Source organism: Cryptomeria japonica, chromosome 6 (assembly GCF_030272615.1).
Source record: "Cryptomeria japonica chromosome 6, Sugi_1.0, whole genome shotgun sequence".
Lineage (NCBI taxonomy): Eukaryota > Viridiplantae > Streptophyta > Pinopsida > Cupressales > Cupressaceae > Cryptomeria > Cryptomeria japonica.
The window spans coordinates 677895693-677967781 of NC_081410.1; the positions used below are offsets into that span (position 1 = coordinate 677895693).

General features: G+C 33.2%; 1 protein-coding gene across 1 annotated transcript; it reads left to right on the plus strand.

Annotated features, from left to right (window-relative positions):
- Positions 1–26306: 26306 nt before the first annotated feature.
- On the plus strand, positions 26307–46421 carry LOC131039381 (uncharacterized). Its single transcript, XM_059207572.1, has 9 exons — positions 26307–26462; positions 28184–28235; positions 32654–32705; positions 39610–39717; positions 40160–40257; positions 40363–40437; positions 40612–40685; positions 42029–42091; positions 46196–46421. The coding sequence occupies exons 5-9, from the start codon at positions 40196–40198 to the stop codon at positions 46213–46215; spliced, it is 294 nt and encodes a 97-aa protein (XP_059063555.1). The 5' UTR covers positions 26307–26462; positions 28184–28235; positions 32654–32705; positions 39610–39717; positions 40160–40195; the 3' UTR covers positions 46216–46421.
- Positions 46422–72089: the final 25668 nt, after the last annotated feature.

Below are 72089 nucleotides of genomic sequence, written 5' to 3' on the forward strand. Positions count from 1 at the left end.
GTTTGTCTCATTTGATGAGCCTTCCTCAATTGATGGCTTACTAAGGAGGTTGTAATCACTCTTCCAGCGACTCTGTTATCTCTTTCCTTGGTATTCTTTCCAATAGAATTGAGAGAATCAAATAGATTTTTGTCAATAATATAATTTATCTCCATCTTCTTGTTCATATTAATCTTCAATTTTTTTAGCAATGGTCTCATCTTTATCATCTTCAGAAATTGAAAAAAAAGTTGGCATTGCTCAGTCAATGTCTTATTGCTAAAATTTTGGTCGAAAAGTTGTGTAGCCCACAATCAAATGGTTCTTGTTGACCTCTTTCCTTCAAGATTCATAATAATGTTCTCATCAATTTCAAGTAACCATTTTGGGGTTCTTGAAGGTATTGGATTTGGAATTTGTCTTTTATCAATGAGAGGGTCTTCATTTATGAAGTAATTGGGTGTTATATATTGTTCACCTGGTTAAGCAATTCCACCTTCAATGTCAAAGTTGTCCATATTTTCACCTCCAATGTCAAAATTTTCCACATGTTCACCTCCCATGTCAAAATTTTCTACATTTTCACCTCCAATGTCAAAAAATTTCATATTTACACAAAAATTATGGACACCTTCATTGTCAACTCCCAAATTTTCACTTTCCATCTCACGTCATCTTGAGCATTTTCATTATCACTTTCAACATTTTCAACATGTTCAAAATTTTACTTTCAAAATCTACATTTTCATTTTTAATAACTTGTTCAACATTTTCATTTTTAATAACTTGTTCAACATTTTCAAATTCAATTTCCTCTTCACTTGAAGTGACATTAGAAATATTTAACATACCTTGTCTTCTACTCCTATAACCTTCTCTATCTCTTTCCCTATACACTTCAATTTGGTCATTTGAAAGTTTTCTTTGGCGTTTAGACTTCCGACAACTACTACTCCCTATTTACCTCCACAAAGATGTTCCTAAATGATTGACAATGTAAGATTTGACTTTAAGAATATCTCCAAAGCACAAATTTATCTCAACCTATCTAAAAACTGGTGATTGTCGACAGAAAATAGAATGCGAACAATGTGGGCCATTGGAATCCCCAAAATGGCCCACAAGGCTCTTTTTTATTTACAAAAATCAAATATCTGATAAAATCGGGCATCGGATATCCGATTTTTATGTATAAATTTGTGGTCCAAAAAATTATTACCATTGCCGCCTTTTTTTTACCGTTGCCACATTAGTGGCAGTGGTAGAAATCGGATATCTAATTTTAGTACTCATATTTTAGAGAGAGAGATTAGGAGAGAGAGAGAGAGAGAGAGAGAGAGAGAGAGAGAGAGAGAGAGAGAGAGAGAGAGAGTTTAGGGGAAAGGGGAAGAGAGAAATATTAGGGGAGAGGGAGAGAGAGACAAGGGAGAGAAAGGGGGAAGCGGGGAGAGAGAGAGAGGGAGAGAGAGAGAGAGAGATTAGGGGAGAAGGGGGAAGGGGGTAGGGGAGAGAGAGAAATATTAGGGGAGAGGGGGAGAGAGATTAAGGGAGAGAGGGAGAGAGGAAAGAGAGATTAGGACACAATATCACCCCTTCGGACACCATAGGACCCCTAACGACACTATATGGCGTCATAAGGGGTCATATGACCCATAACGATACCATATAGTCTTAAAGGGTCATATTGTGTCCTAAGGGGTCATATGGTGTCTTAAAGGGGTCATATGACACAATATGATCCGTAACAACATAATTTGGTGTCTTAAGGGGTTATATGATGTCCTAAGGGTTCATAGGACATAATATGACCCCTTAGGACACCATAGGACCCATAATGACACAATATGGTGTCATAAGGGGTCATATATTGTCCTTAGGGATCATATGGTGCTCCATAACCCCTTAGGACACCATATGACCCCTAACGATGACATATGGTGTCATAAAGGGTCATATGACCCATAATGACACCATATAGTCGTAAAGGGTCATATTGTGTCCTAAGGGGTCATATGATGTCTTAAAGGGGTCATATGATACAATATAACCCCTTAGGACATAAATATTACCCATAACGACATAATTTGGTGTCTTAAGGGGTTATATGGTATCCTACAGGGTCGTAGGACACTATATGACCCCTTAGGACACCTAACGACACCATATGGTGTCATAAAGGGTCATATGACCCATAACAACACTGTATAGAGTCATAAAGGGTCATATTGTGTCCTAAGGGGTCATATGGCATCTTAAAGGGGTCATATGATATAATATGACCCCTTAGTACACAATATGACCCCTTAGGACACCATAGCACCTATAACTTCCCAATATGGTGTCATAACGGGTCATATGGTGTCCCATGACCCCTTAGGACACCATATGACCCCTAACGACACCATATTGTGTCATATGACCCATAACAACACTGTATAGGGTCGCAAAGGGTCATATTGTGTCCTAAGGGGTCATATGGTGTCTTAAAGGGGTCATATGACACAATATGACACCTTATGATATAATATGACCCATAATGACATAATTTGGTGTCTTAAAGGGTTATATGGTGTCCTAAGGGGTTGTAGGACACAATATGACCCCTTAGGACACCATAGGACCCCTAACGACACTATATGGTGTCATAAGGGGTTATAATGGGTCATATAACCCATAACGATACCATATAGTCGTAGAGGGTCATATTGTGTTCTAAGCGGTCATATGACATAATATGACCCATAACGACATAATTTGGTGTCTTAACGGGTTATATGGTGTCCTAAGGGGTCATATGACATAATATGACCCATAACAAGACAATATCACCCCTTCGGACACCATAGGACCCCTAACAACACTATATGGCATTATAAGGGGTCATATGACCCATAACGATACCATATAGTCTTAAAGGGTCATATTGTGTCCTAAGGGGTCACATGGTGTCTTAAAGGGGTCATATGACAGAATATGATCCGTAACAACATAATTTGGTGTCTTAAGGGGTTATATGATGTCCTAAGGGTTCATAGGACATAATATGAGCCCTTAGGACATAATAGGACCCATAACGACCCAATATGACATCATAAGGGGTTATATGTTGCTCTTAAGGGTCATATGGTGTCCCATGACCCCTTAGGACACCATATGACCTCTAACAACACCATATGGTGTCATAAGTGGTCATATGACCCATAATGACACTGTATAGAGTCGGAAAGGGTCATATTGTGTCCTAAGGGGTCATATGGTGTCTTAAAGGGGTCATATGACATAATATATCCCCTTAGGACGTAATATGACCTATAATGACATAATTTTGTGTTGTAAGGGGTTATATGGTGTTCTAAGGGGTTGTAGGAAACAATATGACCCCTTAGGACACCATATGACTCATAATAATCCAATATGGTGTCATAAGGGATTATATGTTGTCCTTAGGGGTCATATGGTATCCCATGACCCTTTAAGACACTATATGACCTCTACGGACACCATATGGTGCCATAAGGGGTCATAGTGTGTGATAAGGTGACAAGATGAACCATTATTACAATATAAAAAGTAGTGCCAATATTGCTTAAAAAAATTTGACACCTAAGGGGTCATATGGTGTCCTAATGGGTCATAGGACACAATATGACCCTTTCCCCCTCCCTCTCTCTATCTCTCTCTCTCTCTCCCCCCCATATCTCTCTCTCTCTCTCTCTCTCTCTCTCTCTCTCTCTCTCTCTCTCTTCCCCCTCTCTCTCTCCCTCTTCGTAATATCATGTACTAATTTATTTATAAATTAATATATTGTATATTAATATATTATATATTAATAAACAATAGATTAATTATGTGAAAGTTTAGTTATTGAAATTACTTATTAAAATTGGATATCCGATTGTACCGGATATCCAATTTTTGTTGTACAAATTTCAAATTTGAAATTATAGCTCGGGAATGCTTTAAGATTTGGCTTGGAAGTGACAAGCCTAGAAAGTCAACTAAAAAAATGTGTTTTTCAGTATTCCTTGATTTTCTAGACTTTGCATAGGTGGCTGACGACTTTTTTATACCCAAAAATGATAAAATGAAAAAGTTTTTTAAGGACGTTCTCATCTTTCCAACAATATAAGGCCTGTCTTATTTCGACTTTAATAAATAATTATTATTTATTTTCTAATTGAATTTTGACAAAAGTCCTGATTGATAGACTGATTGAAAAACACTCATAACTTTCAAACGGTATAACATTTTTTGAATCTGAAACATGCATCACATCCTATGCTTTGTCTACTATAGGGAATAATTTTAAAAAATTAATTTTCATAAGGTTTTGACCAAGTTAAGGTGGTCAGACATAGGAGTTTTTGAATTTATGAAAAGATGTAGTAAAAGATTATACAAAAAATAAGTGTCACATCTGGAAATAATTCTAATACTTATATTATAAATATTATAAAAAAATATTATGATTTGATTGTGATTAGGGTGGTCAGACATACGCCTACTTCTTATCTTTCTCTTGAAATTTTAGTACCATTCCATTGAAATTTGAAATTTTCATCAAATAGGATTTTAAAAAAAAAACAAAACTAGTAGCTTAGAAACTACATTCAATTTTCTATAGATTATCTTTTTACATATTTTAAAAATAATGTTCACAACTTATTAAAATTTTCTTGTCAAGTTGCATAACTTTGTTTTTATGAATTTTCATTACCACTTAAGGGCCTATTTTGGCACACCATGATCCTATACATCTAGTTTTTTAAAAACAAGATACTATCAAAAAGTCAGTTCTATCTACTCCTACAATGATGAGGGTGTCTACACATCCACATCATTGTGATTTCATTCCCTAATATATGAAACTTGTTAAATGTATTTTTGTGATCCCATTTCTAATTAAATAAAACTCTAAAAGATACAACAAGGGACTATGAAATCACAAAAGATATATGCTACTTGACCAACAAAATAGGTAATTATCCTTCAAGGGAAGAATAAGTTTCTCAAAATACAGATGTGTAAATAAGGGAAGATGAAAGATAAATAAAGAAAAATAATGAAGATATAAACTTATATTTCTACTGACTCTTAAATCTAAATGAAGAGAATGTAGCTAAGGAAGGTGGATTATAATTAGTTAAAATAGAAAATGAATAAGGAGAAGAAAAGGTATATGGAATTATAGATATTCTCAAAGAATATGAGGATATAATCCCAAAATATTTCATAAAATTAAAAAGAATAAAATAATAAGATGTGGTAGTGAATATCCAGCTAGAAGAAAAAGTTAAACCACAAGAGAATGGCTTATTGAATTAATCCAAATCTCAAATCAAAAGTAAAAAATTAATTATATAATACGCTAGCCAAAAGTATCATAAAACTAGTAGATAACAAATAATGGATCAACCCTATGGTAGTATATAAAAAGATTTGATAACATAATGATATGTACAGACTTCAAAGAGATGAATAAGGATTATATTAATGACCTTTCCTTAATATATATTTGTATAGAAGAAGTACTAGATAGAGTGTTGAGAATAGAGAAGTGTACCTACACATTCATTTAGTTATAGGTGAATATATTAGAAGATCAACATAAACCACCTTTGTTACTAAATAGGGACTGTGTGTGTATATGGTAATTTCATTTGTCATACATTTTTAGTAGCATTATTGAAAATACATTTATGGACTTCATACATGACTTTCTTTAAGTACTCAAATTATTCATTATTCTTTGGGATGTTACAAGATCATGTCTAGAAACATTCAAAATATGTTTGAAATATTTGTCAATGAAAAGATTATATTAAATTGAAGAAATACTTATTTTGTATACCATTTGGAACTTTACTTAAACATATTAGAAGGAAGGAATGAAGTTAGATATTCTTAAGATAGCTATAGTTATTCATTTATCACCTCTACAAAATAAAATAGATAATAGATATTTCCTATGATAAACTAGCTACATTTTCATATTCATACAAAAAATATGTAGCTATATTTGGACATTGTAAAGAAATATTAAAGTAGAAGAATAACAAGAAATTTGAGTTAAGATCACCAAAAAAAAGACAAGAGTGGAGGAGTAGGAGTTAGGATTTCTAGAGCTACAAGGGCTACAGTGGAGGTTGCAAGAGATGTGGTTAAAGAGGATGGGGACCCCAATATGGATTAAATCCCCCAATTCATGATTCATTAGGTTGTGTTTGTGGATGTTGTCACTGTAGACGGTGTTGATGGCATTAATCATTTTGCAGCTTGCCACTTTTGCCTTATAGATTGGGTTCCTATGGAGGTTTCTCTAGCCTCCTTCTAGACCATTACTTTCATTACCTTCACTAGTACTCTTTCATTTCCTAGGTGCCTTTGGTCTACTTAAATCTTATTGATTCACTTTTCCTTGTACTTCATGAAGTTGATGATGAATTGGAGTGGCAAGGTTTTGGTGGCACATGTGCGTAGTGGAAGGGTAGGGATTTTGTTCCCTACTTTTTTTGTGTTTATTTATATGTTTTTTATTGGTGTTCCTAGATATGATGGACCCCTTGAAATTCCTATCATTTCTAAGAACTTGAATGGTGCCTTTCTTGCTTATGCTACTATGTGTATTGCTGGTGAGGGCTTGATTTGTATAAACATTGTTACAAGTCTCTCAAGGGTGGTTTTATTGCCTTATAGATATAATTCTAGAGCTATGATAGACTATTTTTTTGTTTCATTTGTTACTTCTGGTATGCTGCCTACATACTCCATTTTGGGGTCTTTCTCTTATGAATGGTGATATTTTTGAGGGGGTTGAGGGATTTGTGGCTCTTTTTTTTTTTGTTCTAGTTGGAGCTATTCCATGTTTGGCTAAATCTTGGAGAGATTTTTGTCTACTTTTTTAGACACCTTCTTTATTATTCTGATTTGTTTTGCTATGGTGGGTATGTGATTTAGCTTCCCATCATTCAAGCCATCCTTATTTTAGTCCAAGATGGTTGAGTAGGATTAAATGGTCTCTACTCAAGATTCTTCTCATTGCCCCTATGTATTTTGGGGAATTTTTTGTTGTGCTAAGTTTTTGGTTAGGGGTTTCTTATTCATTTTTTGGGGATAAGTATGCTAGTCTTGGTTCTGAGAGGTCCCTATTTGTTGTTGTTGTCTTATATATGATGAGGGCCTATTTTGCTTCTATCCTAGCTTCCCATCATTTTACTCATATTAAGGTGTGGAGGTGGATTTTCTTCATGAGGGATTGACTAAAAGTTTATTTTTTTGTATTTGTTCCCCTCCCCTTCCCTTTCCTATTGTCTTGGTGTTGTTTCCAACCAATCAAGGGGGAGGTATTTGTATAGGTAAGTTTTGGTTCTACTTCAAGATGGTGTTTATTTCATTATCATTAGTTATTGGTTGTAAGGGAGCTAATATTTCTATTTTTCTTGAATACTTTCACTTACCTCTTATTGTGGTCTAGACTCTTTGTTTAGTAAGGAGATTTGGTTGTACCATCTTAAGGTTATGGAAGGCCTTTTAAGACCTAGTGTAATTGATTTTATGAGTTGATATGTTTGATGTTTTAGGCCTATTCTCGTTGCAAACAAATTTATAATGTTTTCCTCCTTGTGGCCTCTTGTTGTGAGGCTACTATTTTTCTATTCTTATCTTTTTTCAGTGTTCATGTGTGGGTGAAAATTGTGTGCAAGAAAATGTATCTAGTGAACAATAAAACAAATTAAACCAAACAAAAATAATATAATACATAGATTAGGCCTAGGAAATCCAAACAAGCATAAAATTAAACAATAAGAAACTATGCAAGATGTGTTGTTGTATATGATTACCCAATTCATCAATTGGTTTGCACTCATCCTAAAATTTTGGTATCATGCTAGATGCCTTGTTATATATGACAAGATTGAAGGTACCTTTACCATCTTTGAGAAGATATTTCATAAGGGAATTTTTTATCTCATTACATAAAGAAGGAAAATAAAATGAATTTAAAATTCCTTTTGGGTTCTTGAGGAAGCAAGCCCCATGTCCCCAACAATACAAGGTATTTTCTAAGACGGGGGCAATGAATGAGAAGAAGAGAAAGGCGGGTGAGGATAAATTTGCAAAGGATTGATCATGTATTATTAATATACACTTGCTAATTGGAGTACTAGTTGTAGATTATGAGGTAATAAGAAAAGATGAAGGGTGTGACATGTGGGGGGTAAATTAAATAAATAAAATTCATTATTTAATTTTTTGAACAAAGGGAGGTAGTGAAGATACAAATTATTTATCTTAGATTAGGACTTATGGGTGATAGAAGAAACGATTTTAGATAATTATTGAAATAGTGAATATCCAAAAAATAATTAAATATTATTTAATTAACATAGAGGATAATGAATTGGATGAACTAGGGATAAAATTGATCAAACATAATGATGAATTTGTAGATGTCAACATAAATTATTCGATATACTAAAATATAAGATAATGGGGATCCCATTTCTAATCCTCCTATACTCACCCAACATTTTCATCCCCATGTATATACATACGTAACCTTAATAAGTGTGGTATTATTAGAACCAAGAGATAAAGAGGATTTCCTAGTTGCATTCATTCTTACAAGACCTAACAAGAACCATACCATAATAGATAAAGCTCTAGCCATAGCATTTTCTCTAGATATATTTAGATATTAACTATTAGCAACACTATTCATTTTTTAAAATGCTTATGGATCACTATAGTACCTAATGAATGAACTAGTGACATATGATCACATGCGTACATGGTTAAGGTTATTTAACTAATTTAATTCAAAGATTATGGTAAAATAGGAGAAAAATGATTGCAAACTATACTATACCCAAAATAGAGAATAGAGAAGAGAGAGTCCTACTTATGATGACTTGTGTGATTCCCATCTATTTGAAAAGGATATGTTAAGATAGTAGTGCAGAGTAGTTGAGATAGAACAAGAGAATCCAAACCAAAAGAAGATGCAACTCGATGTGAGCTAACACTAGAGAGAAGACATGTGTCCTGAATGTTGTCATCATGATCGAGGAGAGATTCAACAAACAAATGATACATGTCTGATAGGATGATATCTCACTCATCAAGAGGACAAGAATGAACCTGCTAAAGAGAATCTGAAGTAGCATTTGGAGAAGCCAAGATCTCTATCAAACTGGTAGTTGGAGGTGACTCAACAACTACCAATACTAGAGGTATGGAAAGAGGAGAAGCATGAGGAGATGTCTCTTTGTAATCAAGACAATAAAAAATCTTCCAATAAGCAATTTTCTCTTCAATGTCATCATCATACATAGGATCATCATCATTATCGAGGGAGAGAAGCATGTCTTCATCTGGAAATGGAGTTTCATTGGGATCTCCATATATTTCCAATAAAGTGGGCCAAAGAGTGCGAGGGCACTCAATGTGTGATAGAGCCTATGACGTGTGGTCCCCAAAAATTAAACCAATCAATCCTAAGACATGATCAATTATACTTTCCCATGCAGATTTCTGCCAACAAGTACTTGGTTTGGAAACAAGTCCATATAAATGAGGCAAAAGATGAATCCAACGACAATGCTCTAGGATTCCATTATGCCAGGACTTGTAATTTCCTTCTTCCAAAATGATGACAGATGGATGGTATCTAATGCCCATTTTAGACTTAGACTAACCACTTTTGGAACTTTATTTTATTTCATTTTTAATACAAAAACACTAATAGATACCCCTAAAGCAATGCGAATTCCATTCTAAAATATCTTAGAATTTAATACCTACAAAAAATAAATGTTCGACTCCTTTCTTCTAGGTCCGAGGCTCTGATACCATGTTAAATTTTCTGACCTACACAGTATGGATCTAGCAAGAAGAGAAATGAAATGAAACTTGCAGAATGAAAATAGAGCAAATAAAAATAGAGTAGAAAGATATGCATATGAATAAAAAAACTTGTATTGCAATTACAATGATTGCATGAAGTTAAATACAAAATAGCCACCACATAAACTGAATTATGGTGAAGGAGGCGGAGAAAGAAAAGTTAACTTAAACCATGTTAAATTTTATGACCTGCACAGTATGGATCTAGCAAGAAGAGAAAAGAAATGAAACTTGTAGAATGAAAACAAAGCAGAAAGATCTGCATATAAATGAAAAACTTGTATTACAATTACAAAGATTGCATGATTTATATATAAAGTACCATCACCGCAAAAGAAAGGAATTGCGAAGGCAACAAAGGCAAAACAACTGGATAAAACGGTGAAAGAGGTGGAACGGGTTGTTGCATGTCGAGGAAAATTAATCGCATTAGTTAGCTTAAACATAGCAATTGCACTATTGCCATGCAACTAATTGTTTCCCATAAATAACAAAGATGGTGGTGCGAAAAACTAACACTAACACCCTCCCTTAAGTCTAACTAAGGAGAGATAAACCTAATAATAGGAAAGAGGGAAAACCTAGTGAAAACAAAACCCCCCTTCAAAATTACAAGAGATGCTGCTATATGAAGTGCAGAAGAACATCCTTTTAGAGACAAGAAAAGTGTGAACAACTGTCGAATGATGACTGCACAAGTGACCCCAACGACACTACTCAACCATGCAAGAAGCTGCTAGTTGAAAATATAGGTGCCAATAGTGAACTAATCAAACTTGAAACAAAACCAAAAAGAATTAGCACTAATAGTAGAAAATCTGCCTCATAATATGACAAAGGAGAAACAAGACAGGTCCACTAAAATGATGTGTCACAAAGGAGAAGATATAGGCAAGGCTTGTGCAAACAAGAGCATGAACAAAGGAAGCAAAGAACATGCTCTAGAAACAAAGGTTTACATCGGCTTCTATTGTTAAAAAATCTATATGCAAATAATTTGTCCTTCCTCCTAGCTCTCAAGGTCTGATAGCATTTTAAATTTTCTAACCTGCAAAGAATGAAACGAAACTTGTAGAATGAAAATAGAGCAAAAGATCTGCATATGAATGAAAAACTTATATTACAATTACAATGATTGCATGAAGTTAAATACATAATAGCCACCACATAAACTGAATTACCGTGAAGGAGGGGGAGAAAGAAAAGTTAACTCGCTATTTGCTTAGTTAGCTTATGCCAAAAAGCATGCACCGTCTGTTTTAACAATGCACCATGCACTGTTGTTGTCCATAAATCATGAAAGGAACATTATGAGAACAGTTTTGAAAGTTGTGCTAACACAGCTTTAGTTGGAATTAACATTACTCGAACACAAACAAACTCTACTTGTGGCAATATCAAATCCTAATTCGTAGTTTTATCTCCTATCAAGCATCTAAGAAAATTTCCTAAGCTCCTGTTTGCCGCCGTAGTTTTATTTATTCACCACACGGTCTGATCTAATACTTCATCCCGCTTTTGTCCATTCTCAAATTCCACCATGAAGAAGCTCTTTGGGAGAAAGGTTACCTTTGAAACAGAATTCCAATTTTCCGCAACCCATGCTCGCAATTTGCCTTTGCTAGGGTTGCAACCAATCGCTTTGCCGATTAGGATCAGCTCCTTTAGCACCTTCTTCTCTACCTCTGCCACTTCTGCAACATCTTTTGCCAGTGGAAGATTGGAAAGATTTCGGAACGGCCAATCTCCAATATCTTGCCATGTATCAGAAGATCGGAAAGATTTCTGAGCTTTCCACCTTTCTTTTGCCTTGAACGTACAAGTCTTGTTGCCCAAGTCCCGACACCCGCACCTGCTCTGCGCATTTTCGCTCCTAAATGTTAAAAAACTTTAAACCTTTTAGATAAACCTCATTTTAATCCATTCATCAAAAATGTTAAAATAAAAATAATTCGCATTTAACAATTATTCTCAAACTAAAATAATAATATCATTGCAAAGTAAATTACAATTGTAATTAGTTTAACGATATGACAATGATAAAAAAAAAAACAATAATCCAATAAGCGTCTCGACCTTCCTTTTCCGTTATATGTTAGGTAAGGTAGTTGAAAATAACTGAATGCTTGTTGTAATGATATTTATAGAGAGGGAAAGGAAGTAGTTTTGGCAAAGCCAAAGAATAATTTGTTTTGATAACATGGGGAAGGCTGTAGCATGGGCTGGTCCTCCTTCAAACATACCCGACAACAGCAAAGGACTAAAATCTTTAATTATAACCGATGGTATTTGAAGGCATTGCTTTTGCTGCGAGTAGTCTTTAAAATGACTATATATATAGACTGCCCCAAATGACCCTGAGGACGGAGTATTCAAGTGCGTGGGAACAGCCGGCGGCTGAAGATTTTCGTACCGGCCAGAATATACAGGTGCGTGGCGAATTTAACTGTCTTTGTTAAACAAAAAAAATAATCTTTGGCATTCATTCTAAATGATTGGTTTGCACTTGCAGGGAGAAGGTGAAGATTGCATCAAATAAGCCATTTGTTTCCTTCATTGGCGATGGGATTGGGAAATCAATTTTGACTTGGAACGACAACGCTTCAACGAAAGCCCCTAAACCCTAACCATTGAAACGTTATCGTTCCAAGTCAGAATTGTTTTTCCGATGCCCAAATGACTTCCTTGAGCGCTGTGAAATCCATTCTAGTGGGTGAAGATTTTCGTACGGGCCACAATATACAGGCGTGTATTTGTATTTATTATACTTGTTTGGTATGCACTTGCAGGGAGAAGGTGAAGATTATGTGGAATAAGCCATTTCTTTCCTTCATCGGAAAAAACAATTCTGCATAGTCAAAAGTCGTAAACCCTAAACCTTAAACCATCGGTTATGAAGTTCTCTGAAGTCATGTAATTTGAGGCAACTGTGTTAGTTTAAAATGAGCAGAAAAGAACACATAATAATGAATAAAAACAGCAGAAAGAATAATAGATACAACAAAGAACTCGATCACTAAGTGACTATGTTCACCAGAAAGCAGGAAGAATTCTTATTAACCAATATCCAATACCACTGTACATTATGCATGGGCTGCACACAGCCATTTATATAAACATATCAGATATGAAATGAAGAGTCTTCTCGGAAGACAAACAGCCATGTGACTGTTGGGCAATCTCCCCCATGAAGTCCAACTGGCACAGCATGTAACATTCCCTGCATCTCCATTCCAAAGCTCATACTACAATCAGTTGGCAAGACTTTAATTTTGCAAAGTCCTGTTCATGAACACTGTAAACTAACCTTCTCCAATTCAAATCAGATTTAATAAATTCTAATAGTCTAACTTCTCTTACAACTGTTACAGATTCAAAATCATCCATAAGTTCATGATCAGAAAAAACATCACCCTGATCTTCTTCCTCATTTCTCGATTGCATGTTCAAAATCTCTTTCACTTCCCCAGCTCTACCTCAACCGTAGACTGTACGTTAGATTTGTTGGCATAATCATTGTTGAAAATGGCCAAAATTCCACGGATGAACATGACATTTTGTTTTAATTTTTGCTTGCACAATTTTACTCTCCATCGAGTCTAAATTTGCAAGAAATTCTTTGATGACTGAATCGGCATCTTCATCTTTTGGCTGCCTTTTAGCCTTCTCGAAAAACCAACAATTTCTTTTGACGTGGCCTCACTTGCCACAATACCAGCAACTAATTTTTCTAACTTCAAACTTCTGCATCTTCTCAAGAATTTTCGATCCTCTATCTATCTACATTTTCATCTCTGCTCAATCACTTCACCTAAGCTCTGATACCAATTGTTAGTTTAGAATGAGCAAAGAAGAACACATAATAATGAACAAAAACAACAGAAAGAATAATAGACACAACAAAGAACTTGAGACACAAGATTAATGTGGTTTACCACTGAGTGGCTACGTCCACCAGAAAGCAGGGAGAATTCTTATTAACCAATATCCAATACCACTATACATTATGCATGGGCTGCACACAACCATTTATATAAACATATCAGATATGAAATGAAGAGTCTTTTAAGGAAGACAAACAGCCATGTGACTGTTGGGCTTCATATACCCAACAAACTGAAATTGAATATATTTGAAAGACGATCAACATGGCCCATGCTACAACCTTCCTCATGTTTTCCAAAAGAAATATGCTTCGTCTTTTGTAATCCCTAGTCTTGTCTGCCAAAGGAATGCCTTCGAATACTGTCGTTGAGAACTACCGTATTTGCAGAAATCGCATCATGGATCTCTGCATTGAGTGCTAGTCCAATCAGTTTAGTTCAACCAGTGAAGAATTTACCGTTGCATGGGGAACATGCATCCATGCTTCCAATTTCACTGCACAAGTAGGTGGTTAAAGAGAAGTCCCTGTCTATCCTTTAGATATCACCGATTGGAAATTTTCAATAGAATGAATGAAAGAGTTTAAATGTCTCTGAATATGTTTCAGTCTTACAATGTTCATACACAATAAATCTATACTTCATTTATACAAAAGCTATTTATACAAAAGCTATTTCAGGTTTATGTAATTTTTTAATATTAAAAATCAATTTTCATATCTATTATCAAACTGTTTCTTATTTAAAATACAGTGTTTAATTATTTCATTATTATATATGAATTATTTCGTGACTATTTAATTAAAAAATTAATACCCTTTCTTTTGTCTTTTGTCTCAAATTTCTAGTGAGTTGTATTTTAGTGGTTAGATTAAAAAACAAGAGAGTGCTTCTCAATATCTTTATGTCAAGATATCCATCCATATACATTTTCTTTTATCCATTTCACTTTTAAAATGATCTCTCTTTAGATAAACATAGTCTATAATAGATTATATTGGAATGATGTTGGCATGGTTGGAACTCTTTGGCCTTTTCAATTTAATAAATGTATCACATTTAATTTTGATCATGTAATGTAGAGTACTCAAGAATAAACATTTTGAACAAGAGTTGTCTATATAATATTTAACATATTTTGGAATGAAAATGGTATTGTTGGAAACTCATTGTCATCCTCAATATTAAAAATAAATGAGATCTAATTATGAAGGGGTTAGAGTTAATTTTAACATGTTTATGAATTTATTAAAATTGTTAATAATATATGTTTTCTATTATATAGTTGGACAATAATTTTATGTTGTACGATTTATGTTTTTTTTTAGTAAAATAAGTATCTCTTTTTTCATTAAAATAAGTGAGGAATGGACGCAACCCTTAATATGGAACTTTTTTAATGTTTTTTATTTTATCATAAGAAACTACTAGAGTATTATTTTGACCCATAATATTCATATGTTTCCATACCACATATTATTATTCAATAGAAGATAGAGCTAGAATTCCTAGATTATTGCACAAATCTAGAGAAAGATCTAACAACAAATGATATGTATAGCTAGGAAGAAAGGATCTAGAGAAAGATCCAACAACAAATGATATGTATAGTTAGGAAGAAGGTCTTTTCATCAAATCCCTTACAATGATCCCGTTTGCTTCAAAAGACCATTTAAAACCAATAAATTTATAATCTAGTAGAGGATCAACTAACTCATATACATCATTTTTTTTAAATTCATCATAATCAATTTATCTAACCTTTCTCTACACTTTAATATTTTAGCAACTATAGAAATGTTTTTTTTATCAATATGTTTCAAGCTATCATCTTAATTGGTTGGAGCTTGTTGCCTTTCCTTGTATTAACTTCGTATTGATGTCTTTCCAATGTCATTAAGTATCACATTAGAAAGTTCAAAATTTCCTTATGTTTATACTTGATTAATGACTGACATGCATTATCAAAAGTATCTTTCTAGAATTTAGTCATTTTAATTGTTGTTGTTGAGAATACAATACAAAAGGTAGGCTTAAGAGGATTAACAAGATATAATTCTATAAATGACTTATGGATAAAATAAAAAAAATTATCACAATTTTTTTCTGACATAACTAAAATTTAGCATTATGTATTTAATTTTTTATTGACAAAAACTTAGGGTTGGATTTGATAACCACAAATCTTAATAGGATAGTGGCTTGAAAATAGTGGTAAAGGTTGATGACCAAATGGTTATGACTTCTTCTATTACTAAAATAGATATTAAAGGGCTTTCATTATAAACTTAAAAGCAATTTTTTCATTCTCAAGGTTGCACAAAGTGCAAGAGAATACCATACAATTTCTTAGACATACTAAGGCTCAGGTATATCAGATGTCTCCTTCAAATCCATATGAATTGAGGATTATCATACCATAATGCTTGACATTGTTAGTCCATCACATATTACAACTTTATTTTTAATTTCAAATCATAGAAAAGTGAAGGTGTGTAAAGCCACCACCAAAACCAATCGACATTGGGTATTATATAAATATTTATTTTGTGGTTGATGTTTTTTTTATTAGGAAACAATAGGAAAAAATTTGATCCAATGGAAAAGATTGGTAAAAGACAAAAGAAAGAAGATAAAAACTTAATTTATATATTAAAAAAAATGTAAGAAGACTTGGATAAAATTGGAAAGAAAAATGAATAATTAGAAGAGTTAAATAGGTCATACAAGGAAGTAATAAAAAATTGACAGAAGAAATAATTCATTTGACCAATTACTTGAAGCATATGTAAAGGGAAATCAATTTTTAAATTCTATGCAATGTCTCATATTATACAGATGATTTTTTATTTAATTAATGAGTCATGTGATCTATAGTTAAGGGTTATTTTAATAAAATGTTAATGGTTGGATATAACAATGTATTTATTTTGTATGGGTTAGGGATTCTCTCCTCTTAACATAATAAAAAGAAATATATTTAAATCTATAATTATTATCAATTGTGAGGATAACAATAAAGGCTATTTTCATCAAATACTTGTTTTAAGATAACATAAAGAAATAGATATTAAGGAAAAGGTTTGGGGAAATAATTTGACAAATAGTTATAGAGACAATTGAATCAAGATAAATGCTAAAGAATGAAGACCTTGGATATGAAATTCTGAATAAAATTGATATTATAGGTATTAAAAGTTCAAACAAATCATCTTAAAGAATGCAATGTATGTAGTACTCTCATTGTCATAGGCAAGGACATAAAATAGAGATATGGTGAGATCTTCATCCTTATTACTATTTGTGGATTAAAAAATATTTATGAGAAACTATTCTGAAATATCACAATTATGTTTAAAATATTATAAAAGCATATATATGCTCATGTCAAACAAATATCAATCATGCAAGGTTAGATATCATCCTTAAAAACATATAATTTAAACTATAGGCTTTTGAAAACTATATGGGCTACTTGGATTCTATCCATATAGCTACATGAGAATAAGTAACGTTTATCATAAATATTATTTTTAAATCTAGAAAATTTATAGTATCAATTACAGAGACCATTATTGAATCGTTGTAACATTGATTGTTGAACCTAAAAAGTTGTAATTTTAAGCACAAAGATCACTCCTAAATAGTTATAACATTTATTTCAACTTCTAAAAACTCCCCTCTAGTTTCAAATTTTATATTCTTGTCTTTGACAATAGGTGTAAATGACTCCCCATCTTGCAACCTAGTGGTTGATATTTTGAGCTTCATTCTTCCCCCAAACCGCGCTAAATATTGTTAGTTTCATTATAAGAACCCAACTACTCTTGAGCCAGGGGTGAACTCAATGATCAAATCATCTTTTACATATTTACTTCTTAAACTTTTAAATGGAACCCCTAGTGTAGATAGAAAATGACTCCCCTATGCTTCCTCTACTTCAAAGGTGGTATTGGGTGAGGAGGTGCAGGACTATATCTTTTACTTTTAGTGGAAGGGATTGATATGAAGGTTCAATTTATTGTGGCCCTTTCTACTAAACATTCACACCTAGATTTTAGACATTTGGAATCCTGTGACTACAAATAAGGTGGAGATCTACCCCTATTCATGTGGATATTTTGTTATTTGTTGTGACTTCATGAAATAATGTGCTACTATTTGGCCATGTGTGACTAGAAATGGCCCCCCCACCATCTATCCCTTTTCCCCTTGATCCTCTCGTTTGAACCCTTAAATGAATCTATTGCTATCTCTCTAGTTTGACTCCATCTACCCAACCTTGCACTCCATTTTTGGTGCAACTCCTCCTAGGGGGACTATTGGCAGCATATTGGGTCAATTCATCAAGATTTGATAGATCTAGAAGGGTTTGGAGAGGCATTAAGGTTGGACAATCCAAGAGGTGACTAATTTTTTAGAGCTCTTTGGGCCCAAACTGACCCTTCCATTGCGTACAAGAGATTGATCCAAAGAATTTTTTCTATAAATTCATCTTACTGCCACAACAAGGTTGTTTTGTGTACCATATCACCACTAACCTATCTCTTATTAAACTTTTCCCATTGATAATGATTTTTTGTTTTTTTAACCATCAAATTCTATCAGATGAGTGAAGAAAATCAAAGCCCTAGGTTGTACAAGTGGTCCCCAAAGTCCATAAAATATGACAATTTGCCAAAATTTCCTAACTTTTTTTGTAGGAGCTAGTTTCTCAAAAACAAGATACTATCAAAAAGTCAGTTCTATCTACTCCTACAATGATGAGGGTGCCTACACATCCACATCATTGTGGATTAGTTCCCTAATAGATGAAACTTGTTAAATGTGTTTTTGTGCTCCCATTTTTAATTAAATAAAACTCTAAAAGATACCACAAGCGACTATGATATCACAAAAGATATATGCTACTCAACCAAGAAAATAGGTAATGATCCTTCAAGGGAAGAATAAGTTTCTCAAAATACAGATGTGTAAATAAGGGAAGATGGCAGATAAATAAAGAAAAATAATGAGGATATAAACCAATATTTCTACTGACTCTTAAATCTAAATGAAGAGGATGTAGCTAAGGAAGGTGGATTATAATTAGTTAAAATATAAAATGAATAAGGAGAAGAAAATGTATATGGAATTGTAGATATTCTCAAAGAATATGAGGATATAATCCCAAAATATTTCATAAAATTAAAAAGAATAAAATAATAAGATGTGGTAGTGAATATCCAACTAGAATAAAAAGTTAAATGACAAGAGAATAGCTTATTGAATTAATCCAAATCTCAAATCAAGAGTAAAAAATTAATTATATAATATGTTAGCCAAAAGTATCATAAAACTAGTATATAACAAATAATGGATCAACCATATGGTAGTATAGAAAAAGAGTGATTACATAAGGATATGTATAGACTTCAAAGAGATGAATAAGGATTGTATTCATGACCTTTGCTTATTATATATTTTTATGGAAGATGTACAAGATAGAGTATTGAGAATAGACAAGTGTACTTACTCATTTAGTTATAGGTGAATATATTAGAAGATCAACATAAACCACCTTCGTTACTAAATAGGGACTGTCTGTGTATATGGTAATTTCATTTGTCATACATTTTTAGTAGAATTATTGAAAATACATTATGGACTTCATACATGACTTTCTTTAAGTACTCAAATTATTCGATATTCTTTGGGATGTTACAAGATCATGTCTAGAAACATTCAAAATATGTTTGAAATATTTATCAATGAAAGTATTATATTAAATTGAAGAAATACATATTTTCTATACCATTTGGAACTTTACTTAAACATATTAGAAGGAAGGAATGGAGTTAGATACTCTTAAGATAACTATAATTATTCATTTATCACCTCTACAAAATAAAATGGATAATAGATTTTCCTATGATAAACTAGCTACATTTTCATATTCATAAAAAAATATGTAGCTATATTTTGACATTGTAAAGAACTATTAAAGAAGAAGAATAACAAAAAATTTGAGTTAAGATCACAAAAAAAAGGACAAGAGTGAAGGAGTAGGAGCTAGGATTTCTATAGCTACAAGGGTTGCCGTGGAGGTTGTAAGAGATGTGGCTAAAGAGGATGGGGACCCCAATATGCATCAAATACCCCAATTCATGCTTCATTAGATTTTTTTAATGGATGTTTTCACTGGAGACGATGTTGGTGGCATTAATCCTTTTGTAGGCTGCAACTTTTGCCTTATAGATTGGGTTCCTATGGAGGTTTCTCTATCCTCCTTTTGGACCATTATGTTCATTACCTTCACTAGAACTCTTTCATTTCCTAGGTGCCTTTGGTCTATTTACATCTTATTGATTCACTTTTCCTTGTACTTCAGGAGGTTGATGGTGAATTGGAGTGGCAAGTTTCTGGTGGCACATGTGCGTAGTGGAAGGGTAAGGGGATTTTTTCCCTACTTTTTTGGTGTTTCTTTATATATTTTTTATTGGTGTTCCTAGCTATGATAGGCCCCTTGATATTCCTGTAATTTCTAAAAACTTGAATGGTGCCTTTCTTGCTTATGCTACTACTTGTATTGTTGGCAAGGGCTTGATCTGTATCAACATTGTTAAAACTCTCTCAAGGGTGGTTTTGTTTCCTTATAGATATAATTCTAGAGCTATGATAGACTTATATTGTTGCATTTGTTACTTCTGGTATGCTGCCTACATACTCCATTTTGTGGTCCTTTTCTTATAGATGGTGACATTTTTGAGGGGGTTGAGGGCTTTCTGGCTCTTTGTTTTTTTATTCTAGTTGGAGCTATTCCATGTTTTGCTAAATCTTGGAGGGATTTTTGTCTACTTTGTTGGACACCACCTTTATTATTATGAGTTGTTTTGCTATGGTGGGTATGTGATTTAGCTTCCCATCATTCAAGTCATCCTTATTGTAGTCTAGGATGGTTGAGTAGGATTAAATGGTCTCTACTTAAGATTCTTCTTGTTTACCCTATGTATTTTGGGGAAGTTTTTGTTGTACTAAGTTTTTGGTTAGGGGTTTCTTATTCATTTTTAGGGAATAAGTCTGCTAGTCTTGGTTCTGAGAGGTCCCTATTTGTTGTTATTGTCTTGTATATGATGAGGGCCTATTTTGTTTCTATCCTAAATTCCCATCATTCTACTCATATTAAGGTGGAGATCTCTCTTATGGAGGTGGAGTTTATTCATGAGGGATTGACTAAGAGTTTATTTTTTTGTATCTGTTCCCCTCCCCTTCCTTTTCCTATTGTCTTGGTGTTGTTTCTAACCAATCGAGGAGGAGGTTTTTGTATAGGTAAGTTTTGGTTCTACTTCAAGATGGTGTTTATTTTATTATTATTAGTTGTAAGGGAGATAATGTTTCTGTTTTACTTGAATACTTTCCCTTACCTCTTATTGTGGTGAATTCTTTGTTTACTAAGGAGATATTTTGGTTGTACCATCTTAAGGTTGGGAGGCCTTTTAAACCCTAGTGTAATTGACTTTATGAGCTGATTTGTTTGGTTCTTTAGGCCCATTCTTGTTGCAAACAAATTTCTAACATTTTCCTCCTTGTGACCTCTTGTTGTGAGGCTACTATTTTTCTATTCTTATCTTTTTTCAGTGTTCATGTGTGGGTAAAAATTGTGTGTAAGAAAATGTATCTAGTGAATGATAAAATAAATTAAACCAAACAAAAAAAATAATACATAGATTAGGCCTAGAAAATCCAAACAAGCATAAAATTAAACAATAAGAAACTATGCTAGATGTGTTGTTGTATATGATTACCCAATTGATCAATTGGTTTGTGCTCATCCTAAAATTTTGGTAGCATGCTAGATGCCTTGTTATATATGAGAAGATGGAAGGTACCTTTACCATCTTTGAGAAGATTTGCTGTAAGGGAATTTTTTACCTCACTACATAAAGATGGAAAATAAAATGAATTTAAAATTCCTTTTAGGTACTTGAGGAAGAAAGCCCCATGTCCCCAAGGATACAAGGTCTTTTCTAAGAGGGCGGCAATGAATGAGAAGAAGGGAAGGGTGGGCGAGGGTAGATTTGCAAAGGGTTGATCATTTATTATTAATATACACTTGCTAATTGGAATACTAGGTGTAGATTATGAGGTAATAAGAAAAGATGAAGGGTGTGACATGTGGAGGGTAAATTAAATAAATAAAATTCATTATTGATTTTCTGGAACAAAGGGATGTAGTGAAGATACAAATTATTTATCTTAGACTAGGACTTATGGGCGATAGAAGAAATGATTTTAGATAATTATTGAAATAGTGAATATCAAAAGAAAAAAAATTAAATATTATTTAATTAACATAGAGGATAATGAATTGGATGAACTAGGGATAAAATTGATCAAACATAATGATGAATTTCTAGATGTCAACATAAATTATTCAATATACTAAAGGATAAGATAATGGGAATCCCAATCCTAATCCTCCTATACTAGAACCAACGTTTTCATCCCCATGTATATATATATATATATATGTAACCCTAACAAGTGTGGTATTATTAGAACCAAGAGATAAAGAGGATTGCCTAGTTGCATTCATTCTTGCAAGACTTAACAAGAACCATACTGTAATACATAAAGATCTAGCCGTAGCATTTTTTCTAGATATATTTAGATATTAATTATTAACAACACTATTCATTTTTTAAAATGATTATGGATCACTAAAGTACCTAATGAATCAACTAGTGACATATGACCACATATGTACATGGTTAAGGTTATTTAAATAATTTGATTTAAAGATTATGGTAAAATAGGAGAAAAATGATTACAAACTATACTATATACCCAAAATAGAGAATGGAGAAGAGAGAGGCCTAATTAATGATGACTTGTGTGATTCCCATCTATTTGAAATAGTCACATTTCCTAATAAGCTACAAGATATTGGTAGAAAAGTAATGATGAGTAATGATCAATAAAGATCTCCAACACACTATTATCAGTGGGAAATTGTAGATTCTAAGAAGGATGAGTAATGATGGAGCATGAAATAGAGAAAATCATGAAATATATTTCTCACTAAGGAATCTCAAAATGACATAACTATAGTGATACAACCAAAATAAAGGTTATTGTCAGTGCACTTATATTCCACCCAAGTGTCCATATAGTCTTTTGAGCCTAGCTAGGTAACTTGACACATCTCCTTATGAGGTGTCCAGGTTGTTGAGAGGTTGTGAGTGGTGTCAAATATCATTTGACACATGTCCCTTATTTCTTAGGTAGTTTTGCCACCACTGCAGTTCTTCCCTCCTTTCATGGATGGTTTGTGACCTATATGTACACATCTTATTTCCATTATTCAATAGTCAATTTTGTGCAATATTGTACTTATTTTTAATCTCTTAGATTATGGAAATAATCACAGTTATAATAATTATATTTTGATAGCATGTTTTATTTGAAGGTGAAGACAAGTATACCAATAAATGTGATATTTTTGATAAAATTTTAACAACAATTGCAAGGGATGAATTTTCATCACAATTAGTATGACCATGAAACCATTTGAGAAATGAATCATTGATTTTATAGGACTACTTATTCATCCAACCCAAAAAATCCATGTACCTTTTTTCACATGTTCAATATTGAATACTTACAAGATGGTTAGAGGGACAAATGCAACAAGGTTATGCAACATAATGTGTAGAAAAAATTATTTACGAGAATAGTATTACATTATGGATGCACATTAAACATTATGCATGACAAGTGAAACACTTTATAGATTTAGATATTAGATTAAATTTAGGAACATTTATGAGTACAACCAAAATAATAGTACATCGGATATCATCTCCAAAAAATAGAACAAGAAAATCATTCATTAAAATTTTGGGGAATGAACTTGAAAATGATTGTAATTAAGGGACCTCAAAACAAGATCAAAAGATACATGTGATACTTTGGGCCTAATACATAACCTATAGAAGGTTAACTATTTATTATCCCTTCTAGTTTTGTATAGTGTTAATGCAATGTTGCCATTACTATTAATAGTTTCCAATCTAAGGTTGGAAATTAATACAAAGTTGAATGGAGAAGAATCTCTTGAATATAGATTAATATTTCTTTTTTTAAAAGAAAGTAGATAATGAATAAACATTTGCACTTATTATGACTATTAAAGATGAATTAAAGAAATACCTTTATTACTATTTTTATATTGAAGTGATTCAAACATCCAAGTATATCTTCATCGCCCAACAAAAATAGCAAAAGCTTGTTGAAAGTCTAATTTATGCAACAAAACATAACTAAAAAAGGGAAGTGAGAAGTATGGGCTCAAATACTCCACAAAAAAAAATTTCACAATATTTAAGATACTCAAATTTTGATTGTGTAGGTGAATTAGATGGTAAACCCACACTAGTTGGGAAAACTAGTGTTAGCCCTAACCTTTATAGAAATAATAGGTTTCATTAACTATTGGCTAATAGATATTCTAAGAAAAGCACTTGACTAAAGGTAGTTTAAGAAATTAAATGTTTGGTTTAACTATAACCCTTTTATTTTTTGGTTGCTAGTTAAAACTGATCTTTTTTATGCTTTAAATATTAGTTATAAAATTATATTTCACTAATTATCTCAACTTAACATCTTAAAAAAAATAAAAAAATAAAAAATAAAAAAGTAAAATATTAATAGATATCTTCACATAAAATTCATTACAAAGATTTCTCGATTTTTTTTTTCTAAGAACATTAGGCCCCACTCATAAAGCACAATGCTTAAAGAATTACATAAACCTGAAACAACTTTTGTAAATTATAATATCTTATATGACATAGATGAACGAAATGAAGTATGGATATGCTTTGTATGAGCATTGTAACGCTGAAACACAATTGATATCCATATTTACTTCAATGTCCATATCGCTGAAACTCCCAATTGGTCGTATCTAAAGGATAGACGGGAGTTCTCTTTAACCACCTGCTTATGCAGTGAAAGTGGAAGGCCTGGTTGCATGTTCCCAATTCAACAATACATTCTTCACTGCCGGAACTAGGTTAATTGGACTGACACTCAATGCAGAGGTCCATGATACGGTTTCTACAGATACAACAGTATTCGAAGCCATTCATTTCGCTGCCTTCAGTACACCAGGGATTAGCAAAGACAGAGCATAATTCATTTGGATAACATGGGGAAGGCTGTAGCATGGGCCGTGCTGATCTCCTTTAAATATACCCAAATTCAGCTGCCCCAAATTACATGACTTCGAAGGGATACTTGATTCATAACCGAAGGTTTAAGGTTTAGGGCCTTTCGTTGAAGCGTTGTACTTAAGACAGAATCGTTTTATGAATAAAGGAAACACCAGCAAGTGCACACCAATCATTTAGAATAAATTACAAAGATTAATTTTTAAAAAAAAAGATACTTCGCCTGTCTATTGTGGCATATACGAAAATCTATATTGTGCCCTATACGAAAACCTTCACCTACTCGAATTGAATTCACAGCTCTCTGAACGGTGGTGTAATAACGCTGTCATTTGGGGATCGGAAAAACAATTTTGACTTGGAACGATACGAAAATCTATATTGTGGCCTATACGAAAATCTTAACCTACTAGAATTCAATTCACAGCGATCTGAACGGTGGTGTAATAACACTGTCATTTGGGGATCGAAAAAACAATTCTGACTTGGAACGATAACGTTTCAACGGTTAGGGTTTAGGGCCTTTCGTTGAAGCGTTGTCGTTCCAAGTCAAATTTGATGTTCCGATCCCATCGTCGATGAAGGAAACAAATAGCTTATTCGATGGAATCTTCACCTTCTCCATGCAAGTACACACCAATCATATATTCTGGCACGTATGGAAATCGTCACCCGCCGGCTCTTCCCACGCGCTCTGAATACTCCATCCTGAGCCACATCTGTATACTCCTCAGGAGGGTCATTTGGAGCAGTCTAATCCTATACATAATGTCCTTTGAAGGACTACTCAAGGCATAACTGGCAGCGAAAGGAATGGCTTCGAATATCATTTGGGGCAGCTGTCGTTGGGTATATTTGGAAGAGGATCAACACGGCCCATGCTACATTTACAACGAGCATTCGGTTTTTCGAAACTACCTAACCCAACATAAAACGGAAAAGGAAGGTCGAGACGCTTATTAGATTATTAGTCCCTGCTTTAAGCAGGGAACTATATGTTTTCATGCAACTCAATTAGTTTGTCAAATGAAATCAAAAATATTTATTTAATTCTAAAGTTTTCTAAAGTTTTAAGTATGATTCTTTTGATTTTTTTTATTTTTCAAATTATTTTAAATTTTTTCCTAAAAACATTATTGGCTGATAGAATTTTCCTGGGGGCTTAAATAAATTTTCAATAACAAAAAATATAGAAATTAGTTTGCACTGTGTACAATTTCATTAATGCTATTTACTTATTTCTTAAATGCGCTGTACATTTCATTAATTTTTTAGATTAAAAACAAAGTAAATTTCATTAAAGGCTATTGAATGCAGAATTTAGTTGACGAAAAGACTCTGGCTGCCTTCGCATCGAATAGTTACTGAGGTTCATTGCTTCTACAATTTTGTTGCATTCTCATTTGGCAGGGGTGAAAGATTTAAGGAAGCAGAACATTTTATTTGCGAAAAGTTTCCTAAGAAGACTGCATAAATCCAGGTATGATTTGTCAGCAATTCTTAGTTGCAGAAAGATACCATTATTTCTCTGTTTTTGTTAGTAAAAAATTTCATTATTTGTTTTTTAATTAAAACCCCTATTTTTTTATTGCTCAACTTCATTGTTATTACTAATGTGGGTATTTTCCAGAATCGCTGATTATTGCCTGAGACTTTCATTCATTTATTTGTTCACTGACAGGGGTTTTAGAGAACAGTATCCAGACTTTTTTGCAGGAGCTTTGTTTACTGTGACTTAATTTGAAGAATTTTCATTTAGCTTCATTTTCATTTTCAAGAATTTTGGCTCTATGGCCAATGCATAGGCTAAGGCTACTGATATCCTTCTGCACAGACACTTTGTCCTGCATGTCGTCCTTGTGTTGAGAAAAATTCTCCTTACAAAATCATAGATTTATCGCTCGAAATGAAGCAGAAGAGGGGAAATGTTTTTCTTTTTATATTCCGTTGTCCACAAAATTCGCCACAACAATGGCAGCAATTTGAGTCGTTTCTGTAATGCATATGATTTTTTTAATCCAGCAAATCAACATCAGATTGGACAGTTTTGTTGTCCACTTGCATTAGGGATTTTTTAAGTCTGCACACCACTACAGACTGGTCTTGTTACCCATCAACTACTCTTTGATCCCAACAAACAATTTCGAGGGGCAAACCATCCTCCCACCAAGTCAGCCATTCGCCTATCAAATATTTGTAGGGAAAATTCTATAATCCTATTCAATTTGACCCTTCCATTGGTGTGCACTTAATAGGCTAAAGCTCGGGACTCTTTTTTGCAAATGTAGATAGAAATCTGCATAATACCAATTCCATTCTTATTTCCCCGCAACTGGTAGGGGTTTCACCTTCAAGGCTGTTTGTGCAGTTGCAACAAATAACTCAGACAAAATTTGTGTGTATATTACAACCATTGCATTTCATGGCAGTTACAAAACCTGGGCATTCTCCATTTTTTCCGTTTGCATAATAGTATTACAGTATCAGCATGGCCTGTAGCCTTCTTACATTGCTTACTGGTGCACGGCGCCTATCCTATGCATTCCCTGTTTATTTTTCAAATTCATTTTGTACTGACATTTTGCATTTCTAATTGAATTTGAGGTCTTGTATCGAATATTGAATGAAGTATTCTTTAAATGAAATCCATGTGAATTTGATAGGGATAATAGCTATCCTTGTTAAATGGAATCATAGGATTATAAATTTATAAATTTAAGCAGAATACAAGGAACTAGGGTTCATTTAGATTGAAGTTGTGTAATTATTTTGCAAGTGGGTATGATAAAAAATTCACAATGGAGTAAAGTGGATTCCTGAATCTTAATCTTTTTCCTTTTTCCTTTTTCCAGTTGGCTAAAACTTGAGTGAGCATACATCTGGTTTTATCATTCATGGAGTTTGATAGGGATATTCAGTATTTTAATAGTTTTATTTTGCAACGCTTTTTGAATGGATTTGGGGGCATATAAATTTTAGCAGAATATAGGGAAACTGGGGTTCACTTTTCTTGAAGTTGTGTTATTTTTTTTTTCTTTATTATTAGACAAGTGGGTTGGGTAAGAAACACTCAATAGAGAAAATGGATTCCCAAACTCAGCTTTTCTTCTTTTTATTTCAAGCATTGTGAATTTTTCCATTCTTAGTAAAGGATAATATTATGATATGAATTGACAATATAAGTGTGTTTTTGTCTTGCAGGGTATCCTTTGCACAACACAGTCTTACCAATTTCACATGCTTACTGCTCAAGGTAGGTAACTATTTCTTAAAGTTGTTTCTTTTGATTTGTTCTTCAAACATATATACCAAAATATTAGGCTTTGGTTGTTTTTCCATCTAGCCTAGGTAATAATTCACTGAGATGGAGTTTATTCATCTGTAAATCTTAGAGTTCTTGTATTCTGTAAGAGAGAGAGATTGTTGAACAAGTGTAGTGTAATTCTTTTAATTTTAATAAAGAAATAGATACAGTTTTTAAAGTGATATTTGAATAATAGTAAATTTCTCTGTCTTTTGAAATTACCTTAAGGTCATATCTTTGCTTCTACCAGTGTTGATAAGTTACAGAGATGTAGTTTTCCATGCTAATTAAATAGGTGATGTGACACTTCTGAGGTATCAATAATAGTACACAATAGTTTTCTCCCTCAAAGATAGTTCAATATTAATGTGAAGCTCCTCAACATTTAAAGTTGTTTGAAGACAATAACAATACACAATGGTTTGCTCTCTCAAAGATAGTTTAATATTAATGTGAAGCTCTTCAACATTTAAAGATGCTTGAAGACAATTGTAGGCTTCAGATAGCTCATCTTGTAGTTTACTCTAGTTCATTTCATGTCATGTTGCTTCCTTTGCCAAGTTAATTGGTTTAGATAAGAAACATTTTCTTATTTATCTTTTACCTTTTGCTACAATTTTCACCAATTGAATGATTTCATTCAATCAAGAGCATTAGCATAATTTCAATGTTCTTTTCCAAATAAAAGATAAGATATTACATAGTTGTTAGACCATGTATCCCAAATTAGATTTCTACGAAAATATGGTTTTCCTCCTTTGTAAGCATCGAAATCACCTTAAGGTTCCATACACAATAGAACACTGACTAGTTGTACGTGTTGGTAGTATACGTTTATTAGTTATACTTTTTATTTCTATGGCATTTGTATATAAATGTTGTCCCAAAAAATTGCAGCTTATTACTTATACTTTTTATATCTATGAGATCCCTGTATAAATGTTCTTTGCAGCTATGTGCACATTCCCATGCTAGATTTCCCTAGTAACTATTCTTAATTATTATAGGACCAGCAACCATTTAGAGAAATTCATGGGACATATTTAAAGTACATATTTGATGGTCTACATTCCATTTCTATTACTAGTTTAACCAAAAACCAAAAATTTTAATAGAAAAGAAGTTATTGTGATTTTTTGTTTTTGAAATGAAACCATGTGGTATTGATTTATGAGATTATTCAAGTCTTATGGCACTGTTTAAAAACTGCATCATTGATTTAGATTTTAAAGATAAATGCAATGTTCATGTCTACAACCTATTGCTCATATTTTAATCTTAGCAACTATGCTTTTAAAGTTAGTGTAAAAAATCCTTAACATTTAGGGGAACAAATGAAATCTAAGCAGTAAGCATTATTGATGTTCATGCCTATAATATAGTCTAGTTATTGTGATATATCTATTGCTTTTGAAATGAAATCAAATGGTATTGATTTATGAGATTATTGAAATCTTATGGTATTATTTGAAAAGTTCATAGTTAGCCAAATGAATTCCATCAAAATTTGAGGCTTGCGCAGTCTTTTACTATTGCCAGCTGCAGTGTTAATATATGTGTCATTGCACTGTGCGTTTGTTACTTTGTTGCATTCTCGTTTAGCAGGAGTGAGTGGAAGATTTAGAAAGGCAGAAAATCGTTTGCAGAAAGTTCCCAGAACAACACAAGCAGTTCCCAAAACAACACAAGCAGATGGTAGAAATCCAGGTATCATTTGCATTTGCTTTGAAGTTTCTTTGACATTTTTATCAGACCCATTTGTTTCACCGAGCACTAGCAGATATTATGCCCAAGTTCATAATTCTTTTACTTTTTCAATTCTATCAGTTGATCTCTGCTTTCTTATATCATCTCTTCTATATTCATGTTCGACCATTCTGCATACAAAAAGATTATGCCTAAAGACTTGAAATTTCCTAAGCCTATAATTAGTGAAAGCAATAGGGATTGTTAGGAAATGTACAAAGGTTTTGAGATACAACAATTATTTTGCCAAAAAGGATAGTAAAGAGATTTCCAAATGATTGTTTCTAGGCAAACTTCAAAACCCATCACAAGGACATATCATTTTAGAGAGAACAAAAATATCAAATCATTTTTAAAACCTAATATAATCCATGTATTAGCAAGGGCTAAAATCCTGCAAACACACTCTAATGTGAGAGCAAGTCGAGGCATTTTTTATGATGGTTTCTTGCCCTAGAGTTCCTGCACTTGCTATGCTTTGATCATCCTTCTCACATAATCTGAAAATCAAAAAGCTTTTAGTTACAAAACTTTTGGAGATATAAAATCTAAAACTTCGTTAAAATTCTCTTTTTTAAAGTGAAAATTCCATGGTTTCCACCTAAATGTTTCTACTAGCGGCGATGATTAAGAATTCTTTCCTTAATATAAACCCCATCTTCAATCATTGTATGCTCTCTTTGTTCAAATCGCCTAGTGACAACATGGGGACTACAAAAATACAACGTGAAAGTAAACAATCTCTCCAACTGGACAAAATCCACGATCCAAAAAATAATAGAAAACTAAGAAAGTACAAATCAATCCTCTTAGCTACTAAGGTAAATGGTAATAGCAATGGCAACATTGTGGACGCATAGACCCCAAAGTTAAGACATTTAAAAAACCCATATGAATTTAAACAAAACCCATTACAAGTTTAGTGTTGTTTCCTTGAATCCAGAAAATCCAAATTAAAAATGTTTAGCTATAAAATTTCTGAAAAACCCAATACCCAATATAGTGTTGTGTTGAACTGATTTTAATAGAACTGAAATCAACTCAGGAAAACCTACTCCTCAATGAACGATAGTTTGTTTTACTTACTATTTAAAGGATTCAATGTACAAGTCTCTTTGAACTCAATATCCATTTTAGCTTTTGAACGTTTTTCCTTCCCTATCTTGAATTTTGTAGTGTGTCAAAGGCAAATGAATGATGGTTCTTGTATTTACAGTATGCAAGATTTTTGTTTGTTCGGAGATATTCTATCCCTTGTCTTTGCTAAAATGTGTTTAGCTACATGGCAAGTGCACAACAATATACAAGACTGTGGCTTGAGCAAGAGTTTTGATTCGATATCTTTGGCTATAGGTATGATGATTGATCTACTTGTTTTAATTTATGCCTATATTAATATATTGGATTTCATAGTAAAGTGTTTGTAGAGCTTTTCCATTTCCTCATATGAATTTAGTTTCAAGAACTTTCCACTTATGCAATTAGCACAAAGACAAACAAAATCATCTATTTGCATGGCTATCACCGAGCATTTGTATAATCACTTTTCTTTTTTTTTTTTTCTGGTTACTGTTTCATATTCACAGACAATTAAAACATGCCCAAACTTGAATGCTACCTTTAATCAAGCTCCAAGGCCTTTTTGAAGAGAAATAATCAATTTTTATGTTTAATGATTGGATTATAGCTTATACCCCTTGACACAAACTGAATACAAGACAAAATATCATTAAAGTAATGTTCATGTATACAATGAACTCATGTATCTATTTTAACAGAACAAAAGAGCAATACATATGGTAATTGTTTAGCTGCTGCATTAAGTATTAGCAAAAGAAAATGTAGAATTATATGAAAAGATTATAGAATCCCTATTTCAATTATCTAGTTATTTTAGCTATATCCTTCATCATTGCAAGGCAACAATCTCTGCATTTTAGTCTTTGTCAACCTTGGCTATTTGTTGAGCATATCATGATGATGCTGATAAAAAAATAGTATTGCTAAATACTTTTTTTTTTGAATGGTTGCTCTACTCCTTACAATCATAATTGTCTTACACAATTTAAAGCATAAAATCTTGCTTTAGAACTTAAGAAATCATGCAACATATGTGGTTATCATTCTCAAACATTTGAATTCCACTTATATCTAAAATGATGCACACAAATCAAAGAATGCATAGTTTGATTGATAAAGCACAGTTAGTGAGGGTGATGGCACATTCTTTTATCACACCATCTACCAAACTTCAAATCATGTAAAGGGATTAGGCTGTTATTATCCATAGAGCAGATTATAATTTAATGTGGCAAAGTTTAGGTTATTTAGTGAAGTGCAATATGATTGATGAGTCTACTTTTAACATGTTTTTTGTATGAACTAGCAAAGTATGTTGAAAAAGAACTGTCTCACTAGCTAGAATAAAGATTGAATCAGAATTTTGAATGTTGAGAATCAACCCAAAAACAACACAAAATCCGTATTTTGATTTTGAACAGAATTATCTATAATACGTTTGAAATAATCTACATGAGATTTCTTGTACAGATTCCCGATCATAATTCATATTTAGTCAAAGTATGAGCTGTTTTCAATGTGGTTGTGGTTTTGTGTTGTAGGCTATCTTTTTCACGAGACAGTGTTCTAGCCTTGTTATGCTTACTGCTCAAGGTCAGTATTGGATTCTTAAAGGTGCTCTTTGTTCAGTTCTTCAAATATAATTGCATTCTTCTTCGTCTATATTAGATATTTCTAAGTTGATACCACTATAGATACAAATCTTCTTAGTCTAGGTCAGTAATCTAGTAAAATGCTTGTGAACACTAGTCTAAAGAAACATAATACATCAAAAAACCCAATTATAGTGGTATCAACCACTTATGATATCAATTGATCAAGCTCTAGACAACGTAAATTGTTTCCGAATTGATTCATTCAACTACATAGTTGGTGATTGCTTATTTGACACAGTCCATGTTTTGCTCCATTGTAAATATACACCTAATGAACTACGTAATGGTCTTGTCGATCATTTCTTACATTGTCTTCACAGTGGTTGTCCTGAAGCTTTGAGCTCTTTTGAGCATGAATTACATCCAACAATACTTTATGATTTGCATAATATACATGATAAAAATACATATCTACGTAGAATGAGGATTTCAGCAATAGAAATTAATGCCAATGGTGAGGTTGGACTTTGGGGTGACACATTTTGTGTAAAATGGTTAGCACGTTGGTTAAATATACCCATATGCATTTGGTCTATAACACACAAAAAAGCATATTTGCATTTCAATAGAGATGCATGTCATCCTACGATATCAATTCTTTTCCATGATACAAATCCAACCGCTGGACATTATGAACCTATCTTTTCAAGGATAAGCACATACAATTGCCTTCAAAGCATGCAATCACAATTGCATATTGCATGTAATGATTTTGACAATGCCTGGACTACAGTTGCAAATGCATTTGACAAACTTGAACTTTGTCGACTTGCTACAACTGCAACTCCATGTGGTGAAAGCATGTTTGCTGCTATTGCTTTACTAACTGATGAACGATTTGATGCAATTGCTTTACGACTGTATATGGCCCAATCTTTGACGAATGCATTGAAAGTGCAAGACAAATTTGCATTGACATGTGTTGACATGAATGAGAACCCTACTATAACAAAAAATAATTGTCTATTGCAATTGCAGCCACTCATTTCTAAGATCGGAATACCACATGCAGAAAGCAAACTTGAAGGTTCTGAATTTTGTTTATTATGGCTTTCACACATATTTCATGCAACTATACATGTATGGAAAGCAAGTGAACAACCCAAGGCCAAAGTATATTGTAATTGCACAAAACCGAAAAAAAGCATAAACTTGATTTGCTTTCAACACAACTCATGTCATTGTCATTATGAACCACTTTACAAAAAACAACAACTAATAGCTAATATGCATATAAGGCAACCTATTTTGGTAGAACTCAGTGCAACCGCACCTGCATCTACACTACCTTCTACATTTCAAAAAAACCTAGACTTGTTACCAATTGTACCAAATTTTGAACCAAGTAATCATGGTGAACAGAATTTGACTGGTTCACAAAATGTTGCAACAAACAATACAACTACTTTGCCTATGACAAGCTCACCAGCCCACAGAACTACATCTTTACGTAGTGCAAATTTCAAAGCCACTCGCTCATTGCGATGTCACAAAGCTGCAATACATAATAAAGATTCACCAAAACAAGACATAGCCAACAAACAAATGGTTGGAATAATAGACATTGCAAATCAGATAAGCACAAAGCCTCAAACAATTACAAATTTTCCTACAACAAAATTGAAAGAGACTTGTTCATTACGATGCCTCAAAGCTTCAATCCGTGCTAAAGATAAGCAACAAAATAATAGAGGCAATGCAATCCAAAAATCCATCAATAGATACTTGCAAACCATTAATGATACGCCAACACAACCATGTATGCTTTGTGAAATGCTGCATTTTCATAAAAACATCCGCAAAGCTGACAATGCATTTGTCAATGCTTTCTCTTTACTTTCCATTACAACCAAAGACAAAAGAATTGCAATAGGGCAGCCCATTTGCAAACAATGTACAAAAACAACTTTTTCTGGCAAAGTCCCTTCTTTCGCTGCATCATGCAAGATAAGACGAAATGAACAAATAGACATTGTCCATCGATTGACTTCTTTAGAAGAAAGACTTGTCTCTTTGCGTATTGCATTTGCACAAATTAGACAATTAGGATATAAAAGAGCACAATATGGCTTGAACGGTACAATCATCAATGTTCCAGTAGATTTTGATAAGGTCCAACAAGCATTGCCTAGAAAAATAGATGAAACTACAACAATAGCAGTCAAATTGAAACGAAAACTAGAGTATGAAAATGCATATTTACAAGGAAATGTTAGACCTACTTGTGTAATGAATGCTTTAACAAGATTATCAAAAACACCACTGTATATAAAAGAGCATATCTCCATAAATAAAGATTGGGAAGCTCTATTTGGAAACAAAAAGGAACACATGTGCATAGATATTGAAATAGAAATAGATATGAACAATGACAAAACTGAACAAGATGAAGAGCCTATAACTGAATCTCTAGTACATTGGTTCAATGACCCGCATTCAATCAAAGACCTTGATACAACTATTATTGAAATTGCACCGTCAGAAGGCTTTAAGCCTCTTGGTATTTTTCAAGACACTTACTCTGAAGAAATGAACTTCCCAACTTTATTCTATGGATCTGCATGACCAATTGACATTACAAAAAATCTATCCTTTCAAAAAATAGCAAAATGGGAGCTCATGCATAAAGACAATGACTTTGCTACACACATAACGAATATTTTCTTTAAAGCCATCAAAATTATTATACAACAAATATCTTCATTACAATGGGTGTGCATAAGAAAATCTGAATTAAAAGGTAGAAAGTTGCTTGCAAAAGATGTGTGTAGTCCAACAAATTTAGAAAAAATACTAAGATCTCCGTTAGGCTTTAGATCATTAAGAAGTATTCGCACATCTCCATTTAGAAAACACAAGGAAAAATGTTTTTGCAATGATAAGACAATTAGGACCTCCAACTTTTTTTGTAACATTAACAATCGCAGAACACTTTTGGGAGCCACTATGCAAAGAATTACAACATATATCTACTAACAAACAGAAAGAACACAATGAAACTATAGAAGATAGAGACTTAGACTTTCAAATTATAAAAAATCCAGTTCTTTGTAGTCGATATTTCAATCATAAGGTCAATGCATTCTGCAAAATGATGCTAGAAAATGATGAGCTATTTGGCAGAGTATTGGACTATTTTTTTGTCATAGAATTCAAAAATCGAGGAAATGAACATGTACACTTTATGCTATGGGTCAGAGATGCACCTATATATGGAAATTGCAAAAACATTGAAATAGAAAACTTTGTGGACAAGTACATTTCATCTGATTCTTCATTGCTCAATGCAAATCTTGTCAAAATGCAAACACATCATCACACAAAGACTTGTAAAAAATACAAAAACTCTAATTGTCACTTTAGTTTTCCTTTACCTCCCATGAAAAGAACAACAATACTAGAGCCGTTACATTTTGCTGATACTGCAACCAAAGATGCAGCAAGAAACTTCTTCAAGCAATTAGAAAATAAACACTATACAAAAGAAATTACATTTGACAATTTCTTGGACGAATTCAAAATGGATGAAGCAAACTACATTGCAATGCTACAATCAACATTGTCAAGGAAAATTGTCATGCTAAAACAACACCCAGCTGATATTTGGATAAATGCTTTTGCAAAACAAGTGCCAACTTTATGGTATACAAATACAGACACACAATTCATATTAGATGCATATGCTGCTGCATCTTTTTGTAGTTCATATATGACAAAACAAGATAGAACATTTTCCCTTGCATTTCGCCAAGTGCGAGAACAATGTACATATGCTTATGATGAAAAGACCCATATCATACGAAAACTGGGCAATGCATTGCTTAATTATCAACAAATGTCTAGCCGCCAAGCTGTTCACATTGTTTTGTCATTGCCATTGCGCAAATGTTCAAGGAAAACCGTTTTTATCAATACTGCGCCATTAGAAAGTAGAGTTTACATGTTAAAAAGCCCTAAGCTATTAGCAAAGGAACAAGATAATTCTGAAAACATAATGTATGCATCTGCAATAGAAAAATACACACAACGCCCAAAAGCTTTTGACAAATTATCACTAGCTGAATATACAGCGTTCGACTCTACCAACATAACAAAGGCAAAAAAAAGAAATAAACCACATATCATACACTATGTAAAATACAATCCACATCTTGATCATGAGAATTATTGTAGAGAAAAACTTATGTTATATGTACCTTTTCGAATTAGTGAAGAAACATTATTGGTTGGTCATAAAACATGGAGTGCAGCATTCAATGCAAACAAAACACAAATTGCAGAGATCGAAAAAATGTTTACAGCACAAATTGATTATAGATGGGGTGACATTGAAAAAGCTGCCACAGAAGCTGATATTGAAAAGTATCCAATAATACATTTTGAAGATGATACTTACCAAAACGTAGATAAAAATGAAATAGAGAAATATGACATCATAATTGACCTTAAGCATACAAGAAACACAAAATCCACACATAGTGCTTGCAACTCATTGTTTGCAGAAATAGCTCATCCATTTTTGCTGAGTAATGAAGAATATTTTAGTTTACGAAGGCAATTGAACAAAGAACAACAATCAATATTGAAGGACATGCTAATGACAAAGAGACTTGCACCCCAAAAACCAATATACTTACTCTTGACAGGCGGGGCTGGCACAGGCAAAACCTTTACAGCTAAAGTACTCTTTCAAGCAATGATTCATTTTTATGATAAGCAACTAGATAGTGACCCACTCAAACCTAAAGGCATTATTGTTGCTTCAACAGGAAAAGCTGCGTTTAATGTAGGTGGAAACACTGCTCATTCCATTTTCCATTTGCCATGCAATTCTTCAAAAATGCTACCTTTGGACTCAAACACACTTGATAGCTTAAGCAAAAAGCTTGACCAACTTCAGATTCTACTTATTGATGAAACCTCGCTCATTGGCTCGACAATGCTATACAATATTGATAGAAGACTTCGTCAGATCAAACACACACCAACAAAACCCTTTGGCAATGTCGATATCATATTTTGTGGTGACTTCTACCAAGCACAACCTGTATGTGACACTTGGATATTTGAAGAGCCAAGAATAAATAATGAGAAAATCCCATACACATTTTGAATTGATGAAGTCACATGCTTTGAACTGCAAACTGTAGTTAGATAAACAAATGAACATTTCATTTCCATACTCAATCGCACTAGGACTTCTCAACAAACTGACCAAGACATCTGCTATTTAAATACAACATGCTACAAACCACCACCCAATGATCCAAGATTCCCATATTTGTTCCAGAGAAATTCAGCTGTTGATGAGCACAACAAAAAAATGTTGAATTACTTGCCTACGAAGCTCTATGTGTTAGATGCTATTGATAAAAAGGATACACCCATTGACAATATGCATTATCAAAATGAAAAGTCATCACTACCTACCACAATCTATGTAAAACCAGGAATTTTGGTTGAGCTAATTGCTGGCAACCTTGATACACAAGATGGTCTAGTCAATGGTGCTGATGGGATTTTCCAATTACACACAACTGAGAAAGAAGAAATTGTCTGGATTCAATTTATTGACCCCACAATTGGAAAGTTGCGTCACCAAAGAATGCAAACCCTATATACAATTGGTGTTTTGCCTTCTTGGACACCAATAACAAGAATTGCTAGAAAAGTCAAAACACCTACAAAAAAAGTCACTCGAATGCAATTTCCTTTCCAACTAGCATGTGCAAGAACCATTCATAGAGCACAAGGCCTAACAATGGATGCACTTGCTTTTGACCCTTGCAAAGTATATCAACATGGTCTTGCATACACTGCATTATCACATGTAAGGAACATTGAATCATTGTACTTGATTCACAAATTGCAACACCAAAATTTCAAAGTGTCACAAAAGGTGGACAATGAGATGGAACGCCTTTGAACACAAGCACAATGGAAACTACAATACAACCTTTGTTCTACATCATCAAACCATTTTATTCTATGCTCATTGAATACACGAAGCTTTGCACTCCATGCACGAGAAATAGCCCATGACCATGATTTGCTTAGTGCAACTATACTATGCTTACAAGAAACAAGAGACAAGACTCTTGAACATCTTACATTGCTCAATAAAAAATACAAATGCTATCCTTCATTTGCTATTCATGGCCTATTAACATGTTGCACAAAAATAACCACATTACAAAAAATTGAAACATTCGCCACAAAGCACTTGGAATCAATAACAACTGACTTGTTGTACTTTGGCACTATTTTACAAATCACAAATCTCTATTTAACACCAGTTGCACCAATTAATGAGCTACTCAATCTAATTGAAGAAATTATCAAGTCACAACCATCCAATTGCAAATTGATTATTGTTGGAGACTTCAACATTGATATGCTAAATTCAACAAAAACAAAAACAATACTACTTGAATTTATGCAACAACACAAACTGTCATTCGTTATTGACAAGCCAACAACGCATGCAAACAGTTTATTAGATCACTTTTGGATAGGCAATATTGATATTTCACTTGTACACTTCACTATATTGGATACATATTGGACAAACCACTTTGCAATAGTTCTACAACTACAACTATAACACTCAAAATTCTAAATTGCTATTACATCTTACCCAATACCTTCAGCAATCAATCACAATTACTTAATATAGCATACAAGTTCATTTAAAAACTCTCTATTGCTTTAAAAATTGTTCAATCTTTAGAAATACACAATAATTGGCTACTATTCAACCTACTAAATGCTAGCTAAAAGACATATTTAACATTTCTTCAGTTTATTGTCAAGTTCTAAAATGTGCTTTCGACTAATTGCAGATTAAGCAAAACAAAATAGTGTTTTACCTATTTTGCACATCTGGAACTTGTATCAAGGTCAACAAAAAGCCATTATCAAAAGCAACAATTATCTAAACTCCAATTCTGGTAAGTTACAATTAACCCCTCTAATTGGTAATTATTCTTCTTTTTATCCAATTGCTTATTGACTTTATACATGAAACCTTTACATGTACTTGTACATGTTAGATTTCCAATTAATATGCAGTTGTCTTTAGAACACAATTTACTAGTCTTTTTTATATAAACCTTAACTACGAAATAATTGTCTAAGACTCGAATGGAATATTAGCTCAGTCTATCAACCAACTCAGATCAAAACTTACAATACAACAACCTAGCTACTATTCAAGAAAATTGAATATTTAAAAGGATACATAAAATACATCAAATAGTTACCTAACTCTACTATCAAAGATTAGCTAAGTACATGAAATAATAGTATGCATTTTGTATGTCTTTGTTTAACTCTTCGTCTTCAAACAATTACATCTTTTTGTATTAATTTGCATTTGAAAATTTATTACAGCAACTTTTGCAAACGATAGCTTTTGCACAAGTCAAAATGGAAGACACAACATCTGACCACAACTTGTCATCAAAAAAACGCAAACAAAATGAAAATACGTATAGCCAATACACACTTATCTTTAATTATAGAGAAATATACTTTTGTTTTCTACTATACATTAACAATATGCATACTAAATCATCTCATGCATTGTTTTGAAGCTCACAAATAGCCTGTGACCAAAGCAACCCCCCTGACAATGCGACCAACTCAAACAACAACCAAGAACATAAAAGGCAAGTGTTCTCCTCAAATTCTAGAAATACATCTCTTATTTTTTTGTGAAATACATCACTCTCTCTTCTTCTTCTCACTATTATACTTCCAATTCTTCTCATCTCTCTATTCTAATTCTATTTACACATACTTCCACAACAATGTACATACTAAACTTGCTCATTTCATTACAGGTCAAAGTTGGAAAGCCCTCCTGCATCAAGTATAATTGAAATATGTACAACGCAATCTGCCATTGCTTTTGAAGGTGATGTACTAGTCGCATATGGCCCTGCTATCAAACAAAGCTCAACAAATGAACCAAAAGCACCAATTGCACATGTTGATCTCATTGACAGCCATGGACAAATGACTATAACAGTAAACATCAACAATAAGTTAATAGACACCTTTTTGCCCCAATTATTGCCTGGTGCAAGTGTGCGCTTAACAAAATTCACAGTGAAGAAAAAATCACAATATGAGAGAGGAGATGCTGATTACTGTATCTAGCTAACCACTAAAAAAACAATTGAAAGTATTGATAAAGTATGCAAGCAACAAAAGCTAACACCTGATACAACCATTTCGCAATTAATCCACTCACCAAACAACTATTCAATTGGAACACTAGCCGTCCTTGTAGCATCTCAAAATCAAGAACCAAACGGATTTCAACTACAAGTCAAAGATGGAGAATTGCCATCTGATGCAGCTACTGTAAGATATTTTCTCATAACATACTCTAATTTATATGCCTCGCAAATTATTCATATAATTAAGTATACTAACAAACAAATTTGTGTCTTTTGCAGCTAACAGTTCCAAAAGTCCATACCAATTCCTATGCCACCTTGGAAAGGCTCCTGACTTCAGCAAGACCACCACTTCTTCTCCTAAAAAATGTTGTCCGCGGCAGCACAAGAGGAACAAGTGACATTAGATCAAGTCTATCCACCTACATTGATGAATTGAATGACGAATACACCAAAGGTTTTTTGCAAACACTTGCTTCCTCCAATTTGCAGGTAACCAACTAAAACACTCATTAGTTAGAACACTACAATTATTCTCATTCACTAAATTCCAAAAGCATTTAACACTTCCATTACAATCTTTCTTCCAATGACAGGTTGCTGGAACATTGAAAACAAAAAACGTGTACCTACCACCATACCAGCCACTTTGTAACTTGTGCCACAGCATAGTTTCTGGAGCTCACTTGTCAGCCAACAACATTGCTCACTACACCACATGCACATCAACCACGACTTTTGCATACCAACACTACTTGCAATGCACAATTGAAACTGAAGATGGAACTATTAACTACAATTTACACACCAAACTCTTGCAACAAAACTTTCCTGAGCTCACAAAAATAACATTTGAAAATTATAAACAAAACATATCTGCAGCTATCTACCTCATGCGCAAGTTCGAGATACGAGGAACATTCACAATTTCCATGAACAATTCCATCATTGCCATTGCACAAGAAGCGAGCAATGTAATTTTATGAAAACCACTCTTCTGCATTGCTACAATCTAAAACCATTATTTATTACAACTAATCCTAACACTGACCTAATTGTTTTGTGTAAATTGCAGAGTGTATAAAAGCACCATGCCATTTTCAAGAAGATTTTGCTTCACTTCACACTACTCCTCAAGGTAATGCCAATTATCCCCATTTCTATGCTTGTTCTTTTTATTATATTTAGTTTAAGGCTAAAAGTAAAATATGTATATATTTATAACTTTTGTACTTTTCTCTAACATTACTGCCTTATATACTTATAATGAAGAATTTTTTTCCTATAACTTTGTATGGTTTTAGCCAAATCGTATCCAACCCCTGACAATTGAAACAAGCCCATGTAATTTGTAATACCTGAGTGATCCAAAAACTCAAAATTCTAGTCAAATCTTTTCTAGTTGGATCATGAGGACGTAGCCATTGGCAGAGATAGGTGTAGGTTGTCCAAAGGTGATTTATCTTTTTGTCCTGTAGAAGAGCTGTTGTAATTGCAGATTCTGGCTTTAGAACCATTTGTATTTCCCTTGTGTTGTTTGTTAGTGCCTCTCTTTATTGATAGTATAGTTCTAGCTATAGCATTTTGCACTTTTAAAAGTTTATGGATGCATTGTAAAAACTGGGTTTTATTTCCAAAGGTAGGCCCCTATAGAAAATCCAACCATAAAATCATGAAAAAAAAATCAAATTGAGATGGCATTTTTAGTTCACTCTTAATTTATGGTTTCATTCTTTGATTGCTTCAGTTAGTTTCTAATTTGCAATTAGCCTTAATTTCAATTTTTAGATTTCTTAAACTTTCATTCAGCTTATATTAGATTTTTAACCAAAGTTACCAGAAAATTTCATTAACAAGCATGGAGCTTGGTGACTACATTTTTCTATAACATAGCGATATCCTTATTCATTTACTGGCCTGCCCTAATTTGATCCGCATCCTTGCAACAGTACCCATACACCCATGTCTACAAGGAACTATGATTTTAACTAATTGATTTAGTTTAGCTATATGGTGAGCTGTTTTTATTAGTGAAAACTCATTAGCTAGTTTGTTAGATTTAACTCTTAGTTTAGTTTTGGCTCGTCATTATTGATTTCTTAATCATTTTTTTGTTAGCTGCAGTTCATACTTTTTAGTCATCTAGATTATATTTTTGTTCTACAGTCCTCTTTAAGTTCATTTGCTAATTCCTTGAACGGCAGTGAACTTAATAATTACAATTGTTATAGCAGTTTTTGCAATTCATTTTTTGTGGTTATTTCACAAGTACAAGTGTCTAATATCTCTCACTTTCATAACTTGGTTGCAGTTTGGTTAAGTTTTCATTTTGAAAAACACTTTCGACTTGCTACACATTTATGTTCTAAAGACTCAATAATCTTTGTCTTTGAGTTTTACATGCTAAGAGAACATTGCAGTTTGAAAACAACTAAAATTGCATTTTAGAGATAAAATTCAAGATTTTGTCGTATGTTAATGGGTTCCTTTTGAACTTATGCATTTGTTACCCAGACTTCATAAATCAAACCAATCTAACTTAGCTTCCCTTTCTCATGTTTAAATGTGAAGTTCTGTGCATTCATGATTAGTCTAGTATGATTCTAACCTGACCTCGAGATAGGTAAAAGAGTTAATACCATTGACCGCAACATTTTTCACAATCAACACATGTGCATATGTCCCCACTCCTCAGTAGCTATTCATATTGTTTCAACGGTTTCAGGGGAACACACAGGCATCCACTTTTCGCATCCCTGACTTACCCCAAAAACCGGAGTCAATGCAGCACATGTTTATTCAAGCAAGGTGAAGTTGATTTGTATCAGCCTTAGCAGCCGCAATCATCCTTCTCTTCTTTCTTTACTATATACTTTTGCAAGAGAATACAAACCAATAAGATGATAAGCAACTTGTTCAGTGCCCAAGACACACACCAAATAACGGAGAGACTATAAAATTAATCAGGTGTCAAACAACAAGTAAAATTACATAAGATATAGAAAAACAAAAATACAGGAATTCCCTTCCTTAAGCAAGGATGTAGTGGAAATAGACACATGGAAAGATTCTCTAACCAAAAAAGGAATTTTCATTGCGATACTTGCCTTATATTGAAATCTGTCTGAGTTAGAATAGCCTCCCTTCCCCCAATCATTAGCAATGGACAACTATGCTTCCATTTTTGTAGCCTCTGCCTCAGCTCTTGCTTCTTCAGCAATCTGTAGTGCGGCCACAGCTCATGCTGCAGCCAACTCAGTAGTTATTTCAGCATCCCTTGCTCTCTCATTGGTTACTGGGAAGTCCTCCTCTATGCTGCTTTTAGCTTCACCAATTGAACCACTTTCAGCAGAATAAGGATCTGCATTCCTCATTTGTAATCGTTCCTCCAAAATTGCGGTCATATTCCAAGCTTGTTCATCACTTTTCCTGGCAACCACTGTTTCTGAATTTCTCCCAGTATTGCCTCGTTGTTTGATTCCAACTCGATGCCCAGTTTTTGTCTTTCCTATACTTAAACCTGGTTTGAAATGATGTATTCTGTTTGTAAAATCCGATTCCAAGGTCTGAATTACCTCATCCTCCTCCCCAAGTACTTGCATTGCGACAGCCTCAGCCAAAGCTGCACCCTCTTCATCAAGCCTCTTCTCTTGTTCCTTTCTCTTTTGTTTTTTCTGCTTCAGTTCTATCCTGATCGCAGTTGAATTTGCAACAGCCTTATCAAGATGCCATTTCTTTTTTACTTCTTGCTTTTGTTTGTCTCTTTCTTCCTTAGCCTGCTTCTTCTTTTCCTTCTTCGATGGCAAACCACTTGATGCAGAAGAGCTTTGCCCTGTTCGGGTAAAATTGTAGAACGTTTACAAATGAAATAATGTAGTCTAAAGACACTCAGACAATGCAACTAGAAAAGATTCTAACAACAGAAATACGCTTGAACTTTTTTAATTTAATCTTTATGTAATTACATGCGTTAAAAAGAATATCTGCTTGTTGTAAACTACTTACTGCTTGTATCTAGCATGTTCAGCTGATAACTTTTGAAGTTTCTAAACACCCTATAAGTTAGCTAAATGCATGTGGATCTTTAACAGCCAGACCCTGTTGCACTCTCTATAAAAGTGACTATTTCAGATGGTTTTTGTCCTCAAGAACTTGCTGTAGAAATATCTATGGGTTTTTGATCCAACTGCAAGGTGTGGTAGCAGCATCATTTTCAAAATGAAGTTTTTGTTTATAATTTTCAATGGTATGCTCTCGCTCCCTTGGTGCTTCTTATATTTTCTTTATCTATGATTTCCACAACCATATGTAATTAATCTATAATTAGTGCACCTAACAGGCAAATAACTTTCTAAACTGTCCAATGGAGGATAGCAAATTTTAGCAGCTTCTATATACTCTAAAAATTACAGCAACAACTAGTTATCAAAAAGAACACAACAAATAATTTTCCTGTTTATTGAAAGTTACAGATTCAGAACATTTGTCATGAAAATGGAACCTTATCAACACATTAGCTCACAACATAGAACCTGACAACAACACAACAAAAAAAAAGTAAAATTAAAACCTCTCAACTTCTCAACTACTAGCATGGACGCTAATTTGGAAGTCATTCCAAATTCAAGTGTCTGCCTAGTTGCTCTACACTGATTTTCTTTAGATTCTTTTCTCATCACCCAAACAGGGTATTGATCTTAAAAGATTTTTTCTTCTATTGATCTTACAAGATTTTTTCTTTCAATTTTTGGTTTTCTTCCTTTATTTCTAGTCCGATTTCTTTATGCTGGGCACAGCCAGTTCAACTTGCATTTCCACTTAGTTTTATAACTCAAGGAGTTTGTATTTCCTATTCTTACGGTTAACTATTATTCTGAAAATGAAAATAAATCTAATGATGTTCATGTGGAACATCACATATCTTCAGACTTATTTCCACACAGTTTTATTAGCTCCACCAAATGTGTAAATTCCCCACTGACATATTTTGCAAGATAGACACTTTTTAATTTCTGATTGTCTTTCTCTTCACTGTTCGTATTTACTTGCTTGGCTTGGCATTTAGTTGCATACTCATGCATTCTGTATCAGCATGTTTTACTGTCTTCTGTGCAAGCATTCTATCAATAAAGACTTTTGAATTCATTGTATCACAATCTTTGTATGCTTTCTTTATACTTGAAGAGTCTACATTTGCACATTTCATTTGCTAATTAACATCTTAATTTTGTTAATTTTGCAGGTTCCCAAATGAAAAATTAAAAACAATCAAAAGCTCCAAAGCAACACTTATTTTGTTTTGTAAATAACTAGTTAATTATCTTTCGCTACAAACATTCAATAATATGCTTAGTTTTTGTAAATATAAATCTTATGCACTCTCTACTTGTATAATAGTTTTGAAGACAAGTTCTTACAATACCACAACACGTTATCTTTTTCGCACTCAATATCAGCTATTAACTATTTTCAAAATCAATTTATATGAATAAAAAAAGTTTTACTCTCTCACTTATCTTTGTATGTTTTTTGCCTCGAAAACTGAGTGAAAATTTATTCTATAGTTTCCTATAGTTAACAGTAATTTATTTATTAAAATCAATTTCCTCTATCTTTTTAGATTTGTCCGATTGGCAGGTGTATATTTTCCTGGGTATTTTTTGTTTTATCTTCAAAATAAAAAAAATGACGAATCAAATGTGAGCAGAAAAAAATTGAGATGGTTTTCTAATGTCTTGTGCAAAAATATTTATCATCTACATTGCCAATTTCAAAAACATTGATATCTAGCGAAATCTCTTGTGAAATGCATATTATTAAATCCAAAGTACTGTGATAAATGCAAACTAATGTGAGTGTAAATATTAGAACAACTCATTGTCATTTAATGCATATCTTATCATATCTGGTCTCATTGAATGCAGTTTTAATGCATATTTTCTGCGATTGCATATTGTTCTGCTTGTTGATTATTTATGTTCAGAGCAACAGTATTAGTGTCTTCAGAGCCATTCAAAAGCAGTTTCAATAACAGTTTAAGTGAGATCAGAAAAATTGGTTAGTTTATTTTCTCTTTATGTCTAAAAGAAAAATTATTTCTTGCTTGTTTAATTGTACTAATTACTTTGCCTTACTTTTTTAAAAATATTTTTGTAAGCCCAAGCTACTGAATTGGAAAAATCCCCAAATGGACACTGGTTTTGTTTGTGTGATTTTTTTCACTATTTGTTCAGCAAACTTGAAATTGTTAATGCATTGTGATAGACAAGAACAAAATAAATAATTTTATTGTCATACTGAGAAACTTATTGTGGTTTCTCTTACTATTTGTTCCTATTGTAATGTATCTAAGTCCAGTCGGAAAACAGTACAACACTTATCTTATTTTGTTTTGTAAATAACTAGTTAATTATCTTTAGCTAGAAACATTCAATAATATGCTTGGTTTTTGTAAATATAAATCTTCTGCACTGTCTACTTGTATAACAGTTTTGAAGATGAGTTCTTAGAACACTACAACACATTATCTTTTTCGCATTCAATATCAGTTGTTAACTATTTTCAAAATTACTTAATTGTTTTTAACACTTCAATGCATTGCTAGCATGTTTTTAGCTAAAGGCAGGGACTCATGCTGTCTCACAGCTCTTGTTGTTATTTTGTTATCATTGTCATATCGTTACACTTATTACAATTGTAATTTATTTTACACTGATTTTATTGTTTTAGTTTGGAAATAATTATACCAAGCAAACGAGAGACATAACAAGACCATCTCACAAACACTAGTCGCATTAAATATATCTGCAATAAGCATCTTAAGGTTCATGTTATTTATGAATATTGGCTACAAGTTTAGAACCACTCAACTCCAAAGTGCATTGGCAACTTCCTTTTTAATTTTCCCACTATGAATATGTTTCATAATCAACCTTCCTCTCTTTAAGTCCATTCTAATAGTTTTAACGCATAACTGATCTGCAAACCAAATTCAAATTTCTCTTGTATAGAGATAGCCCCAAAGTATTGCTCATAAGAAAACATGACACAACTTAAATTTCACTTTTCTACTTTATAAAGATAACCCCAAATATTTTCCATTTTAAAATATTTGATTACCACTTCTTCCTAGAAAACCTCTACTTCAATTTCATGTCATCTCCCTCCTACTAGTAACTTCCTAGAAACTTTTATCTGGTTCCATTTTCCTCTAATTTTTACTCTTGTTTCCTTCAAAAGAATCCAAGATTCATGCTTTATTGTCCTCTTTTTGGTTATATTTATTTCTTGTGGTAATTGTATGATGTTAAATGAAAAAACCATAAGAAACCTTTGTTCTAAATCAATTAAAATACACTTGTATTCAAAATTAAGAAGACCAAACAAAAAAAATCTTACCTTCACTTACCAAGCACTAAGATCTCCTTTATTGACTAAATTTTTTTCTAAATATGAAAATATATCCTATTGGAAAGAATGGCTTTGAATAACATGGTTGATAATTGTAGTAATTGCAGAAATAACATCAAGGGCCTCTGCATTAAGTGTTAGGCCAATCAAATAAGCGAAGGATGTGGAACATGCAACCACACCTTCCATTCTTATTGCATATCAAGGTGGTTTGAGACAAATCATGTCTGTTCTTTAAATATGCTTGATTGTGATCTTCAGATGTATGAATGATGAAATAGTTAATGTATTTCAATATGTTTCATCCTTACAATGTGTAGCTTCCTAAAATTGCACGCCTTACAATTTCTGATCACATTTGGCTCTTTGCCTTAGTATTTATGCCCCTCGGTCTCATCAGAGACCCAATTATGCTCACACATGTCAAAAACATCATTTTGCCCTGTGATGCACCCAGGTGCCACCTTGATCCTGCCCCAAATTAGGGTAGGACCAACATGTGGCATCCCAACCCCCCTTAATGAGGACCTATCCCTGGGACCCTCCCCCTAACCTATCTCAAATTTGAAGTGGGAAAACCCCTCTATGTTGGCTCATGTTGAAAAATTAATTAATCCATCCTACTAGAAAGTATATAAGAGGGATTTCCCCTCTGATTTGATGATTAGGAAATTCAATCAAACATTCAAGAATTCAAGAGATCAAGCATTTAAGAGCAATTGAGCATTTTTAGTCTCCCTTCAAGCTTTGGCTCATCAATAGAGTCAAGATTTCAAGCATTGAAGAGATCATCATTCTAATTCATGAAATCATAATTCCATGTGGAGGCAAGAATAACTTCATAAGGACATATAAGGATTTCAATATCAGTCAATTCAACGACCCCTCAAAGAGGAGGATTTCTACTTTTGGTCATTTCGACTACATTATTTCAACCACTTGGTTAATTTCAAAACTGAGGTTTGACCTAAAGGAAAACCCCTATTCCCAAAACATTTCTCTTTAATTATGTTTGTTGGAAGCAAGTGCCTAGTTGTACCTCTGAAATTAAGCTTTATTTGTAGAGACGAAAAAGCCCTTTTCGATGCGTGGAAAGTTCGGAGGACCATGAAAGTGGGTCACCTAATCCGGACAGATGGTCCCTACTAATTTTGGTAGATTTCACAGAGCAGCTTTGCATCATCTCAAACTTCTCAAGTCCAAGTGCACGATGAAAACTTGAATTTGTAACTCACTATTTTCTCATTTTTGTCTTCATTTCCAGCACCTAGTCTTAAATAAACTAGTCAACTTACAAAAGAGGGTCAAACATATTCAATTTCAATCAATCTACTCAATATTCAGTCCTAATCTGATTGGTGGAATTACCCCCTCTTTTGAATGTAAAGGCATCTCCCCAAAGTGAAAATAGGTGATTTGGTGATTTCTCCTTCATTGTTGCAAACTGCGAGGTCACCATATTTTTCCCTTTACACAATGTTTATAGAAAATAAATCTATACTTCATTCATACATGTTTTCCATAGAGGATATTAGAATTTACAAAATCTATTTTAGGTCTATGTAATCTTTTAAATATATAAAAAAAAAATTCATATCTATTATCAAATTATTTTTATTTAAAATTTCATGATCATTTTATTAAAAATATTTCTATACTTTACAATTAAACAATTATAATGAATATTCATATTTGCTAATTTAAAAAATGTACCTTCATTCCCTACTAATACCATTTCTTTCCTTTCTCCAACTTGTAGTGAGTGGCCTTTAATTAGTTATATTAAAAAACATGAGAATGTTTCTCAATGAACTTTACATGAAGATATCCATCAATATCCATTTTCCTTTATTCATTTCACTTTTTAAATGATCTCATGATCCCATTTTTCCACATGTATAGTAAAGTGCTAGTTGAGATAAACATAATTTATAATAAAACATATTGAAAAGACATGGGCATGGCTAGAAATATTTGACTTTATCAATTTAAAGAATGCATTAAATATAATTTTGACATGTATGTTTTCATTTAAAAAAAAAAGGATAGGCCCATATCATTGTTGGTAAAATGGTATCTCAACCTTGCATTTACATAAGGTTAAGTACTATTTATAGTAAGATTTCATTTGAGCACGAAATGGTGTGAAATTCTCGTCAAAGCTTTTGGTTGGCTTGATAAGCATTTCGGTAAAGTTACGTCGTAAGATCATGGCTAGTTTTGAAGATATTAAATTTTCCATTTTGGAGGGGTCTAATGAAAGGTTTAATTTTGATTTTGAGAACTTTAGAGGCTCCGAAACGCCCTGAAAAGTGGGCGTAATTGGTGTAACAATTTATGAGGCAATAGAGCACTTCGCGAGCTTTTCGATGCTTCAAACAATTCATCAATTTCGAATACACGATTCTCAAGTTATGGCCTACAGAAGTATGTACTCTTGAAATAGGAAATATTAAATTCATCAGACACATAAATGAGTTGTAAAAGGGAGGGACACATGTTGATGTGTGCTGTAACACAATATAGGGAATCTAGAAGGGAGATAAGGTTGGCTACACCTTATTGGGTGGTTTTAACCCATGGTTTTGTAATACCATTTGAAGGTTTCTTGTATTGCATCTCCTATATATGAGGTGCGTGAGATAGAGATTGTGTGTAAGAGTCTTATGGCTATTGAGTTACCTTTAAGTCTCTGATTAGTTGTACTCCTATGAAGAGCTTGCTCTGCAAGTATATTATAATTTATTTTTGGTTGCTGAATAATATATTGGGAGACTTTCAGAGTGTGGGGGTTTTCTCTCGAAAGGGATTTCTCCATGTAAATCACTATGTTATTGTTTGAATGTTATTAAATCTTTTTTTGTTTTGTGTAACTACTGTAAAGATCTGTAGAAGTTTTTGCATTACCCTCATCTCAAGGTTAGTGTAGGAAGTTATTCTACTACTTAACTTTCTTACGAGTGGTATCGGAGCTTGATCACCTTTAGTTTTAGTTGTGGGTTGTTGGGTTTTTTTGAACTAATCCATATTTGAATGGGAGCTTGTGCAAAAGAAATTTTTTGATCTTATTGTAGGAATTTTCAGATGGCAAGTTCGTCAGGAAAAATAGAGGTGGATAAATTTAATGGAACGAATTTTGAGATCTGGAAGCTCGACATGGACAATCTGTTAATAGATCAAAATCTATGGGATGTTGTTGATGTGAATGTCCAAAGGCCCTCAAATCCTACTATGGCAGCTCAGTATGATGCTATGGACCTGTTGGTTAACAAAGTTGCCCCTTTCTTTAAATTATATTTAAATTACAATATGACTCTTGCACACCCTTTTATGAAAGGAAAACAAATGAACCAAGAGTTGGGTGAACAATTTAAGGTTCATCATCTACATTAGAGGGCAGCTCCTCATGAGATTTACAATGAATTTTTATGTAGAAAATTTAGAAATAAATATACTTTTCACCAAAAAGTGCGAAAGGCTTTCACATTCATTCATCAATACAAAAGAATGCTATGAGGACTGAAAAGAATATTATTGAAGATCTTCTTCAAATTTAGAGCTCATATACTTATACTTCCACACATGTTCATTCCATAAACCCAAAATAAAGTAAAATCAATGTAGTGTAAATACTGATCGATTCTCTCTAATGTCTCACAGGACAAGGGGGATCAGTGTCATTCAAACAACAATGAAGATTATCTATAAATGATGAAAATCAATGAATCCACAAACACAGAGAGAACTGGTAAATGAAATGATATATTTCACGCATCAACATATATCCCAACAGAGATCACTAATCCTTCAGACAAAAATTTTAAAGATTGCAAAAAAATAGCATTTTCATTTAAATACCAGAAATATCAATTTTGAGAAATTCAAGGAAATCAAATCGGTTCCTCCAAATAACAGTTTTTTTGGACCTTCAATTAAACTTACTTACTTACATAAATAGCCCCTAGGCCAATATTTTGTTACATCATAACTAAAAAATTTTAACTCTAACCTAGAGTTAAAGAAATAGTTAACTTGAAAACAAATGAAACTAAATAAACAACATCCGCAGATTGGATAATAGCTCATCCATTAGCTGATCATGACTCCACCATGGCAGAGGAGGCAACTGAATTATCCTTCTTTGTCGTGGAACTGCACATGTTACACCACTCCAGATTGCTACTGAGAAATTCAAGATGACTTGAAAATATGGGAGTCCAATATGTAACATGTATTGCTTCTAGACCTCCTTATCCATGTTTATCTGCAACACCTTAGCTTTATGCACCTCCAAATGATCAGAGCAAACTATGAGCATTGACTCTATTCTAGCCATCTTTGAGAAATCATCTGTAGTCAAGGACTTTGTTTCCCTGATGAACTCTATTATTTCCTTAAAGATCTTCGCCATTTCTGCAACAACTTTAATTATTTAAGCATCTTCCTTCATGAGTGAATGTCAATACACTTAAAATATTCTTGCATCGTGTCAATCAAATCTACCAACCCTTTAAGAAAACTTGTAGATTCCTCATGGCCTTGTTTGATGATTGAATTTCACCACTCTACATTTTTCCTCTATACATAAAGCACATTATGATCCAAACTCTCCACGGGTTTCTCAACTAAGAACTTCATGACACTTAATTTCTGCAGATCATTCATTTGTGTAAGTACTGCCACCCATTTAGTCCTTTCCTTTTCCGAGGCAACACCTTCTAGTTCTATCTCCTTACTTATGGCTACAACATCTTCATACACTTTTACCAAGCTGACAATAGAATCTAAACCCTGCTATATTATGAGATCAAGCCATTCATTGAACTTCTCTACCACCATTCTATTTCTCTGAACTTGATTTAACATCTTTTGGTTCACCAGAGATTTGGGATCAAAGGATAGTGTCATTTGTGACAGAGGTTGAGAACTTGGATGGTGTATGGCATTAATGTATTTAGCCATTTGGGTGACAATCTGTTTCAACTTCTTTTTATCCTTTTCATCTTTCCAAGATCTTGAAATCATCCTCTTTGTGAAGGATTCCAAATGCTTGACATCAACCGCCTGTGAAGCAACTCCCAAATCAGTTTTCTCCACAGTGAAGTCATCTTCAGTAGCTTTCTCTGAATCTTTTCCTAGGATAGGTTTAGCTATTTCAGATGTCTAATGACCTGTAGCCTCATCTACCTCCACCACTATGTATGTTTTGAGTTTCTTTGACTTACACACTTTTCTGAGTCACTTTCTCTTCATATCTTCCAAGGGGATTAAGATTAGGACATCACTGTGTTTCTTCCCAATGGAAGCCCCTAACCATCGCGAAGTGCTTGAAGTTTCTTTGGACGAAGGATTTGTTTGAGCACTTGGGCAATCAGCAATAGTTAGGATGTTCATTGGATTCAACTCACCTTCTAGTTCTTTACCTGTATCAACATCTTATACTGGAGGGTTATTCAATTCCTGTTGATCCATTATCACTTCAACTTCCTTACTTGGATCCAGGTCTACAACAATTTGGCTCAATGTTGGCTCTATGCTCCTCTTTTTGCTTCTTGAACGAGTCAGTTGGACTGGTGAGGAACTCAGGAGGGACATTTTCGATCTTTTGGGTTGAATTTCTTCAATAACTCACTTTTTATCACCTACAACATCAACAATCTTGTTAGAGGTAGAAATAGGAAGTTGAATCGCAACATGTGAACCAATTGTTAGTTCATGGGAAGGCATGAGTGATCTTTTTCTAAATTTCTAATCTCTTAGCCATTTTTTAATCCTCCTTATAACATTGAAGGTCCTGGCTTGAATGTTTTGATCTTCCTTTTTGTCCTAGTCAATCTCAAGAATCGGTTGCCGTTGAACCTTCTTGTTAAATTTAAGATCTAAAATATCCTCCCCTTCATCTTCTTGTACCCTAGACACATTGATGGGAATTCTCATGGTAATTACTTTCTTTAGAGTAAATCTTGGCCATAATCTCTTCCTCATTTCATACTCATCACTAAAATTTTCCCAGTAATCTTTCAACTAGGATTCATGACATAAATTATCATCTACATTTAGATTCTCCACAACATATCCCCTTTTGTCAAACTTCCATCTAGCAACATAAGGCTACAAATTCATCTTCTTAAATTCCAGCTCCAAATTCAAAGCATCAAACATGAATTTATAGCTATAATAGCCAAGTTCAATTGGGAAAGTAACCCCAGATTCACCCTTTATTCCTAAATTTTATCAATATGAGCCAATTGCCTGCTCACTCCAATGAGTACATAGCTATCAAAGGCGTATCTAGGTAGCTGAAATGGTTCACCCTCAAAACCACCTACTCGAAGATAGGTAAACCAAGGAAATTGAATGAAAAATATGCCATATATACTAATCAATTCCATGGCTTCAACTGACATCCTTTTATTAACATCACACTATAATTCAAATGCAAGTCTTCCTGCAAAGACAACATTCCATCTGGTGATATGCTCTACATGTTTTTGTTGTTGTAGTAAAGGATAGTAATCATAAACTTTCATACCATCCACCCATGGTTCAGTATGCAATTTGTGCCAATCTCTGGTATAGGCTTATATGTAGAATAAATAAGAAGACATGTAAAAGCTAGACATACCCACAAAATTACTTAATCCTTCATTAAGCCTTTTTGCAATCACCTGCGCTCAGTCAAGATATTTTTCACCTGATAGAAGCACCTAAATATAAAAATACATCCTATCCTCCCAATAAAAAGAGTGCAAATTCCCCTTCAGCCTATTCAACAATATCACAATGTCTCATACTTCTGTAATGAATTTCTCCCTTGTAAGGTGCTTTGGTAGCCGTGACCCACCCTTTTGAACTTTCAAAAGCCAATTTCTTGCAATAACAATTCTATATATTCTTTTCTTCTTAGAGAAGAATGCGTATGAGGTCCCAATTGACCAATCTTCATGTGACTCCTTATGCGGGATGCCCATCATAACCATTACTATTTCTCTGTTAATATCAACTAACAACTCACCACTACTGGTTCTTATGCACCTATTTTCAGAATCGTATCTATTCATACATGCTATTAACAAATCTGGGCATGGGGTAGTAACTGGAAATGCGGTAGCTTCAACCAGACCACTTCTTACTATTCTCTCCATTATTGAACCAACTTCAAGGTTTCTGGCCCTTTCTAAGAAATTCCCCCGGTCATCTTGAGCTAAAGAAGTATCATCTAATTTTGGGAGTATGCTAACCAAGCATGATGTCTCACCAAGTTTCCGAAGTATCAGCCTCATTATGCTACTCATACTTCTACCAAACAATCTTAAAGTGGGATAGAATTTTACTCCAACAAACCAAAGATTTATTCTACACTGATAAACCTTCTGAACTAAAGAAATATATTATAGGGAAATTATCTGAACTCACCTATTACCACCATGACTCAGTGAAACCCTCTTAGGAAAGTGAAGCTGAAATTACCTTCAGTGTCTCCAGTTCGTTTAGTTATAACATCTACAACCTTTACAATTTTGCTTATGAATTTGCATGTCTTTTTAAGCAAACGGGAAAAAATCGAGAAAAATCTACACATGCTTCATAATGATTCATTCAAACATGTGAAGTAACGGTGATATGACTAAAAAATTTAGACTTTCTTAATTTCCCATCACCTCCGCACAAATAGTTAATATCCTCATGATTTCTTTCCAAATTAAGAATTTTAAACTATTAGATGTTGGGAATATTATTTTTTACTGTGCTGCCTCCAGTGTTATTAAAATCTTTTAGAATCAACTTGGAGTGAACCTTTTGAACCTTGAACCAACTCACAAGGAGTTCAATGGTTCAAGTTCATTCAGAGAGAACAACAGACAACTTTCAAACTAGCGGCTCGAAACGATACTGGGAACGAGCAATAACACAACAAACAAGGGAAAGGAATTTTAACATTGAACCGTTGAACCAAAATACAAATGGTTCAAATTTCAAGTTCAATTTACCAACAAACACATTTACATTTGCTTGTTAAATAACATTACACAACCGCAACTCATGCAAAGGAAACTTTTGAACCTTGAACCAAAAAAGTTCACAAGTTCAAAGTTCAAAACACATTACAACAATGCGCTTTCTTTTTAATTAAGACAAAGCCACTAAGGACATTACCTAAAGCAGTCTTTGAACCTTGAACCTTTGAACTAATTAAAGGTTCAATGACTTAGGTTCAAAACGAAGAGATACAAAGACCAAAAAGGAAGAAACACCAAAAGGAAACCCAAAAACTTAAAATTTTAATAGAAAATTGTGGGGACACTAACATTGGCTCTGATTGGGGACTAGGACTGTAAGGGACCTAGACATGAACTCGAGGATCTCTACAGGGTATAAAGGAAGGCAACCACGAAGCAAATGGGAGGACACGGAGGAAGAGAAAACGGGAGGAAGAGGGGTTTTGCGGGCTGCAGACTACAGATTGCGAAACAGGTAAGTGGTTGACTTACACACCACAGGGATATATATATATCTGGACGTGAGTGTCAGACACACACATATATATTAATGATGGTTCTATCATATGTAATTGTATACCAAACTCTTTGGCAAAGTTATAGTAGTATAATAATATTATCTCATGTGTATGTAGAAATAGATATATGTATGTATGCAACATATTTGTGTGTATATAGGATCAATAATAGTAATTAAGGAATATGTAGATGCAAGCATAAAATATAGATGATAATGAAATATACAATATTATAGGAATAACAATAATTTGTCTATGTGATGGAGGCTATTGGGAGGAAATTTCCTTAGCCTAATTCAAGGATTATGATAATCCCTAGCAGGCAGTATATACTGAGTATTCATATGCATATATGTTAAAGGTTTGGGTGTCAAAATCTCACCTAAGAAGAGACAGACCTGGCCGGTCCTCTCTGGTAGACTTGGATGATAAGATGTATCATCCAAGGCAAGGAATTGATCATATATGACGATCTTCCTTGGTAGGCTTGGATGTAAGATGTTACATCCAACACAGGAATCCAATTATCCATCTATTTCCTGGTAAGGCTTGGAATCACGATGGGTTCCAAGAAGGTAGGCATTACAACCACCTAAGGACATGTCCCAATATTGCACTCATATCCTTTTTATTAAATAAGAATTGAGATTAGTTTCAATTAAGTAATTGAAGTTTAATTACAAATTAGATTAGTTATATATATTTGTTGCATTCTAACAGTCTGTTTTGTAGGACAATGATCTCTAACTAGTAGGGACATTACAAAGGGTTAGGTTTAGGGTTATTTTTTAAGGAAAAAACTATACAACCCTTAGGTTGCACCAAGATATTAATAACCTTATATATTATTAATACATTGTAATAGATGATTGGTTCACATCCTAAGGGCTATAGAGCCATTCCCTAATTTTAGAGTTAGGGTTTAGGGTTATGATTAGGTTAGGTTAAGGTTAGGGTTAGGGTTATGATTAAGGTAATGGCTTAGAGTTGTGGCTAGGACTATGGTAAATGTTATGGTTTAGATCATTGTTCAAGTTATGTTAGAGTTATCAATAGTATTATAGCTAGGGTTATGGTTTATATCATGGTTAGTGTTAGGATCAATGTTAGTGTTTACATCATGGTTAAGGTTAGGTTTAGGGTCAACGTTATGATTAGGATTTGCATCATGATTAGGGTTATTGTTACGATTATGGATAGGGTTGTGGCTTAGGAGTATGGTTAGGTTTAGGATTTGAATCATGGTAAGGGTTAGGGTTATGGTTTGGGATAGGGTGGTTTGGGATAGGGTTTAAAATTAGGATTAGGATTATAGTTAGTGTTTACATTATTATTCACATTACGGTTAGTTTTAGGGTGTGGGTTACAATTAGGTTTAAGGTTATAATTAAGGTTATTGCTAGGGTTAGAATTTACATCTTGATTAGGATAAGGGTTAGGGTTTAATTATAATTAGAGCTAGCATTAGTATTCAAATAGAGTTAGAGTTTAAGGATAAAGCATGGTGTGAGGGTTAGGATTATATAATAAAGCTTCATTTTAAGGTTAAAGTTAAGGTTTAATTAGGTTTATGTTATTAATATAAATTTGAATTTACTTTGGAGAATTTAATATATGTGCTATATGATTTATTTGTTGCTAAGGAGTGGAGTATGTGGAGGATATTTTTCTAATAGGTTTGGTGAAAATGGAAGGATTATAAAAGGTAAGGTTATTAAAAATGATATAAATTGTAACTATTTTGTTATTCTCATTGATGAAGTTAGCTCAGTTATCATTGAAGTAACACTAACATCATAATATTATTTGATAAAATTGTTTTATTCGAAGCAGTAATAATAGTAATGTAGATAGGGTCAAGATTTACATCAAGGTTACAATTAGGGTAAGGATTATGGTTAGTGTTGCAGCTTAGGATTATGGTTAGGGTCAAGGTTATAGTTTGGATTAGAGTTTAGAGTTAGGATTAGGCTTACAATTAGGTTTTACATCATGGTTACCATTACTGATAGGTTTTGGAATTGGTCGATATAGTCTTCAATGGTTCCTAATTGCTTAAGGTGGGTTAACTCTTGGAAGTACCATTCTGAGTCCTTCTGATCAAACCCGTTGATGAGTTTTTGGGTAAACTAATTATAGGTGGAGATATTTTTGTGGCCTAGGGTAATGAGACCATTATGCCACCAATTATGGGTTGCTCAAGTTAAATGGAGTATGGCAAATTTTATAGCATCTCCTTCGATCATGGGACTGTATGAAAGATATGTATCTAGTTTTTGGACCCAAGCTTGAGCGATATCCTTCCCTGACCCATCAAAGCCTAGTAGGGACATTTTATTAACTTTAGCTTTGAGGTCTTTACCCATAGGCTTCCTCCTTTTACCTTCATTAGTCTTGGACTCACAAAAGTCCCATAAGGAAACCACCCTCTGAACTTTAGGCTCTAATCTAGCATAAATTTTGGCAATTTCTTCCACCCCAAGTGTGGCTTGCTCCTCTTCATCTCCCACATGTTCTTCTCCTGGAAGAAATTCAGGAATTTTTTATCTAGAACTTTGAGGAGATTGTTCGTTATCGGCGTGATTAGAGTGTGTCTCTCTTCTAGGGTTTGGAATATCTCCATTGTTGTTGTTTGTATTTTGGAGGATTAATTGGGTTATTCTTTTGAATTTCTCATTGGTTTGCTCCATGAAAGTCTCAAGTTGTTTAGCTAATTGATCGGCCATTGCTTTCGTGCCTTTCTTCCTCTAATATGTGATCATAAACTAAGACTCCTTTCCACAGGTTCGCAGGATTATGCTCTGATACCACTATAATGTCCCTACTAGTTAGAGATCACTGTCTTGCAAAACAGACTGTTAGAATGCAAGAAATATATATATTTAATAACTAATCTAATTGGCATTTAAACTTCAATTACTTAATTGAAAATGATCTTAATTGTCATTTAATAGAAAGGATTCGAATGCAGTATTGGGACATGTCCTTAGGCAGTTGTAATGCCCGCCTTCTTGGAACCCATCGTGATTCCAAGCCTTACCAGGAAATGGATGGATAATTTGATTCATGTCTTGGATGTAACATCTTACATCCAAGCCTACAAAGGAAGATCATCATATATGATCAATTCCTTTCCTTGGATGATACATCTTATCATCCAAGTCTACCAGAGAGGACCGACTAGATTTGTCTCTTCTTGGGTGGGCTTTTGACACCCAAGAATTTAACATATATGCATATGAATACTCAGTATATACTTCCTACTAGGTAATATCATAATCCTTGAATTAGGCTAAGGGAATTTCCTCCGAATAACCTCCATCACATAGCCAAATTATTGTTATTCCTATAGTATTTTATATTTCATTATCATGTATATTTTATGCCTGCATCTACATATTCATTAGTTACTATTATTGATCCTATATACATATAAATATGTTGCATACATACATATATTTATTGCTACATACACATGAGATAATATTATTATACTACTATAACTCTACCAAAGAGATTGGTATACTATTACATATTACAAAACCATCATTAATATATATGTCTGTGTGTGGCACACACGTCCACACAAATATATATCCCTATGGTGTGTAACTCAATCGCTTAACTATTTCACAGTCTGCAATCCACAGTCCACAGTCCCTCTTCCTCCCATTTGCTCTTCCTTCATGTCGTCCCCTTTTCTCTGCAGTTGCCTTCCTTTATACCCCATGGAGGGGAAGGGTTGTGTCCCACCACAGGGTCCCTTCCACGGGAAGTGATGTGATGGTGGTCGCAGTCCAGACTGTGACTACTATCCCACCACTTCCCACGGGGGGGATAACTGTGATGTTTCCCCTTGTGTTATATCGCAATTCCTTATTAATATAATTAGCATTATATATAATAAACTTAACTTATATAATATCTTAATTCCATTAACTAACATTATTTAATTATTTAATAATCCATTTCTTCATTATTTAATATATTAAATACATTAACATTATTTATTTATATTAACCTTATTTAATATATTAACATTATTTTAATAATTGATTTCTTCATTTTATATATTTGTACTGGACCCAATAATATATGCTATTGTCATTATTGGTGTATTTTATAAAATTTACATCAGTTGATATAGTAGAGGATTATCACACCCTTATCATGATGTACACCCTAACCCTACTCATAATTCCAAACATGATGTAAACCCTAACAATAACCATAATAATAAGCCTAACCTAAGCAATAACCCTAACCCTAACCATGACCCTAATTAAATTCGAACACTAACCTTCAAACAAAGCTCTATTATATAGCTGAAAACCTAACAACATGCTTTATCCTTAAATCCTTATCCTTCTTGAGTCATAACACTAACTCTAACCTTAATTTAGTTGTAATGCTAACCCTAATCCTAATTAAACCCTATCCCTAACCCTAATACTAATTATAATTGAACCTCAACACTTACCCAAGGCATTATCCTAAAATAACAAGTCTAATCAATAACTAAAGCCAAATATAACTATTAATTTATCTATAATATTGTAAGTCCCTCTAATCTAGACCCTAACCCTAACCCTAACCTGATAATAACCCGAAACCTAACTTTATATCTAATTATTAATTATAATTTTTGACCTAAATTTATATCTAATTTTTAATTATATATAACCTTATAATCCTAACTATGTAATCCTAACCCTAATTATAATTATAACCCTAACCCTAACCCTAATTCTAACCCTAACCCTAATCTTAACCATAACCCTAATTACAATCACTAAGATTAACCCAAATCATAACCCTTAACCCAACCCTAACCCTAATCCTAAGTACAATACTAACTATCATTATAATTATAACCCTAACCCTGATAATAATTATATCTCTAATGCAAAATCTAATCCTAAGCATAAACCTGACTATGATATTAGCCCTAACCCTAACCCTTATATTCAACTAAAGCCCACATAATTGTTATTCTATCATGATCTTACTCTTATCTATAACCATAGTCCCACCCCTAACTATAATCGTAACCCTAACTCTAACCAAGTTTTAAACCCTAACCCTGATATTATACACTTAATAACTATAAAACAATATTACAGTTTCAAAATAAGAATATAATAGTATTATACTAATCGTATAGTACTATATTAATATAATATTACTAATAAAACTATTAAAAATAATATTATAACTAACAATAATTTAAAATAATATTATAATACATTTAAAATATTTTAAATTTATATTATGAATATTATTTTCAATAAATCATAAAATAATATCATAATAATCAAAACAATATAAATTAATAGTAATAATATATTATAATATTATTCGACAAACAAATAGAAAATAATAATAATCGCAATAATAATATTACATATTATTGCAACAAACATTAATAATATAATATTATATAATTCTATTTTAAATTTTTTTATTGTTTCCCATGTTCATGAGATTGCTACTAGCTTATATATATATATATATAATATGCGCCTATGATAATGATAACCAAACAAGGGTAATCCAATAAGCGTCTCCATCTTCCTTTTCCGTTATATTTTGGGTGAGGTAGTTGGAAAAAACTGAACGCTTATTTGTAATGATATTTATAGAGAGGGAAAGAAATTGGACGGAGATGGTGGATTTTTGCGCAGGCAGGAATGGCTTCGAATGCTGTGGTATTTGCAGAAGGCGGCTACAGGGACCTGTGCATTGAGTGTCAGGCCAAGCAACCTAGACCCACCAGCGACGAATGTGCAGTTGCATGGGGAACATGCAACCACGCCTTTCACTTTCACTGCATAAGCAGGTGGTTAAAGATAAATCACGTATGTCCTTTAGATATGACCGAATGGGAGTTTCAGAAGTTTGGAGGTTACTAGTTAATATGCCTCTCACTATGTTTCACTCTTACAGTGCTCATACAAAATAAATCCTCAGAAGGATGCCTCTCAATATGTTTCAATCTTACAATGCTCATTACAAAATAAATCCATGCTTCATTCATGCATGCTTGTCATAGACGATATTAGAATCTAAATATAAATTATATCTATTATTAAATTGCTTATTATTTAAAACGTAATGTTTACATATTTCATGATTATATGAGGGTTTAGGTATTTTGAAAGTTTATATTTGCTTATTACTAACATATCTAAATTTTAATTTTTTAATGTACAATGTTTTGAGAGATATCAAATTTGCAAGTCATAAATCTTTATGTTTATGATATTGTTGTATGTTTAAATGAGAAAGAGGTCTCCCATTTATCACCAAATTGATTTTATCTCTTTTTAAAAAAAGTGACTCATATTTTTGACTTTTATATGTTTTTCAATTTAATAAAATGTCAATTCAATTCTCAAACATCAAATTTATTTTTAAAAAAATATATTAAAGAAAAAAATTCAGAACATATTCGGGATGCTACTTCTATATAATGAGAAGTTTAGCAAAAAGAAGTGAAAATGCAGGTGTGAATAACTGATGCACAAAAAAATAATGTCCATGCATATAGTAGTTCGCTTCGTCCTGAATACTCTGAATATAAAGCTAAAAGGAAAAATTCAATGTTTAAGAGGTGGGATTTCAGACATATATAACACATTTGATAATAGAGTATGTAGAATGCAAATGATTGTAGGATTCACTCAAATGGGAAGCCTTGTTGGAGTGTAGTTTCTCCCCACCGCTATCAAACTTCAGTTCTACCATGCATCTAAATTTAGCTCATCCACCACCATGCACTACCACCGTTTTACAGTCAAGTCAGCCACCCTAAAACTCAAATTCATTGCCATGCACAGAACATGCAATGTCGGGCAGGAAATTCATGCATAGGATAATCGATAGTTAACATGTATGCATAGATTAGTAAAGAAGTAGATTGCATATTTCTTCATGCAGAATTCCGTAAGATAGGAGTTAAAACTGTGTGTTCAATCCTGTATTGATAAGAGGTGATTGTAATGCAATGAGGGTAATTTACAATGCAATAAAAATTATGTTTTGGTGCTGCAACACATTATTCTCTGTGTAATTTCTGTGTATTGATAAATTATTTTTGTGTGTGAAATTTAATTGATAAGTTGTTGTTTATTTGGCACCATCCATCTCCTTCAAGCCTCAGATGTCTTTGAGTTAACCTGATGTTTCAAGCACGGCCTGTCAAAAGAATCATACCTAAAATAATAATAACTATTTTCCTTGACAAATAATGCTGAGCCCAAAATATCATAACCCACAACAAGTCATAACCCACAACAAGTAGATGACTACAATCAAAGAAGTTTATAGCTTAATGTCTACAAGTAGATGACTACACAACCTTCTTCAAGAAGTTTATCAAATCATGGGTTGTGTCCTTCACTTAGTGTGATCCAAGTAGATGACTACATAACTTAATGTCAACAAGTAGATGACTTGCCAATTTCAATAAGTATCACATCTTACTCATAACTTGTATAGCTTAATGTCTTGCCAATTGTAAAGAGTAAATCTTAAGAGGCATTTCTTAATCTTATTTTCATCCCAAAAAAAATTTCTTTATGACAAAAATATGAAATTTTTTATGAGATGGGATTTCTTTTTCAACATTTTGAGTTATATATTTTGATTGCTATTTCAAATTACTTAATCTTCTCAAAGTGAGGAATTTCATAAGGATGTTCTTTCCAAGAAAAAAATGGTAATTTTTCAAGATGTTGTAATTAGCATTCAACATCGATAATATTTTTGGATGTTTAAAAAAACAATAACATCACAAGGGATAATTTTATTTTTTTATTATTTATCATACTATCTATTCACTTTTGAAGATCAAGAATAGTCTAGAGAAATATGTGTTTATGATTGTATTGATCCATCTTAATTCCTTTTGAATCAAAGCATAATATGTGGAGCTAAACTCCTTAGATGTCAAAATGATGCTAGATTAAACTTCATATGAAGAAGGCAATGTGTTGAATATATAAACTATTATTTTGGCTACTTTTGTTTTGAAAAGTTTGATTATATTCATTTGAAATATAATATAGCCCCTACTATAAGAAAGACACTTTTACTCATTCTTTCAACAACACTGTTAGACTAAACTTCATATGGAATCACCTCAAGAAGGCAATGTGTTGACTATAGAAACTATTATTTTTTCTACCTTTTTTCGAAAAGTTAGATTATATTCATTTGAAATATAATATCACCCCTACCATAAGAAAGACAATTTTACCCATTCATTCAACAACACCATTTTGTTGGCGAGTACCTAAAACATTGAGATAAACCAACTATGTTTCAAGAGTTCCTATTGGAGCTTGAACTTAATTTTCAATCATAACACAAACTTCTTAATAGTTTTGAAGGCTTTATATTTATTCAACAATAAATAAATCCAAGTCAATATATAGTGATCATCAATAAAAAAATTAAGTACTTAGATCCTCCAACAAAATTTATTGTTAACAACCAATACAAATTAAAATTAAGTTGAGTTGTAACTTTGTTTGCATTCACCAAGTAATTTTATTAAAAAGAAAGCTTCATATTTTTTTAAATTGTCTTCCACAAAGTAGGTGGACCTACAACACCATTGTCTTCATTATCTAAATTCTATTACAATTAACATGCCCAAGTATTGCATTCTATAAAAAAAATAGTAAAAGCATTACCTTATTTAATAAGGTAAGAAAAACTCCTTGAAAGAGTTTATCCTCTTTTCAATCTTTCCATTTGATAATTGCCACTCAACTATTTAATTTCTTTCTAATTGTCACTCATACATTGTCTAATAAAATGGAGTGGAATTATTTGCAAATCAATGCTAGTGAAAACATGCTATGCCACAATCAAGGGAGATATAATACATCATGAACTAGACAATCCAGAAGTCTTTGTAACTTCAATTGAATGGTGTGTTTAATAATTGTATTGAGACCTTTTTGATGAATCCAAGTCATTATATGAGATCATCAATGAACAATGTAAATTAATTATATCTTGCAACAAAATTTACTAGCAAAAGCATCAGTGTCATCCTCTTGTGTCCCATGGAATTGGTAGAGATCAAAAATGTTGAAAATTAGTGAGATGTTCACAACTTTTTAAATTAGTAAGATGTCCACAACTGCTTGTAATTCTACTTTGTAGTCATTTCCAAAATCAAGCTTTTGAATGATCTTGTAGGGTCCAAAATTCTTCATACTCAACTCATTGTACATACTTATTAGAATCTATCCTTCTAGAGAAATACCATGATTTTATCCCCAACTTTGAATTCTTTGTGTCTCTTCTTGGTATTTTCTTTTTCCTTGTACCAGTTGTTCATGCTTTCTAAGTGTTTCCTAACCTCCTAGTAAACCTTCTTTCCTTCCATGATCTTCTTAGCTTATGGGTTGTTGTCCCAGACTTCAATCACTCCTCTCAGTTGTATTCTACTAACAATCTGAAATTGTGTTCTTACGGTGCTACAAACTATTAAATTTTTTGACTTGCACAGTATGGATCTAGCAAGAAGAGAAAAGAAACGAAACTTGTAGAATGAAAACAAAGGAAATAAAAAAAGAGTAGAAAGATCTGCATATGAATGAAAAACTTGTATTACAATTACAATGAATCTTACATGAAGTTACATAAAAAATAGCCACCACATAAATGGAATTATGATGAAGGAGGTGGAGAAAGAAAAGTTAATTGGCTATTTGCTTAGTTAGCTTATGCCAAAAAGAATGCACCGTTTGTTTTAACAATGTAGAATGCATGCACTATTGTGGTCTATAAATCACGAGAGGAATAGAATGAGAATAGTTTGAAAGTTGTTCTAACATAGCCTTAGTTGGAGTTAACATTACTCAAAACACCCCCGCTTAATTCCAACAAAGGAGAAATAAACCTAATGAAAGGAAAGAGAAAAGAGAGAAAACCCAGTAGGAAAAAAACCTCACCTCAAAATTTACACTAAATCTGCCTGACACCTAATATGCTACAATGCTTTGCCACCCAAGAAGGTTTCGCACAAAGTGCCTATTTGTGCCTCCACAAAGAAGAGAAAGAATGTCAATATAAAATATAGCATAGCGAATGTTGTAGAAGTTTCTTCTGCAACAAATGATGTCTCTTCCTTTTGGAGGATATAAACCTCTAGTTGTCAAACTATTGAATTCCCACTCAAATGAAATGTATGAATAAATTAAGATGAATGGGTCTGAAAAATACTTATGTTTCTCCAATCTGATGCTAGACTGCGACTTTGCCATACAAGATTCTAGAATAGTGACCATTGAAGTGTGAGATTTGCTCGGATGTGAATTAGGATATGTTAAGATAGTAGCGCAGAGTGGCTGAGATAGAACAAGAGAATCCAAACCAAAAGAAGATGCAACTCGATGTGAGCTAACACTGGAGAGAAGACATTTGTCCTCAATGTTGTCATCATGATCGAGGAGAGATTCAACAAACAAATGATAAATGTCTGATAGGATGATATCTCACTCATCAAGAGGACAAGAATGAACCTACTGAAGAGAATCTGAAGTAGTATTTGGAGAAGCCAAGATCTCTATAAAACTAGTAGTTGGAGGTGATTGAACAACTACCAATACTAGAGGTATGGAAAGAGGAGAAGCATGAGGAGATGTCTCTTCGTAATCAAGACAATCAAAACTCTTCTAATAAGAAATTTTCTCTTCAGTGTCATCATCATATATAGGATCATCATCATTATCGAGGGAGACAAGCATGTCTTCATCTGGAAATGGAGGTTCATTGGGATCTCCATATATTTCCCATAAAGTGGCCCAAAGAGTACGAGGACACTCAATGTGTGATAGAGCCTGTGACATGTGGTCCCCAACAATTAAACCAATCAATCCTAAGACATGATCAATTATACTTTCCCATGCAGATTTCTGCCAACAAGTACTTGGTTTGGAAACAAGTCCATATAAATGAGGCAAAAGATGAATCCAGTGACAATGCTCTAGGATTCCATTATGCCAGGACTTGTAATTTCCTTCTTCTAAAATGATGACAGATGGATGATATCTAAATCCCATTTTAGACTTAGACTACCCCCTTTTGGAACTTTATTTCAGTTTATTTTTAATGCAGAAACACTAATAGATACCCCCAAACCAATGAGAATTCCATTCTAAAACATCTCAGAATTTAATACCTGCAAAAAGTAAATGTTCTGCTCCTTTCTTCTATGTCTGAGGCTTTCATACCATGTTAAATTTTCTGACCTGCACAGTATAGATCTAGCAAGAAGATAAATGAAACGAAACTTGCAGAATGAAAACAAAGCAAATAAAAATAGAGCAGAAAGATATGCATATGAATGAAAAAATTGTATTGCAATTACAATGATTGCATGAATTTAAATACAAAATAGTAACCACATAAACTGAATTACGGCGAAGGAGGTGGAGAAAGAAAAGCTAACTTAAACCATGTTAAATTTTCTGACCTGCACAGTATGGATCTAGTAAGAAGAGAAATGAAACGAAACTTGCAGAATGAAAACAAAGCAAATAAAAATAGAGCATAAAGATATGCATATGAATGAAAAACTTGTATTGCAATTACATTGATTGCATGAATTTAAATACAAAATAGCCACCACATAAACTGAATTACGGTAAAGGAGTTGGAGAAAGAAAAGTTAACTTAAACCATGTTAAATTTTATGCCCTGCACAGTATGGATCTTGCAAGAAGAGAAAAGAAATGAAACTTGTAGAATGAAAGCAAAGCCATAAGATCTGCATATAAATGAAAAACTTGTATTACAATTACAAAGATTGCATGACTTATATACAAAGTAGAAGAAGATGAAGGCAAGGCCCATGCAAACAAGAGCATGAACAAAGGAAGCAAAGAACATACTCTACAAACAAAGGTTTACATCGGCTTCCATTGTTCAAAAATCTATATGCAAATAATTGGTCCTTCCTCCTATCTCTCAGGCTTTGATAGCATGTTAAATTTTTTGACCTGCAAAGTATGGATCTAACAAGAATAGAAACGAAAGGAAACTTGTAGAATGAAAATAGAGAAAAAGAATGGCTATTTGCTTAGTTAGCTTATGACAAAAAACATGCTCTGTCTGTTTTAACAATGCAGGATGCACTGTTGTTGTCCATAAATCACGACAGGAACATAATGAGAACAGTTTGAAAGTTGTGCTAACACAGCCTTACTTGGAATTAACATTACCCCAACACAAACAAACTCTACTTGTGGCAATATCAAATCCTAATTCGTAGTTTTATCTCCTATCAAGCATCTAAGAAAATTTCCCAAGCTCCTTAGGGTTGCAACCAATCGCTTTGCCGATTAGGGTCAGCTCCTTTAGCACCTTTAGCACCTTCTTCAACATCTTTTGCTAGTGGAAGATTGGAAAGATTTTGGAACGGCCAATCTCCAATATCTTCCCAGGCATCAGAAGATCGGAAAGATTTCTGAGCTTTCCACCTTTATTTTGCCTTGAACGTACAAGTCCCGCTGCCCAAGTCCTGACACCCGCACCTCCTCTGCGCATTTTCGCTCCTAAATGTTAAAAAACTTCAAACCTTTTAGATAAACCTCATTTTAATCCATTCATCAAAAATGTTAAAAGAAAAATAATTCGAATTAACAATTATTCTCAAACTAAAATAATAATATCATTGCGAAGTAAAGTAAAATTGTAATTAGTTTAATGATATGACAATGATAAAAAAAAACACTAATCCAATAAGCGTTTCGACCTTCCTTTTCCGTTATATGGTACGTTAGGTAGTTGAAAATAACTAAATGCTTGTTGTAATCATATTTATAGAGAGGGAAAGGAAGTGGTTTTGACAAAGCCAAAGCATAATTTGTTTTGATAACATGGGGAAGGCTGTAGCATGGGCTGATCCTCCTTAAAATATACCCGACTACAACAAAGGACTACATGCTTTAATTATAACCAATGGTATTTGAAGCCATTGCTTTTGCTGCGAGTTATGCCTTCAGTAGTCTTTCAAATGACTATATATATAGACTGCCCCAAATGATCCTGAGGATGGAGTATTCAAGTTTGTGGGAACAGCCGGCGGCTGAAGATTTTCGTACCGGCCAGAATATACAGGTGCGTGCCGAATTTAACTCTATTTGTTAAACAAAAAAATTAATCGTTGTCATTCATTCTAAATGATTGGTTTGCACTTGCAGGGAAAAGGTGAAGATTCCAACAAATAAGCCATGTGTTTCCTTCATTGGCGATGGGATTGGAAAATCAAATTTGACTTGGAACGACAACGCTTCAACGATAGCCCCTAAACCCTAAACTTTGAAACGTTATCGTTCCAAGTCAGAATTGTTTTTCCGATGCCCAAATGACCTCCTTGAGTGCTGTGAAATCCATTCTAGTGGGTGAAGATTTTCGTACGGGCCACAATATACAGGCGTGTATTTGTATTCATTCTAATTGTTTGGTGTGCACTTGCAGGGAGAAGGTGAAGATATTTTTCAGACAAAAATCTTTGTTGGGATAGGCCATATGATATCTCAACCAGAAAACCTACTATTATTTCCTAGACAGGTCATCCATAAGGAGATTTCTTTTTTGTTAAAAATTAAATGACTTCTATTTTAAATTAATTAATTTTCATTGTCACAGCCAACGTATTTTCTATGAATTAATCTTATTGCCACCACAAGGTTGTTTTGTGTACCATATCACCACTAACCTGTCTCCTATCAGACTTTTCCCATTGATAATAATTTTTTGTTTCTTTACCATCAAATTCTATCACATGAGTGAACAAAATCAAACCACTAGGTGGTACAAGTGGTCCCCAAAGTCCATAAAATATGATAAAATTTTGCCAAAATTTCCTAACTTTTCTTTTAGGAGCTAGGGCCAAAAAGTACATCTTGGCATGGTAAATATGTAAGCAAATGGGATATGGGATATCTGATTTTTATAGGTAATTTTAAATTTTAAAAATAAATTATATATTATATAATATATAATATATTATTATATTATATTATATTATTACATTATATATTATATAATATATAATAATATATTATATATTATATAATATGTAATATATAATATATTATATTATATTATATATAGGGTCAAAAAGTACATTTTGGCATGGTAAATACGTAAGCAAATGGGATATCGGATATCTGATTTTTATAGGTAATTTTAAATTTTAAAAATAAACTATATATTATATAATATATTATATAATTTAATGTTATTTTAAAATAATTTAACTATAAAAATCCGATATAGGATAAAATCCAATATTCGATTTTCTGAGACAATATAAGTGGATTGTGATAGCCCGTGGGTTATTTTTCACCCACAGGCTGTGCGATTTAATGTTTATTTGTTTTTTCATTAAAAATATGTTTTTTTCATGAAAAGTAGGTTTTTTAAAATCAAATACAAAATTGTTCAAATTTGTTAAATAAATTCAAGTTTTTACATTCAATTAGGTTAAAAATGGGGGATAACTGTGAAAACATTGATCAACCACAACCGCAACAACCAGTCTCTCCTGCACAAAACCCTCATTTGCCAAATCCCCCCTCTATTTAGGATTTAAATGCACAAAATTTGAACCAATTGAGGGGGATTGTAGATGTCTATCGTAGGATCCCTTGCTTGAACCCAAAGTTTGATCCCCTCATGTTGATCATAAAGAGTATAAAAACTATCACTGACGAGCACAATGCCACTCTTTTATGGCGAGATTCTATGAGGGAACAATATGCGGATGGCTTGTCCTATAAGGAGATCAAGGATCTCGAGATATCCAAAGCCACTATCGTTGCATTGTTTGTGAATCCTCACGCTTGTCAACCCGTAGACCCCCCAAAAATAAAACTTTCTATTAAATGATGCACAAATGATGATATTGTGAAAACATTTTGGGATTGTTGGTGGATGGTTTTTGATAAACCATCTAGCAATAATCTTGATGTCCCCTTCTACTTCATCAAAAAATTGTATGCTAAGTTTGTTTTAGGAAAACATGTGAACTACTTTGACATCTAACCCTTCCAAGGTGAGGGTTTAGGTATGCCTCAAAATAGACCTGGGGCAGTCAGAGTAGTTCAGGGCCCATATGTTCCCCCTCCTCCTGTTGATCCCCCACCTCCAGTGCAACATCCAGATATCACCTGTGAGGCGA

Bases quoted from the DNA above. Each gene is read 5' to 3' on its own strand.
- LOC131039381 (XM_059207572.1), top strand. From the start codon at position 40,196: ATGGAAGACACAACATCTGACCACAACTTGTCATCAAAAAAACGCAAA. The intron at 40,258-40,362 runs GTATAGCCAATA...ATTGTTTTGAAG, and splicing joins CGCAAACAAAATGAAAATAC to CTCACAAATAGCCTGTGACC. The intron at 40,686-42,028 runs GTGATGTACTAG...TGTAAATTGCAG, and splicing joins ATCTGCCATTGCTTTTGAAG to AGTGTATAAAAGCACCATGC.